This window comes from Onychostruthus taczanowskii, unplaced genomic scaffold, assembly GCF_017590055.1.
Source record: "Onychostruthus taczanowskii isolate IOZ18803 unplaced genomic scaffold, ASM1759005v1 scaffold74, whole genome shotgun sequence".
Lineage (NCBI taxonomy): Eukaryota > Metazoa > Chordata > Aves > Passeriformes > Passeridae > Onychostruthus > Onychostruthus taczanowskii.
Genome location: NW_024505229.1, coordinates 958,695 through 1,009,836, shown reverse-complemented (window position 1 = coordinate 1,009,836; position 51,142 = coordinate 958,695). Strand labels below are relative to the sequence as shown.

At 52.6% G+C, this 51,142-nt stretch overlaps 3 protein-coding genes across 5 annotated transcripts in view; all 3 read left to right on the top strand.

Moving 5' to 3' along the window:
• RAB7B (RAB7B, member RAS oncogene family) overlaps nt 1–2,682 on the top strand; it is a 3,483-nt gene extending 801 nt beyond the window's left edge. For both annotated transcript variants that reach the window (XM_041422700.1, XM_041422702.1), the window contains exons 2-6: nt 172–233; nt 326–452; nt 811–1,026; nt 1,576–1,701; nt 2,105–2,682. In XM_041422700.1, coding sequence (XP_041278634.1) covers nt 181–233; nt 326–452; nt 811–1,026; nt 1,576–1,701; nt 2,105–2,185 — 603 coding nt within the window. In that variant the 5' untranslated portion in view covers nt 172–180 and the 3' untranslated portion in view covers nt 2,186–2,682. The remainder of the gene's footprint in view (nt 1–171; nt 234–325; nt 453–810; nt 1,027–1,575; nt 1,702–2,104) is intronic.
• A 16,856-nt stretch (nt 2,683–19,538) lies between these two features.
• Nucleotides 19,539–32,684, top strand: SLC26A9 (solute carrier family 26 member 9). Its single transcript, XM_041422704.1, has 20 exons — nt 19,539–19,663; nt 20,286–20,425; nt 20,605–20,715; nt 20,937–21,112; nt 22,052–22,216; nt 22,924–23,076; nt 23,418–23,500; nt 23,763–23,910; nt 24,554–24,667; nt 25,093–25,170; nt 25,661–25,756; nt 27,891–27,997; nt 28,500–28,569; nt 28,658–28,750; nt 29,153–29,269; nt 29,783–30,079; nt 30,682–30,736; nt 31,123–31,268; nt 32,027–32,104; nt 32,637–32,684. Exons 1-20 carry the CDS (start codon nt 19,539–19,541, stop codon nt 32,682–32,684), a joined length of 2,400 nt encoding a protein of 799 aa, XP_041278638.1.
• Nucleotides 32,685–35,335: 2,651 nt separating this feature from the next.
• PM20D1 (peptidase M20 domain containing 1) lies at nt 35,336–47,840 on the top strand. Of its 2 annotated transcripts, XM_041422751.1 has the most exons (14): nt 35,336–35,539; nt 37,338–37,424; nt 38,168–38,400; nt 40,062–40,148; nt 40,880–41,013; nt 41,455–41,574; nt 42,336–42,411; nt 42,617–42,678; nt 42,919–42,997; nt 44,015–44,086; nt 44,594–44,762; nt 45,442–45,541; nt 46,232–46,387; nt 46,960–47,840. In XM_041422751.1, the coding sequence occupies exons 1-13, from the start codon at nt 35,344–35,346 to the stop codon at nt 46,359–46,361; spliced, it is 1,545 nt and encodes a 514-aa protein (XP_041278685.1). In that variant the 5' UTR covers nt 35,336–35,343; the 3' UTR covers nt 46,362–46,387; nt 46,960–47,840. The 2 variants fall into 2 exon arrangements, with proteins under 2 accessions (XP_041278685.1, XP_041278684.1); XM_041422750.1 differs by having other exon boundaries at nt 46,232–47,840.
• The last annotated feature ends 3,302 nt before the right edge of the window (nt 47,841–51,142 follow it).

Below are 51,142 nucleotides of genomic sequence, written 5' to 3'. Positions count from 1 at the left end.
GCCGGGCTTGGCATGGGGGTTTTCTATCCCCGCTGTGCCTGGGACACAATGCTGGCATGGCACGGGCCTGATGCTGGCACGGCGAGGGCACAACGACATCCCGGGGTGGCAGCAGGGACAGGACTCCAGGGTGCCATCCCCACAGCCCCGTGAGCCCCTCTCGCCCCACAGGGCCTGTCCATGGATGCCAGCAAGAAGGTGGATCTGAAAATCATCATCATCGGAGCTCTGGGGTAAGGAGCTGGTGAGGGAGGGAAGCCCCCTGCGTGTGCTGGGTGTCCCCTGCCCACCCCAGCCTCACCAGTGCCCCTTTCCTCGTCACCAGCGTGGGCAAGACCTCCCTGCTGCACCAGTACGTGCACAAGACGTTCTACGAGGATTACCGCACCACGCTGGGCGCCAGCATCCTCACCAAGGTCCTCGCCGTGGACAGCACCCCCCTGAAGCTGCAGGTGAGCGGGGTGAGCTGGCACTGCCCGCAGTGCCCACCCTGATCCCAGCCCTGTGTGCCCCACCCTGGCCTGCTGTGCCCAAATGCCACCACGGTCATGAGGTGCAGAGCTCCATTTTCAGAGCTGATTTTCAAAGCTCGATTTTCAAGATGATTTTCAGAGTCCAATTTGCAGAGCCAAATTTCAGAGCCCGATTTTCAGAGCCCGATTTTCAGACCTGATTTCAGAGTCTGATTTTCAGCATCCAGGAACTGCACTAGAATCCCACAGGAATTCTGGGGGCTCAGCACCCCCTGAAGCTGCTCCTCTGGGCTGCAGCACCCACCCTGCTCCTGTCATGTGCCCTCCTCTGCCCTAGATCTGGGACACAGGGGGACAGGAGCGATTCCGGTCCATGGTGTCGACCTTCTACAAAGGCTCAGACGGCTGCGTGCTGGCCTTCGACGTGACAGACAGGGAGTCCTTCGAGGCCCTGGACAACTGGAGAGATGATTTCCTGGAGAAGGTCATTCCCAGGGAACAGGATTTCCCCATGGTGGTGCTGGGGAACAAGATAGACCTCAGTGACCGGCAGGTAAGGGTGGAGGAGGGAGAGCAGGATGAGCAGCGGTGGGGTCACCACCCCTGGAGGGATTTAAAACTTGTACAGATGACACTTGGGGACATGGTTTAGTGCTGGGTTAATGGCTGGACTGGATGATCTTAAGGATCTTTTCCAACCTAAACAATTCCATAATTCTGTGACGGGGTCCCTCACCTCAGAACCAGCCTTTTCCCTACCTTCACATAAACCAGAGCTCCAGGCAAGGAACTGCCACCTTCTCCAGCACTCTGGGAGGGGATGAGCAACATCCTCCTGCTGCTCTTTGGGGCACAGACTGTCCCCAACAGAGGCAGCAGGAATGACAACCTCAGGCACTGCCAGTACCCCCTCACCCAAGCAGTGCCTGGATGGGTGAGGGGGGTCCTCTGTCCCATCACTAAGCGGTGGCTCACCTCCTGGATGGGTGAGGAGGATCCCTTGTCCCATCCCTGAGCTGTGGCTCCCCCAGCAGTGCCTGGATGGATGAGGAGGGTCCCCTGTCCCATCCCTGAGCTGTGGCTCCATCCTCCCATCCCTCAGGTGCCCAAGGAAACGGCCTCAGCCTGGTGCAAGGAGAAGGACATCCCATATTTCGAGGTCAGTGCCAAGAACAACATCAACGTGGCCGAGGCTTTCGAGACCCTCGCGAAGCAGGCGCTGAGCACGGTGAGCACCCTCCAGCTCCGAGCTGTGCTGGGGGGGGATTTGGGGTAAAACCGGGCTCAGCTGGGTCTGCTCTGACAGATCCTCCCGTGTGGAGCAGCTCCTGCTGCAAAGGAGAGCCCCGGGAATGAGAAACGCAGCAGTGCTTGATCCTAAATCAATAGGAGTAGGAATTGCCGTGTGCTTTTCCCGCAGTGATGGGAGCCCACAGCGCGCCAGCACTGTCCTCTAGCGGCCGTGCCACGGGGACACTGGTGTCCCCAAGCCCTGCGCTAGGTGGCTTTTGCCTGGATTTTTTTGCCGGTGACAGAGCCAGGGCTGAAGCGCCGCGCTCTGTCCGCGGGGTCGCCCAGGCTGGCTCGGAGCTGCGCTCACTCACCCTCTCCCTTCTCCGGTTCTCTTCCAGTATAAAGGGATTTTTGAGAGTTATTTAACCGACTCCATCAAGCTCACTCCCAACGACAAGCCCAAGCAGAGCTGCTGCTGACCCCGGGGCCGCTGCACCCCGCGATGCCCACGGCTGAGCCCTGCCCGGGGTCCGTGCCCGCTGCCCGCAGGGACTGGCAGTGCCAGGGCACAGGACGGCCACTGCTGGACACACCAGGGCCGGCTGCCTGCCCACCCCGGGATGTGCTGCTCTCCCGAGCCTCCCAATCTGCTCAGTGTCACGGTGGTGGCCCTGTCCCCCCTCGATCTGCGGCCGTGTGGCACCCGAGCGGGCGATGTCCCTGCCGTGACGGTGCCAGGGGTGCGGGCAGGGCTCCCGGTGCCTCTCCAGAGACCTTGGCACCGCGGGTGACCCTTCCCCGTGCACAGCCTGGTGGCCCCGCGGCTCCCAGGGTGGCACGGGCTGCCCTGAGGGGACAGTTGGGGCTGGTGGCCTCGGCACAGGAGGTCACTATTCCGTGCCTCAGTTTCCCCTCCTCTCATGCATATCCCACATCAAACACCTTCCCTCTCCCGCCTCACTGGGGAGGATTCTCAAAAAAGCACTTTGTCAGGGGTACTTTTTTTTTTTTTTTTAAAGGAAATTAAAAATTTCATTTTTATTTATATTTATGTGTTGTAAAATGCTCCCCAGGTCCTGCAGCAGAAAGGTGGGGTGGGGGCTCCAGACTTCCCTCCCTGAGCCTGTTCAGCTTCTCAGGGTTGGGGGATGCAATTTGGGTCTGGGGTTTTTTTTAATATTATTTTAATTTTTTTACATTTATATATTTATTTATATATATAATATATAAATAAATTTATATACTATAAATATAAATAAATATAAATAAATGTATAATATCTATAAATTTATACATTTATTTTAATATATTTCTATTTTTATATTATTTTAAATTTTAAAATTTATGTAAATTTTGGGTAGGGGCGGAGGAGGTGCGAAGTGAGTGTGCAGAGGTGGCGTGGGGACCTGGCCGGGACGGCTGTCGGCAGAGGGAGCCCGCTGGGAGCACAGCCCGGCTCTGCTCCCTTCTGCATCCATCCCGGGCACCTTCCAGCAGCTGGGGCTGTCCGGGGAGCGTCCACCCTGTCCCCGCGCCACCTGGGGCTGCAGCATCCCCTGGACAGGGTGGATGGACTCAGATTACCAGGGAGGTCACCAGGGAGCTCCTGCCATCCCCCTCCAGACCCCCCCACTGACTGCAGCGGTGCCACAGAGCTTCCCGGAGGCTGTCCTGGCATCACCCGGGGACAGCACCCTCGGGGCCAGGGCAGGGGCTGGCAGGAGCTCAGGAAGGGAGAAACCTGAGCGAGGGCCGGGCACGGGGGGCGTGGGGGCTGCAGAGATGGGCTGGAGATGGAGATGGGGCTGGGGCTGGAGATGCGGATGGGGCTGGAGATGCGGCTGGGGCTGGAGATGCGGCTGGGGCTGGAGCTGGAGATTGGGCTGGGGCTGGAGCTGGAGCTGGGTTCGGAGAGAACGGAGAGTTCCCGCCCTCATCCTTATGCAACGCTCCGCCTGTTTATTTGGGCACCGGGCCGGGGAGAGGATTTGTCCCTTCCTATTGGGAGGAGAGGGGCATTAACTATTTCCTCGCCACGTTCTGGACGCCCTTTCCCCACCCTGTGCCTGCCCGGAGCCCCCCTCCCACCCAGCATCCCCCGGCCCATCCCGGCCCCCGCCGGGGCTGTTGGGACCCGGGGGCTGGGCACTGTCCGTGCCAGCAGCGCTGCTGTTTCTCATCACACCCTTCCCCCAGCAGCTCCCAGCGCTGGCAAACAAGAACCTGATCTGTTCCAGCCCGGCACGCAGCAGTTTGGACAGCCCGGGCTGAGCAGGTCACACAAAGGCACTCAGGGGAGGGGGTGCTCCCTGAGCCGGGTTGGCAGCCCCTGGCACAGCCCAGGGTGCTGTGGGTGCTGGAGCCTGTGAGTGGCAGGAGCTGGAGCCGGGTGGGAGCTGCGGATTTGGCTCAGGGTCCCGCTGGATGCTCGGCACAGGGCGGGCAGGAGCCCCAGGTGGGCTGGGGTCAGACCTTGAGCTGCAGGCACAGCTCTCTGCAGAGCCCTTGGGCAGGCTCTGGGCTCAAACTGAGCAGGGCCCCAGCACTTTGTGCATCATTCCAGACACGGGAATCCGGACTGTGAAGGATGCTGCAGCCTCAGCAGCTGGCAGGATCTCCAGTGGCATCACCACCGTGTGGAAATCATGCCCAGCACACCTTGCAGACGTGCAGCACCGTGCTGGAGCCAGCTACAGCCCTCCAGCCCTTCTTCTCCCTCCATCCCTCCGGGGCAGGGTGTCCTGCTGGCCAGGCAGCCCTGGGACAGCCAGGAAGGCCAGGAGAGCGGGCAGGGTGGCACGGTGCCAGGCAGGATGCTGGCAGGAGCAGCCAGAGGTGCTAAGCTGGTAACACTATCCTACAGCCGAAACCCGATAAAGGACAGGGGGAGGTTTGCAACACGTGGGATTAACAAGGTCAGCTCAAGATTTTCTCAGGGTGAAAATCAAAGGGGAAAATATTTGCCTTGTGTGACTCAGTGAGTTCCTGAGCAGCCACCTGAGTTCCTGAGCTCACCCTGGCCTGTGGCCACTGCTCAGGAGCCAAACTGAGCCCTCCTGCTCTCCTGCCCACAGGTTAATGACCAGAGACTTCCCAGCTGCTCTGCTGTCCCTGCAGGTTTTAATTCACCCATTGAAACGGCAAAAATCAGTAAAATCTCCCCCTGATACTGGTCACCAAACAGGGACCATCCCAACCCTCTTGCAGAAGATCTGCCCTCAATATTTGAGGAATTAGCACCCCACACTCACCCTAAATCCCCGACTCCCAGTTTGCTTCGTTGTTCTGAGGTTCAATTACCCCTGAGAGAGCTCTTCACCACCCCTCATCCCACCTGCCCTGAAAGCCCAGCCTGTGCTCTGTGCTGCCTGGTGGAACCTGCCCTGCTGAGCCCCGGCTGGTTCCAGGGGTGGCAGCAGGGTTGGAGACAGTGGATTTGCATCACAAATGCCCCTGCAGGGCTGGCAGAGAGCGGCTCCTCCGCTGCTCCTTCCCCAGACACATCCCAGGCACAGGCAGCAGTGCCCAAGAATCATAGAATCGATAATTAAGGTTGGAAAAGCCCTCTGAGATGATCAAGCCCACCAAAATGAAACAATGTCCCTGAATGTCCATCTACCCCAGCCTGTGGCACCTGCAGCTGGGTGGGATTAAATTCTTTTATTGAAATGTGAGAATTTAAATGAAGACACTGGGAAATACCTTAAAAAGCTACAAAAAGAATCAAAACCCAGCAAGTTTTCCTGTTTGGAAGCAGAAGCCCGATTAACCTGGAGCTGGGACTGAGGGTAACCAGTGGCTTCAGCCACTTCAAAGCCGACCTGATAAACGCCAGGGGTTCAAAGTTCCAGGTAACCTTTCAAAGGCGTCAGACGTGAAAAACAAAGCCAGGGCATCACGCAAAGCCTTATCTGTGCCCCGTGGTGCCACCGGGCCGCAGGGCAGTAAACACCTCCGGAGGTGTCAGCACAGCCCCGGGGCCACCGCGGCCACTCCTGCTGGCTGTCACCCGGCAGTGACGGGCTCGGGGTGGTGGCCTGGCCTGTGGCACACTGGGATTTCCTTCAAAGAGTGCTCCTGGTGCTGGGAACTACCTGAATGATTGGTGTCCCTTTCCTCAATCTCCCCCACAGTGAGGGGGTGGCACTGATGGCGTTGGTGTGACTGTCCCCCTAGGGTGTGGCTGTCCCCAGAAGGGACACGCTGTCAGCCCAGGTATGAAGCACAGCTGTCCCCTCACCCTCTGCCTCGCTGCCCATCCAGCCACAGCAAATGTTGGTGCTCCTCCTGCACCCCCGGCCCACGGGAGGTGCTGTCCCCATGTCCCACCCCGGGTGACACCCACGTGCGGGCTGTGTGGGGCCACAGGGCTGTGCCCGGCCCCGGGGCTGGGGACAGAGGGCTCTGGGGACACGGCAGGGCTGAGCCAGCACGCAGGGAGGAGTAGGGGCTGTGGCCAGCGCCCAGCCAGCTCTGGACATGCTGGGTCAGCAGCCAGCCCGAAACTCAGGCAGCCTCCCCGCAGCTGGGGCCAGGAGCAGGATCAGGATTGGATTGGGATCAGGATCAGGATCAGGGTCGGGATCAGGATCAGGGTCGGGATCAGGGTCAGGGTCGGGATCAGGATCAGGATCGGGATCAGGATTGGGATCAGGGTCAGGATCAGGGTCAGGATCGGGTTCTGGGGCAGGATTGGGATCAGGATCAGGATCTGGGGTAGGATTGGGATCAGGATCAGGATCAAGGTCAGGATCAGGATTGGGATCAGGGTCGGTATCAGGATTTGGATCAGGGTCAGGATCAGGATCAGGGTCAGGGTCAGGACTGGCATTAGGATCAGGGTCAGGATTCAGATCAGGATCTGGATCGGGATAAGAATCAGGATCAGGGTTAGGATTGGGATCAGGATTGGGATCAGGACATGGGGTGTGCAGGGTGCCCCTTCCCACCCCACCCCTCCTTTGGGTTCGGCAAAGCCCCGCGGAGGTGCTGGGCGCTGTGGGGAGGATCCCACCGTGGGACAGAGCCCCGAGCAGCAGCAGCAGCGGCAGAAGCAGCCCGAGGAGCCCTGAAGGTTTGGTCAGGATGGGATGGTCCCGTGCCGAGGGCCGGGCAGCAGCTCCGGGGTAGAACCGAGCCACAGCAGGGCTCACACGGAGCGGGTGGCCCTTGGCACAGGAATTCCTTCCCGTGGGAATCGCAGGTGAGCTGGAGCCGGGGAGCAGCGGCAGCCTCAGCCTCCTGCTGGTGGGTCCCTGCTGCCCGGGAGGAGCTCGCTATCCCAAATTCCCCAGATTTAGGTTTGAGGTAGGCTGGGCTCTGTCCTGGGTGAGTAAGCAGCTCCTCAGGGTGTGGACAGACACAAACAATGGTGATCTGCAGCTCCGCTCGTGCTGAGCACAGGGAAATGTGGATTTGCCTCCTCTCAGTGCCCTGGCTGAGCTCCCTCAGGTCTGCATGAGGCCATCAGTGATAAACAACACAGAGAATAGAAAATTTCAGGTTTTTTCAGAAGTTGCTGAATGGAGTTTCAAGATTAAACACTTCAAGCTGTGGTAGAAAGATTATTCTGGCCCATTTTGGTACCACCAGCATCCCCAGGGACGGGGCTGCACCAGACCAGAAGCCAGGGCAGCAGCAGAGCCTCCCTCAGGCCCTGGGCGAGGCTCAGGGCAGTGAATCCCCCTCCTGCCAGGTCCCACCTGGACACTGCATCCCTCTGGCCCCAAATGCTTTATTTAACTTTAATGCCCTTTAACCACAGACTCTTTCAGGGCAGCTCAGCTGCCCCCTGGCCTCATGCCAGGGCTGCAGCACCAACGCTCCTAAAACTCCTCAAAAAGGCAAAGCAGGCAGCGCTTTCATCTAAAATCTGCCTGCTGATCTCTCTGACCAGGGGCGACAGGGCCTCCTCCTGCTCCAGCTCCTCACGTCCAACACCTGAGCTCCTCTGCAGGCATTGACCTCAGAGCCCTCAACAATTTCAGGTTTATTTCAGGGCTTATCTCCCTCCCATCAAAGCATTTGGGCCTTAATGAGTTGCCCAAGGGCACACAGCAGCAGCGATGGGACCATGCTCACTTTCCCCCAAGGAAAGCCACACGTTCTCCTCCACACACCTTCCCACTTTTTTTTTTTTTTTTTTTTAGATTGGGAAACCTCCCTTCACAGGAATTCAATGGTTTAAGTGAAAAAGCCTCCTTTGGTTGACTCTGCTGGGTCAGGGTGGGCAGAAAGCCTCGAGGGGTGGGGGAGGCAGTGCCTGGAGCCAGCCCCAGCCTGAATTCCAGGAGAATGGGGTGCTCCACTGGCACCCCTTGCCCTGGGGGCCCCCAGCGCTTCAGGGCTGCTCCAAGGGCAGGAATTTTGGATGCTCCTAGCCAGCCCCAGGAGCTGCTGGTGTCCCTAGGCCTTGGGCAGACCTTGCTGAGCACATTTGGAGTTCCCCTGCAGAAGGCAGATATCTTACACCTATTTTACAAATAAGATAACAGCCCTTGCTCAAGGTGACCTGAGGGTTGTCCAGAGAGCACGGGCCAGTCCCAGGTGAGGACACACAGCCCCTGCCAGGTGCTCTCTGCGGGCTGGGCAGGGTCTTTTGGGGGTGACAATTCCTCTGGAGGTCCCTGTGGTCCTCCAGGCAGGAATTTGGGGCGGTGGGTTTGGCTCTGACCACCAGAACGTGCCCTGCTCCCCAAGCCAGGGTGTCTCACCCCACAAATCCTTCAATCTGAGGACGTGCCCCTGCCAGCCCTGCTGCTGAGCTCACAGTGAACAAGAGGCTGTGACAAGGCTGACACCAGAGACACACACAGGTGACACGGTCCCAGCAGGAGGGTGGCCCTTCCCTTGTCCCTGGAGATGTCCCCACAGGGCTGGGGCAGGCTGGAAAGGCCCTGAGCCGCTGTGCCCCAGCAATTCCCCCAGAGACAAACCCCAAAACCCCAGAGCCCCTCCCAGCCCGAGAGCTGAAGGGGAGCCACGGGGGCAGCTGGAACCTCCCGAAGCCTTCCTGCATTCCAGCCTTCATTTTGGTGCTGTAAATAATCCTGCTGCCTCCCCTGGGACGTGGTGTTCCTCATTCCTGCCCGGATCAGGCCGCTGTCCCCTGTGCCAGCTGGTGGCACCGAGCGGGGGTGGCAGTGCCAGCGGTTCCCTTTCAGGTGGCAGCTGTGGCTCCAGCCCTGGCACCACGGAGCCAACGGCCAGGCCAGCTCTGCCAGAGGGATGGTGGCATCCAGCCCGGGCCCTGCATTCCTGGGAGAGCAGGAAATGGTGATAACCAGCCCTGGGAATGGCAGAGCTCTGTGTGGTGCCCGTGGTGACACTGGCAGTGCCAACCCCTGCCCACCCTCCCTGCAGCTCTGGGCACGTCCATCACCTGCCCCAGGAATGGCCACCTCATTCCTGTGGGAATTTGGCAGCCCAGATCTCTGCTGTCCCACCTGGCTGAGGGATTTGAAACGCTCCTGAAGGGACAGACAGACAGACAGACAGACAGGCAGGGAAGCAGGGCACCCCACCTGTGCAGGTGTCACAGCCTGAGCAGCACATCAGCCATGAGCAACAACCTGCCAGCATCTCTCAACCTGTTCAGCACCTCCCAGATCCTCAAGGAAGGCCCAGATTCCATCCTCAGAGGCTGCCCCGCTCCACCTGCAGCATCTCCATCCCAAACTGCCTCCTTCCCACACCTGTGCCTGCACAAGCCCTGTTTGCTCTGCAAAACCACCCAAAAGGGAGGAGCAGCTCTGGCTGCAGGGCTAGGGATGGGAATGGGAATGGGAATAGGAATGGGAATGGGAATGGGAATGAAGGATGGAAGGAGGAAGGCTCCCTGCAGGTCCCATCATCTCCCAGGCACAAACCCCTCTGCCCCAGGGCACGGCTGTCCGTCCCTGCTGCCCCCAGCCTCGGCCTCCCACTGAATTATTACCACTGAATTATTACCACTGAATTATTACCACTGAATTATTGCCCCGTTAAGTGCAACCTATCTGCTAAAATTAATCATCTGCAAACAAATCCCCGCATTCCAGCATGTGGAATGCTGCTATCTGCCCAGGAGATAGCCAGCTCAGCACTCTGTGCACCCCAGGCTGACCTGGGGAGTCCCTGGGGTGTCCTTCCGTGCCCCAGAGCTCCCCAGCTTCCCTGTGCTTCCCAAACTCTCATCCTGGATGCTCTGTTGTTGGTCACATCCTCGGGCCACATTTGGGGAGCTTGGCCAGAGCAGAAAGAGGCAGAATGAGTTGTATTTATAATTGCTGAAAATGGAATTTGACCAGGCCTGTGCCTCCCACACCAGAAATGCCCCAGGACCATCGGTGGCTGCTCAGGGCTGGGTTCTTTGCAGGGCAAGACCTCATTTTATCCTGATCACACCCAGCAGGACTTTGGAATAGCAGCTCCTGCCACAGCAGCAGAAAAAAAAAGGGAATCCATCTGTGCAGGAGGGACACTGGGGCTGGGAAGGGACAAGGAGAGGCTGAAGGTCTGGTGTCAATCATTCCCTGTGGAAAAATAACCTTGGACATGGTTGAGAACTTCATGGGGTTTTGAGGGTGCTGAGGGGACAAAAATCCAACCAGCTGGACTCCAGCCCTGCCAGCATCCCAGCCCAAGGCCCAGCAAGTGCAGCACTGAGCCACTTTGGGGTGGTTTTGTGTCCCAGTGTGACCAGACAGCATTTTCCTGCCTGTGCCAGGGGTCAGTGGCATTCCATGGCCCTGGCATGGGTCTTGCTGGGCCCTCCCTGTGCCCGGTGCACAGAGCAGCTCCAGGGATGAGCAGCACCAGCTGGGAGCCAGCTTTGGAATTTTACCTTTTGTCTTTCTCCAGTGGAGCTTCGCTAGGAAAAATGTCCTTTACTGCTGGCAAGAGTCCCTTTTGGCACAAACGCTCCAGCTAATTAACCCTGCACATTAGCCCTGGAAGTTAATTAGCATCATCTAGGATGCTGTTCCCCCTCTTTCCGTGGTTCAGGATCCCTGTGGATGCTGGAGCTCTGTGTTCCTGGGATCTGCCTGTGACAGGAGCCCCAGGAACACTCGTGGGCTGCTCCTGCTGCCGTGCCACACTCCGTGTCCCACAGGGCTGCACTCATATCAGCCTGTCCTGTAAAAACCCCCACTCGATATGAGTTATTAATGATATTTACAGGATAACTGCTCGGCAATGATTACCTCTGTCGGTCAGATGGCAATGAATCAGCCCCTTCCCCCGGGCACCCTCGGCAGGGTGTTCCTCTGGCGTGCTGCAGACACCATGATTGATTTCCATACGATGAGGTTTCTTGGCAGGAGCTGCCGATGCCTCGAGCGTGCACGAGTACCAGGAATTTTTACTGAGGGAGCGAGCACAGCCCGCGCCGCTGCCTTCCCCCCTCCCCTCGCCCCAGCCCTGCCTTCTGTCCGTCTCCCCTCTCCCTTTTCCCATCGTTCTCCAGCACATCCCGGTGACACCCGGAGGAGGGAGGGAGCAGAGCCACCCCCGTGAACAGCCCGTGCCAAGCTGCCCTTGGGGACAGCGGGAACACGAGGGATCAATTCCTCCACAGCAAATAACCCCCGCAGCTCCCTTCTGGTGGCCAATTCCTTTGGGGACATGTCCCTGTCCCATTCCTCATCCCATGCCATGCTGATGTCCCTGTCCATCTCATCACCTGCAGCAGCCTGGCTGGGACCTGGCTCCTGCACTCTCAAATCCCTTTGGGAGGAGAGGAGTCCAGGAGCCTGGAGAAGAAAGAAGGGATATCAGAATCCTGGAGAAGAGAGGAGATCAAGGTCCTGGAGAAGGGAGGAGTCCAGGAGCCTGGAGAGGAAAGATCAGGATCCTAGAGAAGAGAGATTAGGATCCTGGAGAAGAGAGGAGATCAGGATCCTAGAGAAGAGAGGAGTCCAAGATCTTAAAGAAGAGACATTAGGATCCTAGAGAAGAGAGGAGTCCAGGATCCTGGATAAGATAGATCAGGAGCCTGGACATGAGAGGAGATCAGAATCCTGGAGAAGAGAAATCAGGATCCTAGAGAAGAGAGATCAGGATCCTAGAGAAGAGAGGAGATCAGGATCCTGGAGAAGAGAAATCAGGAGCCTAGAGAAGAGAGATCAGGAGACCATCAGGGTCCTGGCCCCAGCTCAGCACAGTGGTGCTGCCATGGCTTGGGCACGATGGCACCATGGCATGGTCAAGATCCTAGAGAAGAGAGGAATCCAGGATCCTGGAGAAGAGAGATCAGAAATCTGAAGACCATCAGGGTCCTGGCCCCAGCTCAGCACAGTGGTGCTGCCATGGCTTGGGCACGATGGCACCATGGCATGGGTCTCATCCCCTACTCTGAGCTGCCTGCCCCCTGACCTGCCCAGGAGCTTTTCCAGTTTCAAACGCTGCCTCTCCCCAAACCCTGGCAGCTCCCACGCCAGGAGATCCAGCAGCACCTCAGGGGTGGCTCCCGAGCTGCAGCTCCCGGCCGGCTCCTCCCGGCCCCTCCCTGCTCGTCGCTGTCCCCCGCCAGGGGCATCAGAAGAACCTGTCAAACCCTGGGCCAGGTGTGGCTCCTGCCCGGACCGTGCCTGCCAGGCTGATGTCAGATAGCGCAGCTCCCGCACGTCCCTGAGAGCTCCCACCGGAGCCCGCATCCCGGGCAGACAGCGGGGCTTTCCCTCTGTTCCCTGCCAGGCTGATGGCAGCGCAGCTCCCGCACATCCCTGAGAGCTCCCACCGGGGCCCGCATCCCGGGCAGACAGCGGGGCTTCCCCCCTGATCCCCGCTGTTCCCATCCCTTTGAACCTGGGAGTGAGGGAGTCAGCGCAGCTCCCGCACATCCCTGAGAGCTCCCACCGGGGCCCGCATCCCGGACAGACAGCGGGGCTTCCCCTCAGTTCCCCGCTGCTCCCATCCCTTTGAACCCGGGAATGAGTCTCTCTCCCCGCTGCCCGGCCCTCCCCGCAGGCCGGGGTCGGGCACAAAGCGCCCCATTGTCCATGGCGGGGGCGGAGAGCCGGCCGGAGCTCAGAGGCCGGGCAGGCGCTGCCCACCGCGACAAAAGCATCTCCTGCTGCCCCCGGCCCGCGGCAGCCCAGGGAGGGGGCCGGGGTGACGTGAATATGGGTTATTGTCACCCAGAGCACGGAGGGACCCGCAGCGGGGATCAAACGGCCCAGGCCGGAGCGGGAAGGGGTGGGGTGAGGGGGGACATCCAAAAAAGCTCTTCTGCCTCTTCAGATCTCCCCTTATCTCCCCAGGCTATCTCCTGGGTTTAGCCCGGGTGTACCTGCTCGCAATTACCTCCTCAAGCCAATCAGGCGCCGAGCACAGCCCTCGGTCCCCTTGACTGAGGTGATTTATAAATGACTCACTGCTGGTTCGAGCGCAGACCTCTGCACAGCTCCTGGCAGCACCTCCTGCCACATCTGCACCCCCGCAGCACCGGCCGCCCTCCCGAGGCGCAGGTAACTCCAACAATCGCGCTCTTTGTCCGGGTGGGCGTGGGGGATTTACACTCCGCTTGCACAGCCACTGGGTGTGAGACGCACTATTTGGAGAACTGGCACTTCTTTTATTTCTCTTTTTATTTTTTTCCTTCCTTTTCCCCCCTTCTATTTCTCCACCTTCTCTTTCTCCCCCTTCTCTTTTCCCCCCTTCTCTTTTCCTCCCTTCTTTCGCCAAGGGGATTTACGGCGGCAGATTTACTCAGGAATTAGCAACACCAACGATCCAGCAGCTTGATTTATCATGAAGAGAGAGGCTGGAAGAGCCAAATATGTGAATTAATTATTGCTAGAATAAATCCTGCCACCTTATCCTGCCTGGTTCCTGCTGAGATGTGTGGAGGGATTTGCCTGATACAGGACAGGCAACACTGATAAGAAACACTCAGTTTCTGGACCCTTGTTATGACCAGAACTTTCTATGCATGGCACTGTGGAAAATGAGGATGCTGCAGCCCAAACTGGGTGTTGCACTTCCCGGGATGGAGGGGAGGGATGTGGAGCCCAGAGCCTGCAGGCAGCGGTTGGGAAGCACTGGTTGTGCACAGGAATCCAGCCCAGGAAAGGGGCTCTGGCTGTACAGGGCATCCTGTGCTCACAGTCAGGTTAGCAGGGAATTATAAATCTGGGAATGAGGAGTGCTCCCAGACTGAGACCTGTCACACTGACAGGTGTGACCCCTGCAGGGTCTCCAGCTCCTCCCAGTGCCCTTCAAGGGAAGTTTAGCTCCAGTTTGGGCAGGCTCCTTTATATATAATCAAGAGGAAATGTCCCCTCAGTCTTGCTCTGGGGTGGAAATCTGCAGTTCCTGCAGCTGGGATGCTTTCTGCTCTGCCCTGATAAAATTTGTCCACACCTTATTTGTAAGCAGGCTGAAACCTGGAGCTGGGGACTGTCCTTCTTTCCCTCGGAGATAAGTCCCTGCAGTGACATTTCTCCTGGTCACAGAGTGTTTCTGCCCCGGGTCAGAGATTCCCAGCACAGAAATGCTCTCCCATCCTCCACCTCCGGGACAGGATGGACGGGGTGACCCCAGGGGTGTTTTTCCTTCTCTGAGAGTGAATCCACAGGGGAGGGAGCATGTGGAGGAGCGAGCTCTCAGCTGGCATCCCCGATCAGTGCTGGCAGGAGCTGCAGCAACGCTCCAAACTTTGTAATTCCTTCGGATTTGCATTGCCCAGCTGCTCTTCAAGGGTCTGTGTCAGAGACACGTGGAGAGCAGAGACTGTGGCACTGAGGGACAACAAAGCCCCACTTCTCCTTCCTTCAAATGCCCTTTCCAGTACACTCCTGCCCATCCCAGCTGCCTTTCCCACGGGAAGGGGATGGAGACAGCACTTCCAGGAGCTGGGCTGAGAGGCTGTTGTGGTCAGGCACTGCTCTGCCACACTCAGCCAGGTCACAGCTCGAGGGGACAGCAGGGCAGGGAAGCTTTTGGGATGTCTGTACAGACATACAGACTGGGATGGACATCCCAAAGCAGCAGCCCAGGCCGTGTGCCCGATGCCTCTCCCAGCCCTCGCAGAGCTACGGAGCTGATGCAGCTCCGACAGCAACGAGAGCTGGGGTGGGGTTGGAACAAGTGGGTAAATCAAACAAATCCCAGGGAAAGTGGGTCCAACCTGGGCTTTGCTGCCCTGCTGTCAGTGCAGGGCAGATCCCCCGTGCCCACAGTTTGCTCCCTGACAGCAAAGCACAGGAGCCGAGCTGCTGAGTATAAACATTTCACTTAATAAACACCCTGTGAGCCAAACACTTTGGCTTCACCCTCAGGAGCTGGCAGATGCCTGCAGATTTTATTATTCTGGTTACCAGGCACAGAGCTAGTTTGGTTAGAAACTCGTGTGAAGTGGTACATCAAACATTGGCACCGGCCCAGCAGCAGCAGCACAAGAGCTCTGCCCGCTGCCTGCGCTGGGCTGGGTCACTCCCAACCAGAAAAGGACCATCTGCCTCATGGAAATCACCTTTGGAACACTCCAAATATTGCATCTGAACACAAAGAAAACGTTGGTTGAATGCCTGCTGTTCCGTGGTGAAGGAGCAGGAGTGGGGGAACGGGCTGGGGGAGCCTGGGGGCCGAGGGGCAGCCCAGGGCAGTGGGGTGGGAGGTGGAGCAGGAGGGAAGCAGGGATGTCTCCTCCCATCCCTGTCTGGGGCACGGGATCCATTCCCTGCCTGCCCAAGATCCATCAGAGCCCGTTAGCACCTCCTTGCACCCCCTGCTCCCTCTGGCTCTTATTCCACCAGCCATCACGGTGGTTCCTCCTGGAAAACGGACTGGAACAGCAAAGTTTTGACTGAATTTTATGGATTCTGGCATTTTGCCTTTTCTGAGGCATGGATATTTTTCATAACTGATTTATATGTTCTTCTGGTGTGTTCCTCTTCTATTTCTAATGGGTAAAGGTTAAGAAGAGGTTAAACCCCGGGGACAAATGTGTGAGCCCAGTGCACGGCATCAGCCCCCTGAGTACAACCCCTGCTTCCCTGCCCCTGCTTCTTCCCCCTCCCCAGATTACTGGGAATTATTTTTTCCCCAAAATACTTGTGCCAGAAATGTGGAATTGTAGATGAGTCTTTATCCAGCTTTTCCTCCTGAATCAGTTCAGGAGGTGTTTTGTAGGCGAAGCCTGTGGCCATCCAGAGCCAAAGCTAAAACAAAACAAAATCAACCAAATTCTAAGTGTGAGAAGGAATTTGTGCCCAAATGGCCGAGCTGAAGACTCTGGGGTCCCTTGGTGGCCAGTTCCTGGTGTGGTCCCTCAGCTGGACTCGGCCCTGGCACGTTCCCAGTGCCAGGAGGCTGCAGGGAGTGACCGGGGAGCGCGGGGGCGGATCTGCCCGTGCCCGATGGCAGAGGCGAATTATACAACATCTCCTGAAATACCTGAGCTGGGTGAGCAGCGGCAGGAACCTCCTTCTCCTCAGGCACAGGGGAGCGGGTGTGTGGCAGGAGGGTGGGGGAGAGCTCAGTCAGGGGGAGCACCTGGCACTGCAGAGCCTGGCGCTGCCACATCTGGCGCTGCCACAGCTGGCGCTGCCACAGCTGGCACTGCCACAGCTGGCACCAAGAGCACAGCCCCTGTGCCACACAGGTCTCTGGTGGCTTTCCCTGCTGACCCTGCAGAGCCTGGGCCCTTTCACCGTGTTGCCCCAGGGCTCCTGTGGCACCTGAAGGCACCGGAGCAGGGGCACGGGAGTCAAGACCTTGTCCTGGTGTTGCAACCAAACCCTTGCACCTGTGCCTGTGCTCTCCCAGCAGACCTGGTCTGGGGGACAGGGGGGAGCTGCTTTTATGGCCCTTTCTTGGGCAATGGGGCCGGGAGGGGGTGTTTTGGATGGAGATTCACACGGGGTTGGGAAGAGGTTGGACCTCTGAACCCAATCCTGGAGCAAACAGCACAGAGGGCTGGGTGTGCCTTCTGCAAGGAGAAGGGGGATGGAGAGGGGGCAGGCAGAGGAGGAAGTGTTATTTCAAGAGCACTGATTTTTAACCCCTAAAATTAAGAAGCAGCTCGTTGAATGGGACATTAGTTCATCTCCAGCACTGGGATCAGTTTGGGCCTTGTGTCATGCCTAAGGCAGGGATCAGATGGCTCTCCCACCAAATTTTGGCTCATTCCTTGGACTGGAGCTCCTGTTCTGTGCCTACGTCAGCACAGCAAAGTGGCTTTGTGCCAGTGGCTCCTATCAACACCAGCCAGGAACCTCAATGTGACTTTCCTCTTCCCAACAGCTATCACCAGCACGGGGGCAGCAGATAAGAGCTCAGTGAGCGTGTTTGCAGAATGAGCTCTGGGAGAAAAGGTCTGTGCCTGGCATGCACAGCATGGTCTGGGCCTGGCAGGGCTGGGATCAGCCAGGTCTGGACCAAGGGGACACTCATGACCTGCTGGGACAACGTTGGTCACCCACATCACGTTGCTGGAGCAGAGCAGCTCTGCTCTCATGTGTTGTTTGCTCTGAATATCACATCCCATTTGTGTACTCAGTGAAGTCAAATCTTACATTTCTGAGCATCACCCACTGCAGGGATGGGCTGCCTGAAAACTTGTGAGCTCTTGGAGCTCTTCTCCCCGACCTTGTCCTTTATTTCCATGCTCAAACTGGAAGAGAGATCTTGAAAAACCTGGTCCCTGCAATGCAGCAGCTGTCTGGCACTCTGCTCTCCCCTCCACTCTCAAGGAATTGCTCCAGGCTCCTGCCCCAGCTGCAGGGTTTAAACCAGCTCTGCAGCTTGCCTTGGGCTCATCCCACCAGCACCAGGCCCAGCTGGCTTTGCCTTTTGTTCAAGGAGCAGCCACGCAGCTCCTCGTGCTCTTTAATGCCCAAATCTCTGAGGTTTCAGCTGCTGTTTGATCTAGGGCAAGGCTGTGATAAGCCAAGTCAAGAACTTGACTCTGTCCGGGACGCTGACATCACGAGCCTGTTTGTTTAAGATGGAATTTAATCATGGGGATATTTTTCCCTCTATACCTGCTCTGTTGATTATTTTTTCCTGATTGCCAGCACTTTCACTCAGCAGGGGAATTTCATTAAAGAGCTGGGATTTAATTGGCTGCTTGGGTCTGTCTGGTGGCAGAAGGGATGGAGATCAGAGACACCACCGGGAACTGGGCTGGCATTATCAGCCCTCAGAAGCTGTTGTTGAGTCTGGACCTACAAAATATTCACCAAGGGGAACTGGAAATTCCAAGCAGAGCTGTGGGGCTGGGAGGAAGGCTGGGAACAGCCTAGGGATCACGGGAAACATGGAAAAACCAGGACTGTTTATCAGCCAGGCTTTTGGCATGAGGGACTGGAAGAGCCCAGGACTTTGGTTAGTGCTATTATCCAAAGGCAAAGCTTGTCCTTGCCCCTGGAGGGGAATCTCCAGGGGAAAAGGAGCAGCAGGGATGCCCTGCAGAGGGCACTGGATCAGGCAGCAGGCACTGCAGGAAGGGGGACGGGTGTCCCCTTTGCCCCAAAGCCGTGGGCTGGGGTCCCTCCCGAGCCCCGTGGGTGCAGGTCAGAGCTGGAATCACGAACACCCCATGGCCGGGGCACTTTTACAGCAGAGTGTTCTTGATGGCCCCTGTGATCTCTAAAGGGTTGATGACCTTCCTTTCTAGACCCATTAGCTGCTATTTGCATAATGACTCTGTTGACCTAAATTCTCCCCAAAGTTTCGGCTCCCTGCATCATCCTTTCCTTCCTGCCCTGCTCTGCTACAATCCCCTGCTCTCCTCCACTCCGAGGCATCAGCCAGGGCTCTCACCATTCCCGTGGAAGGACAATTTGCTCATCCCGGTGTGCCCTGACTTTCAGCATCGCCCAGAGAGGGGAGGGGAGGCTCTGGCACATCCACATCACTCTGTAAACTCTCAGCAGCCTGGATGTTGCTTCTCGGCGCATTCTCCTGCCTGAATCACCAGCTTCTCCCACCCCCTCTTCTCCTGCTGTGTTGGGCAATGACCCACCTAGATACACACCAAAACACAAATAATTACTGAGATCCTCGGTTTATACCCGACCACTTCCTCCCTGCCCTCCCAGCCCGGCCACTCCGGGTGGTTCTCCCATCTCCCCAGGCATCTCTGGGCACGGTAAAATCAGGGATGTCCGAAGTTCATCATCCCTTTGGTGAGACCCAGATACCGGGCAGGACTGGTCTGCCGGGATGTTTTGGCATCTTCATCACTGCCATGAGTTAGCAACAGTTATCTCCCCGAGCATCACTTCCTAGAGGAAACCGGGCACTCACCCACAGCCAGCGAGGATTGGGAAGGCTCTGGAATGCTGGACAGGCTGGGCAGTGTGGCAGGAACACCTCGGAAGGGATCCAGCCCTCAGTGATCCCGCTGCCAGTATCAACCAGCCTGGCAAAGCCTTGCCAACGCCGCCGATGGTGAAACCGAGCCATGGGAAAGGTCAAGTGCCTCGCCCGAGGCAAAAAGGCACTCCCGGAGCCGGGATTAAACCCGTGCCCTCGTGCCAGGAGATCCAGGCCGGGCTCGGGTCCCTTGGCACGGCACCGCTCATTAGCAGCGCTCATTAGCAGCGCTCATTAGCAGCGCTCATTAGCATCACCTCCGAAGGAAAGCTGCGGGGCCGGGAGCAGCAGCAGCCCCTGGAGCTGGAGAAGCCACTCCCAGGACCTGCCTCTCCACCACGGGGAAACTATTTAGGGTGGAGGAGCTCGGGGAGGGCTCCAGACGCTGGAGGTGTCCGCTCTGTTATAGCGCAGGTGGGGCCAACTCCAGCCACATTCTTGGCTTTGCTCTTTCTATTTTTTTTTCAAATTTTTTTGTTTGTTTGTTTGTTTTTGGGTTTTTTTGGGAAAAATCCAAATGATGCAGAGATGAGCCAGGCCAGGCCTCGCTATGCCATCGAACGTCCTGCCTACTCTGTCAGCCTCTTCGACGAGGAGTTTGAGAAGAAAACCAGAACTTACCCCGTCGGGGAGAAATTGAGAAACCTTTTCAGGTAACAGGCAGTGCTGTAGAATGTAAACCAGGAATTGGGGAATTGTCAGGAATTGGGGGGGTTATAATTCAGACCTGGGAATACAGATCACATTTTTGTCCTGGGGAACCGTGGTCTTCAGGCGTTTGATGGATGAAAGGTATGGGAGAAATGCAAATTGGGCTGAAGAAAATGAAATTGGTGGCTCTTTTGTCAGCAGAACAGTTTGCACTGAGTGCATTTGGGATTTGGGGTCCTGTTTCCCAATGGGTTTTTTTTTTAATAGTGGAGAAAGCACAATTGATGATGTAGGGACATGTGAATTACTTTTTTACTCTTTCCAGCTGTAAGCTGAAGCATTTCTCAACTTTCTGATTGAAACCAACACCACCTTAAAGAAAGGCTTATAATTATGCAAACAAAGGTTAATAACCCTGCTGATCACTTTCTTGGAAATCTATCTCCACTCCTCAGAGAAAGGAAGGCAATAATAGAAGAGAGGGCCCAGAACCTGGTGAGGGAGAAAAGTTGAGACATTCCTGGGAAGCTCCTTCCTTACTTCCAGCTCATTTGCCTCCTCCCTTCTTTCATTTTCAAATCCTTCATCATTCAAATTTGCTTTCATTTTTTATCTCCCTTCTAGATGTTCAGCTTCCAGGTTCAAGCTCACCCTCTTCCGCCTGTTCCCCATACTGGCGTGGCTCCCCAAGTACAAAATCAAGGACTACATCCTGCCTGATGTCCTCGGGGGGCTCAGTGCAGGGACAATCCAAGTGCCTCAAGGTGAGCAGCGTCTCTCTCTGGGTGTCCAAGAGGGAATATCACTTTGCCAGCTCGAGTAAAGCTCTGCAGGTGGTGCTGGTGCCCATTTGGGAGGGGTTTTGTGTTTTACTGATGACCCCAAGCTCTCCCTCCAGCCTTGTGGTCTCTGTATTTCCCTGTGTGTCCCTCGTGTTTTGCAGGGATGGCATTCGCCCTCCTGGCCAATCTGCCTCCTGTCAACGGGCTCTACTCCTCCTTCTTCCCCCTGATCACCTACTTCTTCCTTGGGGGCATCCATCAGATGGTGCCAGGTGAGGAATTGCCTGCACAGGACAGTAAAATGCTGCCTGGGAATGCTGGTGTGTCCCAGAACTGGGACATTCGCTCTGCCAGGGGTTTGTGGGGTGGCAGATCCTGATGTCACCCCAATGACCCTGTGCCACCTCTTGCCATGGGGCTGGGGAGGTTCTGCCCAGGAGCCTTCCAGGGCTCTCCCCAGAGGGAGCTCCTGACCTCCCCGTGCTGCCTGCAGGGACTTTTGCTGTCATCAGCATTATTGTTGGCAACATCTGCAATGAGCTGGCTCCAGAGTCGGACTTCCAGTACTTCAACCACACCACCAACGAGACCACAGTGAACACCACGGCCCTGGAGGCAGCCAGGCTGGAGATCTCTGCCACCCTGGCCTGCCTGACAGCCATCATACAGGTGAGGGCTCTGCTGTGTCCCTGACCCACACCAGAGCCAGGCTTTCCCTGGAGCAGGGATGGTGGTGGCAGATGCTCGAAGAGGCCCCGCTTCTGGGTGGATGATAGCTCAAAGTAGAGATTTTGGGGCATTTTTTGTCTTGGGGTGGAATTCTCTATGGGAACAATCCATTAGCCCTGACGGATGATGGCTCAAAATAGATATTTTGGGGGATTTTTCGTCTTGGGGTGGGAATTCTCTATGTGGACAATCCAAGAATGGCACTCTTAGCCCTGAGTGTGGTTGGATGACGCCTCAAAGTGGAGATTTTTGATTTTGGGGTGGAATTCTCTATGTGGACAACCCAAGAATGGCACTCTTAGCCCTGAACGTGGGTGGATGATGCCTTCAAGTAGAGATTTTTGGTCTTGGGGTGGGATTCTTTATGTAGACAATCCAAGAATGGCACTCAGCCTTGAGTGGGAGCAGATGATGGCTCAAAATAGAGATTTTGGGGGATTTTTCATCTTGGGGTGTAATTCTCTGTGTGGACAATCAATGAATGGCATGAATGTGGTTGGATGATGCCTCCAAGTAGAGATTTTTTGGGGTGGAATTCTCTATGTGGACAACCCAAGAATGGCATTCTCAGCCTGTTGGATGATGCATCCAAGGAGAGATTTTTGGTCTTGGGGTGGAATTCTCCATGTGGACAATCCAAGAATGAAACCCTTAGCCGTGAGTGGGGGTGGATGACGCCTCCAAGCAGAGATCTTTGGTCTTGGGGTGGAATTCTCTACGTGCACAACCCAAAAACGGCACTCTCAGCCCTGCTGTCCCCTCCCCTGCTCCGGGCCACCCCTGTGTGTACGGAGGAGCTCTGTGTGCTCTCCCAGAGGATCACCCTGCCCCACACGGGGCTGTCACTGCTCTGACCCCGGCTCCTCTGTCCCACCCTAGCTGTGCCTGGGCTTCCTGCAGTTTGGCTTCGTGGCCATCTACCTGTCAGAGTCCTTCATCAGGGGCTTCATGACGGCGGCGGGGCTGCAGATCCTCATCTCCGTGCTCAAGTACGTCTTCGGCTTGACGGTCCCGTCTTACACCGGGCCCTTAGCTATCGTCTACGTAAGTGGGGGCTCTGCACAGCCACCTTCCCCCCCAGCACCGCCACCCTGCCCGGGAAACGGGGCCCAGGAGACCAGGGAAGGGTGCGGGGAAGGGGAATCCCTGCCCCAGCAGCACAGGTTGGATGTTAGGAAGAAGATTTTTACAGAAGGGGTGATAAGGGTCTGCCCGGGGAGGTGGTGGAGTCACCATCCCTGGGTGTGTTTATAAAAACCCTGGGTGCCAGGGCTTAGTTGAGGTGCTGGGGATGGGTTGGACTCGATGATCTTGAAGGTCTCTTCTAACCTTGTGATTCTGTGGATTCTGTGTTCCCCAGCCAGCATTATCTGAGCCCTGCCTGTGGTTTTAGTGAGGAATAATGGAATGGGACTGGGATCTGGGTGGGATATGAGCTGTGTTGCTTTGCTTTGCAGAGCTGTCAGCAGCAGGAACGTTTCCTCTGAGCAGCTTTGGCCACTCCTGGGATTTCCTGTGTCTCCCATGGGTGCATCCCGTGCTGATGCAGCCAGAACTGCATTAAATCACCAGCCCAGGCCCAGGGCTGGGGGCTGATCCCTCAGCAGAGGGTTTTTAGCACTGAGAGGGTTTTTAGCACTGCTCACATCTCAGGGTGTTGATTGTGGTAACAAGTGCTGTCCGTTGTTCTGTCCATGTCGTCCAGGGTGTCTGGCTCGCCGTGACCCCTTCTCCTCCTCTCTCCCCTTCAGACATTCATTGACATTTGTAAAGGTCTGCCCCAAACCAACCTGGCCTCCCTGGTCTACGCCTTGGTCAGCGCTGTGCTCCTGATCGTTGTCAAGGAGCTCAACCTGAAGTACATGAAGAAGATCCGGATGCCCATCCCGATGGAGATCATCATTGTAAGTGACCCCTGGGCTGTTCCTGGAGCCTCCCCTCGCCTCACAGCCCCGGGACACTGCTGCTCTCAGCAGGGCCACCCTGTAGAGCACCTACACAGTGAGTGTGGCACAGCCCCCACATGGTTTGGGGTCAGAGACTGGGCCAGCCCCTTGCTCATCCCTGCACTGCATCCTGGTGATGCTGAGGGAGAAGAAAATAACTCCTGATGGGACTGTCCTTGCCTTCCCCAGCCCAAACTTGGTGCTGGTTTTATTCTGCCAGCTCTGGGAGCACGGCAGGGTTAATGCCCTGAGCCAGCTCAGCTCTTCCTGCTCACAGCTTTTTATTCCTCTCCTTGCAGGTGATCGTGGCCACTGCAATCTCTGGCAGCTTCAACATGCCTGACAAGTACGGGATGCCAATAGTGGGGAAAATCAGCATGGGGTAAGAGATTGTGCAGCTCTGATTCACCTTCCAGACAGTTTTCCTTCCTCCTCCTCCTCCTCCAGCCTGGAAAACACCTGACTCTTCCCCGCAACCCCAGAGTCCCCTTCCAGGAGTGCCAGCGTGCCCTGTGACACAACCACCCCCATCCTCTGGAGTGTGGGCAGGCATTGTGTCATTCCTGACCCCTCCAGCTCCTCACCCACCCCCCCAGCCCCCCAGAGAGCGCTGTCACAGCTTCTCACCTGTGCTCTGAGTGCAGGTTCCCAGAGCCCACCCTGCCCCTGGTGAGCAAGTGGAAGGACATGGTGGGCACGGCTTTCTCGCTCGCCATCGTGGGCTACGTGATCAACCTGGCCATGGGGAGGACCCTGGCAGCCAAGCATGGCTACGACGTGGACCCCAACCAGGTACTGCTGGGGCTGGGGCGGCCAGGGGCTGCTGCCTTTGCTCTCAGGCGTGAAGGGAAGACGTTCAGACGGGCTGGGCTCAGAGCAGACGTGCTGCTCCCGAGGAGGCTCCGTGGCTTTGTGCCATGTGGGGGGCAAAAGGACACGGCAGAGCCCTGTCCCGTGGGCTGGAGAGAGGCTGGAAGAGGGAAAGGAGCTTTAGGCTGGGCTCTCTGCCTTGCTCCCCCTCCAGGCTCAGTGTTTTGGCAGCCTGCTGAAGCACGGTGAGGTGCGTGCACTTCTCAGGGACCTGGATTCCTGGTGTGTCACCTAGATACTCTGAGAGGCAGGACATTAAATAATCCTCTTTTGTCATCCCTGGCACAGTGGCAGCTTTCAACAACAGCCACACATACCACATGGAGCCCTGCCCTGAGTGTGTCAACAGATGACAACGTGTTTATGTGGAATTGTGCTTCCAGGTTTCCCTGCTGCACCAGGGCCTATCCCAGATCTTACTGGAAGGAAAGAGTCTGGGATGCACTGCAGGGAGCTCAGAGCCTGCCCTGGCCACATAAACCAGCCTCAGGCCCCTGCTCTCTTGCCATGTGTCAGCAGGAAGGGCAGCTGTCCTTTCTGATGGGCACTCTCCACATCTCCACAGGAAATGCTGGCCCTGGGATGCAGCAACTTCTTTGGATCCTTCTTCAAAATCCACGTGATCTGCTGTGCTCTGTCCGTCACCCTGGCCGTGGATGGGGCAGGAGCGAAATCCCAAGTTAGTTCCTTCTCCTCTTCTCCTCCTCTCCTCTCCCATTCCCTCTGGATCACCAAGTGCTGTATCTGCCACATGCTGCCAGCATGACTGTGCAGCCCTGGAGAAGTTTCACACACAAGCGCTTCAGGCTGCTGCTGTTAAAGCAGCATTTCCTCCCTCCCCTAGCCCATTTTGGTCCCTGATTTTGTTCTCTGGGTTGGGCACAGAAGCAGATCTCCCAGTCTGCAGTCCCACTCTGGCTCCCTGGACTGGGCAGTGAGGGAAGTTTGGGGTTATCTGTGAGATCTGCAAACCCCTGCCTGTTTTCAGAGGCAAACATCCTCTCCCATAAAATGCTGCAGTGCCCAGTTGTGCCCCTGACTACACCCAGGGGAGCTTTGAGAAGCCCTGATGTTTGCAGAAGTGATTTTCTTTCCTCTTTGCAGGTGGCAAGTTTCTTTGTGGCTCTGGTGGTCATGGTGACAATGCTGTCCCTGGGAATCTACCTCGAGCCTCTTCCAAAGGTAACACAAACATCTGTGCAGGCAGAGCCATTGCAACACCCGCCCTCCACACCCAAACACGGGCACAGCCTCGCTCCAAAAAACCCTGATGCAAACAGCAGCACGGGACAGTTTGTTCCTGGCCTGGGGACCTGTCTGCATGGGCTGTCTGGAATCACACAGTCACACAATCACACAATTCCAGGCTGATTTGGGCTGGAAGGGACCTTAAACCTCATCCCTGCCACGGGCAGTGACACCTTTCACTGTTCCAGGCTGCTCCAAGCCCTGTCCAAGCTGGCCTTGGGCAGGGATGGGGCAGCCACAGCTTCCCTGAGCAAATGTAAGTGTAAATTCTAGTGAAAGAATCACGCAAATGACCCTGCTCAGACACAAGTGAGATCTTTGCCAGCATCACCCTTGTGATGGGGCTGGCCCAAGGCAGGCAGACACTGCAGGAAAGCATCCACTGCCAAACGTGGATGCTGACACCATTCCCTGTCCTCCACAGTCCGTGCTGGGAGCCCTCATCGCTGTGAACCTGAAAAACTCCCTCAAGCAGCTGGCTGACCCCTTCTACCTGTGGAAGAAGAGCAAGCTGGACTGTGTGAGTGCCTGGGCTGGCAGGAGGCATCACCTGGCCAGGGCAGGATCAGCAGGACAGACCCCAAAAAAGCCTTTTGTGGGGTTTAGGGGTTATGAGTCCCTTGCAGGAGGTGGGTTTGGCTCTCTTGGTGAGATGGTGCTGCCTGTCCTGCCCAGCTGAGCACGCTGCTGCTCAGAGCACATATCAGAGAGGCCTGAACTCTTACCTGCTGTGTTTAAATGCCAATCAAGTGCGGAGCCTGTTTGCCCAGAACTAGCCAAACCGGCCCTGCTCAATATCTGGGAGTCATGACTTAAAAACTCACACAATGGCCCTCCAGGGTGAGGAGAGCCCTTCAGAGTGATAAGGACTCCAGGCACTGGTTGATGTATAAACCCAGGCAGGGGGTGGCGGGGGAGTGAGAACGGAATTTGGAAATGTCTGACATAAAAAGACAGTGTTTGAACAGGACTCCCACGGCTGAGTGCCGTGTGTGGACACGGAGCCAATATCCTGTCAGGGCCCAACAAACCCCCTTATCGGGGCAATCAGGAGTCCAGGAAGAGCTTTCCTAAAATCCTGCTCAAACAAGTGCTGGAGAAGAGCTGGGTTATCAATATGGGCACATCTCTGAAGGGTTCTGCTGCTGTGGGGTGAGAGGGGAGGTCTGTGAGCTCTGGCAGCTCAGCTGCTGCCCCTTTACCAGAGCACAGACCCCACAGGTTTCAGAGACCCCAAAAGCCCGGGCAGAGCCCTGAGCGTGGACTGAGTGGAGATGGATGGTGCTGCCTGAGGAACATCCTGGCAGATGCCAGTGGAGTGAACGGGATCCTCCTGACCTTAATCTCCTTGGAATTTGAACTAGATTCAGTGTCCTGGCCCAAAATGGGGAGCACCATTCCTGGGTGATGTCAGAGCATTGGTGCTCATCACCTTAATGCTGGTCATGTTTCAGGACAGCTAATTCCAACTAATTCTAATGATGGATGGATGGATGGATGGATGGATGGATGGATGGATGGATGGATGGATGGAAGCTCTTCCTTGCCATTTATGCACAAAATGAATATAAATTAAGATACTGAAGTCATCAAAGTTACCCTTATTCATCCAAGGTCAAAGTCAGTTTTTATTCATTTTGAGGATGGGATTAAACCAAGCTGATAATGATTTTCAGAGGGGATGTTTGAATGCAGGGCAGGACTGATCTCATATGGAGCGAGATGTTTGAGTGCTAACACATAAAAATGACAAATGGCAGAGCTCTGAGCTGGAGTGGAGCAGGTCTTGGTCTCCTCTGTCACACCTGGTCATTGAATCTTCTCTGTGTTCAGGCCATTTCTAGCAGGTGCTCAGGCAGTTTTCAGAGAGATATTTCTGATTTTTTCTGAACTGCTCTGGCTGACAGCAGGAGCTGCTCGGGGCTGGAGCAGGCAGCAGCAGATGGTGGGGTCTGCAGGAGCCCCTTCCTGACGAGCCAGGCTGATCCTTTTAGGGTGGAACAAGCGGAGCGGGTGCTCGAGCAGCCGTGGAGAAACGCCCCGGCTGCTTTCATGGCTGAAAAGAAACTGGGGCTCCTGGCAAACTTCCCAGCAAGGACAGTTCCCTCTAAAACATTCAGAAACTGCAGCATTAGAACAGCTGCAGAATTCAGGGTTTGGCCTATTCATGTTGAGCTGGGAGGGTTTGAGAGTCCAGGATAGCAGCACAGCGCCATTCTCCCCATCCAGTTCCCCCATCCATTTCTTTCATCCAATTTTTCCCATCCATTTTTGCCATTCATTTTCCCACCCATTTTTCCCACCCACTTTTCTATCCCCTTTCTTCATTCCCTTTTTCCAACCATCTTCCCATCCATTTTCCCCATCCATTTTCCCCATCCATTTTCCCCATCCATTTTCCCCATCCATTTTCCCCATCCCTTTTCCCCATCCATTTTCCCCATCCATTTCCCCAGCCACTTTTCCCCTCCATTTTTCCACCCATTTTCTCACCTTTTTCCCCATCTATTTCCCCTCCATTTCCCCACCCATTTTCCCACCCATTTTCCCACCCTTTTCCCCATCTATTTCCCACCCATTTTCCCACCCATTTTCCCACCCATCTCCCTCCGTGTCCCCATGGTTCAGCTCTTCTCTCCCTTCTCTCCCTGCAGCTGGTCTGGCTCGTGAGTTTCCTCTCCGCTTTCTTCCTGAGCCTCCCCTACGGCGTGGCGGTGGGCGTGGGGTTCTCCGTGCTCGTCGTGGTTTTCCACACCCAGTTGTGAGTACCTCGTGGCCCCCAGAACCACGGGAGATCTGCCAGGGGCAGAAGGAGGGACAGGTGATTTTTTAGGAGCGACCTCTGGCCCGCGGAACGCGCGGCAGGAGCCCCGGGGAGTGCAGGTGTCCTGCCCGGAATGTGCAAACAGGAATGGCAGGCGCCAATTTACTGCCTGCATTCCCGCTCCCGTGCACATCCCAGGGCAAGGGGAAGCCTCAAGGGATTTGCTTCACCCCACACAGTTCCCAGCTCACAAAAAGAGCGAGTCCTGTCTGTGTGCAGGGCCCTGGTGTGAGCTTTTCTCACCACTTTATTCCCTCAAAGACCTTTTTTAATATTTCCCAGTCTGGCACTTCAAAATACTGACTCTTTTTTTTTGCTGTGTAGACTCTGCAGGGGTGAAATGTAAGAGTTTTCACAAAGCAAATGTTCAAATTCTGGGATGGAATGTGAAGCAGAAGCAGTTTTCTTTCCCCTAATGCTGATCCCTTATTTTCTGCAGCCGCAACGGCTCTGCCCTGGGCCAGGTGACTTCCACTGACATCTACAAGAACCCCAAAACCTACAACAAGGTGAGCTGCAGACAGAACACCCTCAGAGAAAATGCTGTTCTTTGCCACTGGTGCCCAGGCTTGCTCTGAGCTCTTGTCTCTGGTGCAGGTCCATGAAGTTAATGGGATTAAAATCATCACCTATTGCTCGCCGCTGTATTTCGCCAACTCAGAGATATTCCGGGAGAAAATTATAGCCAAGGTGAGCAATTCCTCAACAAATCCCTGCCTGAAGCCAGTCCCAAACCACCTTGCTCTCTCCTGTGCTGCTACACAGGGGTAATTAAGCTGTGGGTGATCATGGACAAGGGTCACATCCACTCTCTACTCCTCAATCCTCTCCCTGATCCTCAGGGCTGTTTGCAGAGCTCATTTTAGAGGTTGTGCCCAAATCCTGCCAGGTTCCTTCTCCAAGCTCTGCCAAAACAGGGGCAGCTTGCTATTCCAAGTCTCTCCCTGCGTCTGCAGGTTCCCCAAATTCCAAAGGAGATGCTTGGATGCCATCAGGATCACCCCAATCCAGGCTGGGAAATGCCAGGGAAGGAACAGCAGCTCCTGACTGTCGGAACAGACTTTAAAAGGAAAAAATCTCTCTTTCCCACAGACAGGGGTGGATCCTGGCAAGGTGTACTTGGCCAGGAGGAAATTTGTGAAACAGCAGGGGAAGGGCACAGCACAACCACCAGCAAAGCTCCCAAAATTCCTGCTGAAGGAGAACAAGGTAACTCAGCTCCTGAGCTCCCAAAAAGGTCCCTCTGTCCGGGAGTATGACCCCAAGTCCCCTTGGGACAGCTCCTCTTGACATGGGATTTCCTGCACTGTTTTCCTGGCCACATTTCCCACGTCTCATCCCCTTTACTCCCCACCTACGTCTCCATTCCTCCCAAACCTGAAGGTGCAGGAGAACTGGGAATGGCTGGGAAGCTGGAGAGGAGGCGGGAATGGGAACATGGGGAACAATCTGCAGAAACCAGGCAACTTTAGCCTCTTCCTCTGGGGCTGTGTCAGCACTGCAGCTCCAAGGTGCCCTTTCAAAGCCCATTTCTCAGTCACCTCAGCCCCGTTTGCTTTGCAATGCTGAGCAGTTTTGAAATAAATGAATCATGCAAATTATCCTGACTAATTCCAGCCCCAAGGGACAGCCAGGCTGGAGTTAGTCCAGATTAAAACCCTTCTTATCAGTGGGCAGAGGTGCAGTCACCTGCCCTGACTCTGCACCTCTGCTCTGCCACAGACCTTGTCTTTGCAAGAGCTGCAGAAGGACTTTGAGAGTGCCTCTCCAACAGACACCAACAACAACCAGACCGCTGCCAACGGTGCCAGCATCTCCTACATCACATTCCGCCCTCCTGCCCCCGGGGCTGGGCCAGGGCAGAGTCCTGGGGAGCTGGGCAGCACCCTCAGCGTCCTGCCCACGGCAGACACCGACCCTGTGCTGACAGCGCCGCCCTACATCAGCTTCCACACCATCATCCTGGACATGAGCGGGGTGTGTTTTGTGGATCTGATGGGCACAAAGGCGCTGAGCAAGGTGAGTGCTGTGCTGCCAACACAGCCGGGCAGCAGAGACCTTCTGCTCTCTCACATAAAGGTGTTTATCACAGAATCACAGAGTCACCAGGTTGGAAGAGACCTCAAAGATCATCGAGTCCAACCCAGCCCCAACACCCCAACTGAACCCTGGCCCCCAGTGCCACATCCAGGCTTTGTTAAACACACCAGGGATGGTGACTGCACCACCTCCCCGGGCAGAACATTCCAGAACTTTATCACCCTTTCTGTAAAAAACTTTTTCCTAATATCCAATCTGTATTTCCCTTGGCACAGCTGCAGGCTGTGTGCTCTGGCTCTGTCAGTTCCTGCAGAAAGAGCCCAGCCCCAGCTGAGCACAGGCACCTTTCAGAGCTGTGCAGGGTGAGGAGGGCACCCCTGAGTCTCCTTTTCTCCAGGCTGAGCACCCCCAGCTCCCTCAGTGCTTCCTCACAGGACTTGTGTTCCAGTTGTGTGGCTTTTCCTCTTCTGCATCTCTGATTTTCTCCTTCAGCCCCAGCGCTGATAAAAGTCTTTTGCATAAACACAAAGCTGGAGCGGCAGTGTTTTTTAATCCTCTCTCTCCCATCTCATCCCTTCCAGTTGTGTTCCAGTTACCAGAAGATTGGGATCAAAGTTTTCTTGGCAAATGTGCATGGTAAGCATCCCCAGAGAAACCCATTTCCATGGGATCTTCCCCCATTTCTGAGCTCCTGACAAACAGCAGATCCTTTTCTGTTCTTTATTCAAACTGTGAGATGTCAGTCCTTTGCTGGACCAGGGCAGAACAGATCAAAGGAGAAAACGGAAGAAAGGAAAGAGAATCACTGTTCTCTGTGTGTGAAATCAGTGTTTTCATTTGCGAAGTTTTAAGGCTGGGACATCTCCACACTCAGCATGCAGGAAAACAGATCCCCACACTCATTTCTGCTGCAAACCTGCTTCTTCTGAGCCTTGCCTTCGCTCAGAGGACCCCAGCAGCCACACACACCTCCAGAATTCCTCCTGTGCTTTCCTCCTCGTTCAGCTGTCTCCTTTCTCCAGCCCAGGTGTACGATGACATCAGCACAGGAGGAGTGTTTGAGGAAGGAGGCTTGGACAGAAGTCACATCTTCCTGACCATCCACGATGCTGTTTTGTTTGCACTGGCCAGCATCAGAGAATTTGTCCACCCACCCATCTTGGAAGAGGTAAATTTGCTCCCCAGCCCACGGGATTCTCCTGTTTGGCTTCCAGGCTGTGTCAGCACAATGGAAAAATCACAAATTGCTACTGCACCTAAAGAAGCTCCATGTTTGTCTCGAGTGGTAAAGGCCTAAATCCAGCAAAGTATTTAATATTCTAGTTGTTGTGTACAGGCCCAGCAGCTTGTGATGGAATGGATTTCCATGGGAATTCAGAAGTGTCAAAATCTTACACAAACCCCAGGTTGAGAGATGAGTGCTGCGCCAGCCTGGAGGAGACAGAAGAGTTGTTCCAGCACTGTGCCCTCAGTTTGGTGCTGGTTGGAACAGGCAGAGGCAGAATTTGGCCCCCAGTGATGAAGAAATGAAGGCAAAACTTGTGCAGCTGGAATAGTCCTGGAATCTATGCGTGCTCCATTGGTGCGAGGAGAACAGGAGGGATTCTGAGGCAGGAATGTGGCCCATGCTGGTGGCACAGTGTCAGAGAGGCTCTGTCCCCAAACAGGGGCTGGTTTATTGTGTGCCAGCTGGAGTTGGCACCAGTAGCACCACTTACCTCCCCAGGAGGAGTTAAGGTGTCTCCTATCAAACCAGGGTGATAGGCAAACGCAGATCAACACCTGGGGCAGGACTCCTCCTGTGCCCCTTCTCCTGGGCATTGCCTTTAGAGCATGGGTCACCTTTTAGGCCTGCCTTAGTCACTGTTTTCACTCCTTTTGACCCTGCACTCTGCTAATTTGTGCACTCAACTGTTCCCTGCACAGAGGCCGACGCAAACAGAGCTCTCCATCTATGACGAGTCTGTGGACGAGGGCAGTGCAGAGTACAAGAACCTGGAGGAGGTGAGTTGTAGTGCCAGGGGTCACTGCAGCCATGGGCATGAGGCAGAAATCAGGACTTCTAATTGGGATTGATTGAAATGGGAAAATATCTGGAAGTAACTGCAGTGCTTCAGAAAGTTAATTGCAAATAGAATTTTAAATCCCAGTCTTGAGGAGCTCTGGAAGGCACCTGGATGAGGAGGAGGTAGGTCACCCCACAGAGGAGTCCTTCAATCATTCTGGGCCACACAGCTCAGGTTCAGCCTGACTTGTGGTCTCCACACAATGGGGGGAACTTGGAGAACCAGGTTTGGTTCATGCCCAAAAGAAAAGCCATCTGTGAAGATTTTCAGCACAGGCTTTGTGGATGTTGCAGCGATTTGCACCCAGATGTGGGCCTTGGGAGGAGCTCCCCTCCCGGGCTGCCCTTCCCCTGCTGTCCGTGCCCAGCTGGAAGCATGGAGAAGGGTTGGAGCCCCTGGGGGTGTTTGTGTGACAATGACACCGAGCTGTGTCACCAACCCTGACCTTGCTCATCCTCTGTGCCCTTTAGGAGATGTTTGGGAGCATGTTCCACTCAGAGACCCAGACAGCTCTGTGAGCACAGCGAGCACCGGGCAAACCCTCCAGAGGAGACTCCTCTCTGCCACCCCTCCGTGGAGAGCTGTGCTTCTGCCTGGGGATACAACGGGTTTGCAACGAGGCCATCACCCTCCAGAACTGCCAGATCCTCCCTCCTCCCTGCTCTGCTCGTGGCACTCAGAGCAAAGGACTCTGAGCAGGCAGAGCCAGCTGGGGCAGCGGGACTCAGGAGATGCCATCTCGTGGATTCTCGGCTGCAGGCCTGGACTCGGGGCATGTTCAGCCCCACTTTGTCCCTCACCATCCTCTGCCCACCTGGAACTGCATCACCTGGGCATCCTGCTCCTTGCCTTTCCCTCTTCCCTGTTTCCCCCACGAAGTGAAACCCCAGCAAGCGCTGAAAGCCTTTCAGGGCTCGCTTCGGGAGGTGTGGCAGGGCAGCTGTGCCAGCTGCTGCTGCTCTCTGATGTGCACTGACCCCGGGGGGGCTGGCACCGCAGCCCCCCGAATCTCCCTCCGTGTCTCTGCAGCCTCTGCCTCTCCTCTTCTGTGTCCCAGCATCCCAAAAAACACTGCCTCGGACCACTGCTGTATTTCTGACACCCCAAAGACCTCAGGACTCTCTCAGCAGGGCTAAATTCTGAAATACATATATTTTTTCTTACTAACAGAACAGGTTTGTACTCAGAAATAAGAATTATGTGCACATTGTCCCGCCTGCCCAGTGGGTTGAGTGCAAGAAAACAGATTCTATTTTAAAAAGCTATTTCTATTTTAACACTCTAAAATATTACAAATATAAGCAAGCTTTAGTGTATGGTTTTGAAGTACACAGACGTTGTTGAGCTGACTGCTGAAGGCTTCCTGGGGCTTTCCTGCAGCTCCCAGATGTCTCATTTTTAAGGAAAATAGAGCTTCCTGAACCATCCTTGCTAGACAGCCACTGAAGGAAACAACAGCAGCAGCCTGCCAGTTTGGTTTTATGTCACATCTCAATAACCAAGTCACCATTTCTCTACCTCAATTTCTGATTATGTGGTGCAGGAGAGTAATAAAACCAAAGGAGGGCAGAAAACCCCACCAGTTGATGGTTATGACTTATTTTAATCTTAGACAACAGTGGGTTTTCCAGAAATCTCCATGTATAGCTTGTTTTACAAGGTAAAAGCAAGAGATTAAGTCTCTTAAATTATCTTTGAGGGTAATTCCTCATGGCCTTTTGTACTGCCTGAGTGCTCCTTTTAAAAAGTGCTAATTTTGAAAGAAAGACAACGAAGAAATTGGTGCAGAGCAACAAGAAACTGTCCTGATCAATATTTTTGGGTCTCTGAGCTGGCATCACATTAAAAGAGGGAAGTTCCAGTTCCCAGCTCTACATTCAGAATTCTTTACAGAAGGTTGATTTCCCAGCCTGGGTCTGACAGGCCAAATGCAGGAATCCTCAGAGCAGAGGCATAAACCAGATTGTATTTCCTGGACTTCCTACAAAAATGGGATGGGATGTCACAAGAAATGGCTCGGAAAGAGCAGCAGTGGCTCTCCTGCAAATCATGACCCAGGCAGAAGGAAATCCCATTTCTGTAGCCAAATTCTGGGTCAGTTCTGGCAATAAATGCAACAGCAGCAGGTAGATGGCACTGCTGGAGGCACAATGTGGCCAAAGTCATAATTCTCAAGTGCCTGGGCAGAGAATTAGGGGAGCTCAAAGTCACGCTGGTGAAATATTTTCACTTCCAGTAAAATATTCCCTTCATGGCTCTTAAGTAACAGTGAGGTTGATACGTTTTGGCTCTGAAGCCTTACTTGGTAAATGCATGATGTATAACCAGCTCAGAAATGTTTGTAATTTATTTAATTTAATGTTGGTTTCGTTCTTCTTTTCTTTTTTCTTTTTTTTTTTTTTTTTTTTTTTTTTTTTATAATAAAGAATGTGTGAACAATCATTGTCATTTTCTGCTGCCTCAGGCACAGGATTACCATGGCTGTTCCCATCTGGGCTTTGGCATCCTGGGACAGTTTGTGCCATGGGAAGCTGGGATAAGTCTTCACATTCTGTTCAGAACAGCTATAAAGAAGGGAATAAGAAGTGTTCCGTTGTGCTAGCTGGTGGAATCAAGGAAAGAAGTGACATATTTTGAAAAGTAGGTGGATTTAAAGTCTGTCAGAAGTGGGGCTGTACAACACAGAGACTCCCTGGGCTGTCCCTTGGCCAGTCCTGGCATCCTTCTGCCTCACTTGTGCCCCCAGTGAGCCTGCGGGTGGTTATTCCCCACAGGAACTCCTTTTATCCCCAATATTGGGAAGAAATTCTCCCCTGTGAGGGTGGGCAGGCCCTGGCACAGGGTGCCCAGAGAGGCTGTGGCTGCCCTACCCCTGGAATTGTCCAAGGTCAGGTTGGAAAGGGCTTGGAGCACCCAGTGACAGTGGAAGGTGTCCCTGACACGGCAGGGGTGGAATGGGATGGGATTTAAGATCCTTTGAAACGCAAACCGTTCCCCAACTCCGCACTACCCTCGGCCGCAGCCACATCCGCTGCAAACTACAACTCCCAGCAGCCCCCGCGAGAGGAGTGGCTTGAACCCGCCCCTACTCCAACCCCATTGGTTGCCATGCTGACGAGGCGGGTGCCGATTGGCTCCCGGTCACGCCCATCAGCTGCGGGGGCGCGGCGGTCAGCCATGGCGGGCGGGCGGCGGGCAGTGACGGCGGCGCTGCTGGCGCTGGGCTCGGTGGTGCTGGCGCTGGCGGCCGCCGTCCTGCTCCGCGCCTTCGTCCTGCGAGCCCCGGCCGGGGTCCCGCGGCTCTGGGCACGGAGCGCCGGCACCGCCGCCCTCAGCGCGGGCGAGCGGCGGGAGCTCAAGGAGGCGCTGCGAGGTGAGGGGGCCCGAGCGCTGTGAGCCCCCCTCGCCCCGGGACCGGCCCCTCCTGAGGGGGGACCCAGGGCACGGCGGGCGGGTGTGGAGGCAGCCGCTACCCGGGTGCTTTCCCTGGAAGGAATCACAGCAGGACTAAGGAAGTGATTGAAAATCTGTGCTGGGCGCTGCTGAGGCCACGCCTCGAGCACCGTGTCCAGTTCTGAGCACTGCAGTTCAGGAAGGGCTGGAGCGAGTCCAGGGAGGGGAATGGAGAATCCTGAGGGAGCTGGGAAGGGTTTGGAGGGTCCTGAGGGAGCTGGGAAGGGTTTGGAGAGTCCTGAGGGAGCTGGGAAGGGGCTCAGCCTGGAGCAAAGGAGGCTCAGGGGGAATTTGTGGCTCTGCACAACTCCCTGCCAGGAGGGCACAGCCGGGGGGGATTTGGGATCTCATCCCAGGGAACAGGGACAGGAGGAGAGGGAACGGCCTCAGGCTGGGCTGGAGAGGCTCAGGTTGGACATCAGCAGGAATTCCTCCTGGAAAGGGCTGGAAGGGGCTGCCCAGGGGGGTTTGGAGTGCCCATCCCTGGAGGTGGCACTGAGTGCTCAGGGTGGGGATCGGGCACAGCTTGCACTCAATAATCCCAGAGGGATTTTCCAGCCTCAGCGATCCTGTGCTTCTCCTGAGCCAGCTCTTGCCCTGTGTTGATTTTCTCCACTGTTTCCTGCTTGTACACACAGAATTTTGCCAGACACCCATGTAGGCGTTTCTTTTCTCCACTGTTTCCTGCTTGTACACACAGAATTTTGCCAGACACCCATGTAGGCGTTTCTTTTCTCCACTGTTTCCTGCTTGTACACACAGAATTTTGCCAGACACCCATGTAGGCGTTTCCAGACATCCCTTTGTCCACTGCATAAGTCACTGTCGGGATTTTCTCCCTTTCTTGTTCTTGCTCACCACTGCTGTGCCCAGTCCTGGGCTGTTTGTGCTGTCTGACGTAGGAGATTTGAGGGGTTTAGCTCTCAGTAGGGCTGGCACTGTGCAGGAAACCACAATCTGGCACCAAGTGATAAAACCCTGTGTGTGAACCTCATACCTTGCTGGTTTGTAGGATTTATTGCCTAGCAAATTGTGTTTGCATTCTTTTTTAATGGGAAAGTGAAGGCTCACAATAGATTTTTGTGTTAATTCATGAATCACACGACCTCAAAAGAATCCATAACCTCTCCTGGCAGCTGCTGTTTGGGAAGGCAGCTGGGGCTGAGTTACTGCCATGTTCTGCAGGACAGGGACTGGATGTTGGAGAGCCTGTTTAAATGACAGGGCAGACCAAAAGGGCCAACAAAAGCCCTGTCTGTTTATACAGGTTAATTTATAAAGCAGTATGGAGGTGTAATAACCATCACAACCTGCTTAACTCTTGAGAAAGAGCCTTGCACTGCCAACTCAGCTGCCTGTTCAGCTGCCAGAGGAGCCTGTGGCTCTGGGGAATCACATCACCCAAGCAAATTGCAGCTGCTCCTGGACAGTAGCATTTCTAAGGATATCATTCAACACTTCAGCATGAAAAGTGGAGTCAAGTTGTCTGGAGAGATGCCTTGGCTGAGCTGTTAGGAAATGCTGGTGGCTGCATGTGCACGGCCCAGCTGAAGCACATCAGTCTCTTTTTGATCATGGCAGCTCGTGCTGTGCTGTGAAATAATGTTTAAAGCCTGGAAAAACACTCAGGAACACAAATGTACTTCCACTTTTGAAGTGCAATTCGAGCTTTGTTTGGTTTTGGTGCTGAGTGATTTCTGTTCTGTGTTTCTTTGAAGGGGCCATTAAAATCCCAACTGTGTCCAGGTCTCCAGAGGATTTGAATACAACTGCCATGGAAGAATTTGGGAGTTACATTCAGAAAGGTACTGGACTTTCAGTCTTGGCAGTCTCTGCTGCTCTATTTTCATAAACAAATTGAAGACAGCATGTATCATTCCTGAATATAAGAGATTTTTATATTTTTCCTGAAGAAAGACCTGTTACAAATGTCACATGTGTGTCCCCTCTGTAGCAGTGGTATCAATGGCCCCAAAAGGTTCAAAAGACTTTTTGTAATGGTGGTTTTTGGTCCTTGAGATGGTCAAATGCCATAAAGAAAGTGAAAGAGGATGGCTGCTGCTGTATCAACCTAGTTTCTGGGCAGTTCCATCACTGCTCCCTGCAAAAGAGCTGCAGCACTGCTGAACAAGAATTCTGCTTTTGTTTAGGAGAGTTTCAAATCCCAAGTGAGATGGATTGGTAAAAGTGTGAGAACTTCTGTTCTCTGCTGTGGCCAGTCTTATTTACAGTTCCCCCCTGATGCTACCTAACTGACACCTCTATGGAATAATGCTCTGTGGAATAATGCTAATTTTTTGGCAGTTCCATCATTGCTCTCTGCAAAAGAGCTGCAGCACTGCTGAACAAGAATTCTGCTTTTGTTTAGGAGAGTTTCAAATCCCAAGTGAGATGGATTGGTAGACGTGTGAGAACTTCTGTTTCTGGCCAGCCTTATTTACAGTTCCCCCCTGATGCTATCTAGCTGACACCTCTATGGAATAATGCTAAAATTGGCCATTACTGTTAATTTTTTTTACATGTGTCTTTAATTTTTTTTTCCTAACAGTCTTCCCGGCTGTATTTTCTTCAAAGTTCATCCAACATGAAATTGTTGGGAAATACAGCCACCTGTTTACAGTTCAGGGCTCTGCCCCTGGCCTGCTGCCCTATATGCTGCTGGCACACATGGATGTGGTGCCTGCTCCCCCCGAGGGCTGGGATTTCCCTCCTTTCTCAGCTGCAGAGCACGAAGGTTTCATCTACGGACGAGGAACGCTGGATAACAAAAACTCTGCCATTGTACGTGTGCTTGGTAACGTCCTTCCACACTGATACAGCCTGGGAAAGGCAGAGGGGAGCAGCCCATCCTCTTGGAATTCACTGTGCTGGCTCTCTCTCGCCCCTCTTTCTGCTAGGGATCAATTCCTACTTTGGATAAATTCCAAGTCCTGCAGTTTTCTCCCGACTTTTCCTCAAGATGGAGTGTTTTCACTCATTCTTCACTGTTACTGGAGAAAAGAGGGTTAAAACTCATGAAGAATCAGGAGAATCATATTCACAGATGCAGATGTATTTGGTTCAATTTAAAGTTTTATGGCACAGGTGGCCAGAGAATCCGTGGCTGCCCCATCCCTGGGAGTGGCCAAGGCCAGGTTGGAGCAGCCTGGGATAGTGAAAGTTTCCCTGCCTGTGGCACTGGATGAGCTATAAGGTCCCTTCCAACCCAAACCATTCCATAATTCTCTGTCAAATGTTGTATTTGAAACCAGGGATAGACCTTGTCCTTTTCCCCAGGTGTCACAAATCCCTGCCTGTGGCATTGGATGAGCTATAAAGTCCCTTCCAACCCAAACCATTCCATAATTCTCTGTCAAATGTTGTATTTGAAACCAGGGATAGACCTTGTCCTTTTCCCCAGGTGTCACAAAGGTTCTCCAAGCCAAAACTGGCCCTTGGAAAAGGCTTGAATTTCAAATTAAATGTGTTTGTTTAATAAGATAGACATACAACCCTGCATCTTTTTGCAGCCTGTGGCAGAACAAAGAGCTGTTATACTGAACACATTTGGGAGGAATGGATTCAGAAAAGATGGATCTGGGAAAGATTTCTCATGGGGAAAAGGTTGATGGAAAAATTAATATGGGAAATGTTCCTTTGTGACTTTGATGACTTCCATGGCAGCCCTGTATTTAAATTTGAACAGATGTTTCGTGTCACACAGGACACACTCCTAGAAAGTTTCAGGATGTTTAATCATCAATTTCAAAGCCTTGAAACTTAAAAGTTGAGGTTGGTGCTTCATTCTGCTGTGAACTGCACAAGTAATTCCACAAATGGCCAAAAAAAAAATCTAATCAGCAATTTCAGTGAACGTGGCAAAAAAATGGGTGCTGACAATATTGAGGTGATATGTGAAAAATTAAGTCATTTCCATTGAAAAAGAGAGATGGAATAATAAAGCAAATGTATTGCTTTACATATATAGCCACAGCAAATGGTAGATCTGATTTTTTGATTTCTCATTTTTCAGATTAATTTTCTTGTTCTGTTTCTGTCATCTTGGCACTTCTTGTACAAAACATGCAGCTCCTTGAACTGCCTGGATTTGGTAGCTGCAGAAAGCCAGTCTGGGTGTGTGGCAGGCACTGTAAGGGAACAGTGAATTCTTGGATAATTCTGGCTCTGGGGGCTCCCTGTACAGTTTGTCCCTGAACCAGCTGCTCTGTGTTTCATGTCCCTGCCCTGACACCTGTCAGAGCATTATTGATCAAAACCACTGCAGTGTCTTTTCCAGGGAATGGGAATATCCTCAGTGGGAGCTGTAGGAATCAAAGCTTAGCTCTGAACAGCACAAGGGCTGTGAAAGCATCCCAGTTCTCTTCCATCACACTGCATTCTGTTGCATTTATTCTCCTGGTTACCACCCAGGGATGGTCCAGCACGTTCTGCTTTTCCTGCAGGGCATTCTGCAAGCTCTGGAATTCCTGCTGAGGAGGAATTACAGACCCCGCCGCTCCTTCTATGTTGGCATTGGCCACGATGAGGAGGTATTTTCTTTCCTTTCCTTGCAACAACAACCTGTTTGCATTGTTCCTCTAGGTAACAGGACTTAATTTTGAAACATTGTTTAGCTGGAAGGTCTTTCCTGTTTTTCTTGGTTCTGTGGGGAGGTACTGTGTCAGGCCCCAGGTCATGGTTATGGATTGATTGTTTGGCTTGGAGTGACATTCACAAAGGGTTTGGTGTGATGAGCAAAGGGAAAAGAACATTGGAGGGTGTCAATTCAAATTCTTTTCTGCAAGGAAGGTGCAGCAACAATCCCATTTTGGAGACAGGAGAAGCTGGGTTGAGATTCACGTGGTTGTGCCAAATGTTCAGGAAGAACTGGCAAATATGTTCCAGTGGTACAGGGAGGCAGGGGAGGTGGGTTTGGTTAGGCACTGTCAAAATATAAAGACAAAGAATTATTAATAGTTGAAATAAACAGGTCTGCAGTTGCTAATCTGTGGAGTTTGCAGCTCTGAGATACCCAAATGAAAGCAGCAGTCAGTGACTCATCAATGAGAGCACTCCTCAGCATGGCTATAAATTCATCTGCTACCAGGCCATTAACGATCTCCAATTAATTTTGCTGGAAGAATCTTTTATGGTTGCTCTGGAGCTGTTCCCCAGGGGATTTCATGCATTCTTTGTGCTGTAGCCAACAGCAAGGTGCTTTCCAGTTTTCCTCCCGATGTTTTGGCTGGATCTGATCAGTTCCTCTGCCTGGATTGCACAGGTGTCTGGGCTGAAGGGAGCAAAGAAAATTGCAGCTCTGCTGGAAGCCAGAGGAGTGAAACTCTCCTTCCTGCTGGATGAGGGGAGCGCGGTGCTGGATGGCATCATTGCAGGGGTGAAGAAGCCAGTGGCCGTGTAAGAGTGACCACCAGAATGTGATTCATTTTCAGTCATTAATTAGTGATAAATGACATTGTTGATGTCACTCACAGAATGTTTTCAGGACGTGTGGCAGCGCTGGTGCTGCTGGAGCAGTGGTACAAAGTGCAAGGCAGGGACCTTCAGCCTCTGCCTGATGTCCATCACAGTCGTGCTGACAGAGGCACAATGTTCCACTGAGCATTTTAACTCTGTGCTGTACAGCTCTGCTCACTGCAGAAGCAGCCCAGACATCAGTCCTGCAGAGATCTAAACACTGTGTTAATGATTTGTTGTTGCTGCTTGAGTGGTTTTTATCATTTTAAAACTATGCAGAGTGGTTATTTTTATCTAGTGGTTATTTCGTCTGTGCATTTGTGTTTGGAATTACATTAGTCATTTATTTGTTAATTAATTGATTAATTTATCATTGTCCAGGATTGCTGTCACAGAAAAAGGTTCAATGACACTGAACTTCACTGTGGAAAAAGAGCCAGGGCATTCATCCTTTCCTCCTAAGGAGACAAGTATTGGCATTCTGGCAGCAGCCATGGCCAGGTGAGAACTTCCCTGTCACCTGATGTAAAAAACAGTCAGAAAACCTCCTGAATCACTGATATGTGACTTTTTAAATATTTGTGTTTAGAGTCTTTTTCAAACTGCTGTTCTGTGTTTGAAATTGCAGTTTGTAGCTCACTTTGAAGGGCAGAAATGAAACTCCCAGCCAAGGAACAATTGCCAGGTGTCTGCAGAGTCTTTGCACTTCAGCTGCTCCCAGTGTCAGCCAATTCTTTAAAAGCAAGACAAGTGCTGTCTGCCCTAATTTCCTCTGTACCAACAGAGGTTCCTTTGTTTGGGTGGCAGGAATTCTCTGGAATTTGTTCCTGCTCATCCCTGCTACCTCAGCTGGGAATTCTCCAAGCTAGTGAACATAATGTGACTGCAGAAATTGTGTCTCTGCACCTCGGTGTAGATACCAAATTGGCTAAGAAATACATATTTTAGAAAAACTTAGTATGCTCAGACATAGTGGGATTTGTGTGCTATTTTTTATGGATTTTCATGTATTTATAAGAGCCAGGCTTTGGGATTTTTTCTGCTGTGTCTCAGAGGAAATCTCTGCACGTGACTGGAATGCCCAGAATCTGTGGAGCTGTGCTTGCACATTTACTTACCAGGAGAGCAGAGTGTGATTGCATCTCCAATAACAGAGATACATTTCACAAATCAAATTCCTGACATCCTTCTGGAGCAATAACAGCCAGAGAGTTGTTTTTTAACCTTTTCAGTGTTGAAAACATTAACAATTTGTTTTGTAGGCTGGAGCAGAATCCCTTGCGCAACCTGTTTGGCTACGGCCCAGAGCTCATGACTATGGAGCACCTCGCAGCAGAGGTGAGGAGACAGGCAGGATTTCACTCCCAAATTTCCATTAGAGTAACCCAGTGAAGAATTTAGTTGTGTAGAAAGGATAAAAAAAGCTGTTTTTTCTCCCAGATTATTGTTGCTGCTGGAATTGTTTTGTCCATATTCAAGTGACTCGACTGTGCTCTTGACGAATGAAAACTTTCTGATTCGTGGTTTTGTTTCTTCCCCTTAGTTCAAGTTTCCTCTCAACATCATCATGAGCAATTTGTGGCTGTTCTCACCTATTGTCAGCAGGTAAGAAAATAGATCCTTGATAAACACCCCCAGCCTCTCACCCTTAAAAGATGAAGCCATTTCTAATCTTCCCAGGAAATCAGTTATTTTATAGTTTAGATAATTCAGTGGTTTCCTGTTAATAACCACTCTGTTAATTGAATAAGCCATCATTCAGCTTATTCACTGTGGAATTATGGTCCTTATTTTTTAGCAATATTCAATTTATCTGAAAAATTTTGTTTGTTTCTATTTTTGTAGAGTCCTTGCCTGGAAACCTTCCACCAACGCCTTGATCCGAACGACCACTGCAGTCACCCTGTTTAATGCAGGAATCAAGGTACTTTCATTTGGGTTTTTCTCTGTGTAATTATGATGGAACAATTAGGACATTTAATTTCCACCTATTTATATCCAGTTCTAAGATCAGTGTGGGCCCTGTGTGGTGCCACAGTCTCATTCTTGCCTCAGATATGGCCTGGATTTGAAAATCACTTCCTTTAAGAAGTATCTGATCTCTGTTTACTACTGTTAAATTGTTAATATTTCAGCACAGACAAGAAAATGTGGTTTCTGCATAATCCTACGAAGTGTCACAGGCAATATTTGAAACTGTCACAGTCACAAACACTTCCCTGACCCAGACATCTGCAGCACAGGTCTGGGGTTGCCTGAACTGTGTTAAATGTGCACCTTGGACTGAGAGATAACAGCCAGATCCTGCCCTGATAAGGAGGTGGAACTGTCCAAAAATTCTGGAGCCCTGGAAGACAAACAGGCTGTGTTTGGTGTGTCTGAAAAAAATCTGTGACTGAAAAGCATCCCTGGACAGGAAAAGATGCAGTGGCTGAACAGTGACACGGAGTGGCCAGGAGGGAAGTGACACCCTGGTTCCTTGGGGTTTTTTCTAAAGATTACACATGTTTTTGTTTAACAAAGTTGTAAATATTCAGTCTGTAGATAAGAAGAGTTATGTGTTCAGTAAAAATCAGTTGTTAAGCAACTACATTTACCTAAATATGAAGCATGTAATGTGACAATGAGGTAAAAATATCACTTTAAAAAAATTGCAGAGTTTCAGAATTTGTCAGTATAAATTTCCTGAAGGGAGAAAGCTTAGCTCAAAATAAAAACTTCTATAGAAGTAACAGCTAACTTAATTTCTCTTGATTTCATGAATATTTCTTTGTGTATTTATCTGCATTTTAGATAGGATTTACAGTGTAAGAGACATCACACTTGGTGGAAACAGTGGAGCACCCGAGGCCTGCAGTTGTTTGAGCAGTTCTGAGTTTTCAGCTGGCATTTTATTTTGGTTTTCACTTCCTTTTATACTTTAACTGACTCTTTTTTCCAGGTGAATGTCATCCCTTCCTCTGCGAGAGCCACGGTGAACTTCAGGATCCACTCAGCTGAGACAGCTGCTGAGGTAGCCCTGGTCAGATCTCCTCAGCTTTTGTGCCACAGAGCACGTGGATCATCTGGGATTGGAATGGCTTTGTGACCTGGGAGAGTTTGGGAACCTTTCACACCTCAGGAGGTCTGACAGGCCTGTCCTGCCCAGGGCAGCTGTGAAATGTTGTCAGTACAAAACCTTCCCTCCCCAAGCTTTGCTGGAAGTTTCTCTCTCTGGAAGCTTTTTCTGGATTATTTGGATGCCATAGTTTCCAAGAGCAGCAGGCTGAGCTCCTGCCTTCCAGGGCTGAAGCAGTTCAGGAGTACCTTGAGACAGAGATGTGCATCTGATTAAAAAATTCAGCTAAAGTATCAGCCATGCACTCAGAAGAGGGACTGACACACACTTGCAGCCTGTGTTTGCAGCCACAACTGACAGTTCACAGACAGATGTTTTCTGGAAAGCTGAACATCTGCTGATGTCTCTAAGGGCTGCTTTCTCATTTCTTGTTCTCCTCTTGTGTCTGTGTTCCACCCACAGGTGCTGGAGACAGTCAGGAACACCATTGCTGATGACAGAGTGAAGATTGATGTGGTGGAGGCCTTTGACCCCCTGCCCATCAGTCCTTGGGATGAGCAGACATTTGCAGTCCATATTTTTCAAAGAACCATCCTGGACACTTTCCCAGATGTTGACAGTGTAGTCCCAGGTGACAGCAGGCACATGATGATGATGATTGTTTCCTCTTCTGCTTTTCCCTCCCCCAGCACTGCCTTGTTTCCATTTGCTGTGTACTCTTCCACCCCAGCTGTTAACTGCTGGAAACAGCTGTTTTTTCCTCTTTTTATTCCATTCCCTCTTTATGCTTTCAAAGTTTTAATGTTGTTTTTTAGTAGTGGAAGTAAAAAAGCAAACAGGAAGCTGACAGAAACAATGAGCCTTGAATTGGGCTCTCTGCACATACAAAGGAATCTCTTCAGGGAAGAAAGGAATTGTGAGGGAGAGGAGGAGGTCTTCTTGCTTTAGTTCTTCTTTTATTGTTTTCATAGCTGGCAAAGCCATTCCTGCTTTTCTGTATTGTTCCTTATGATCCCAGCTCCTTCCCTCTCTTGCAGCTCTATCCTAGCTGTGCAGTTGTTAATAGAAGTTTGAAGCTTATATTTTTGGGGAGGCTGATTGTCAAAGCTGTTCTTGGGTTGAGTTGTGTGTTCAGCTCCTGCTCCTGAAGGAGAGAATGTTCTCCAGCATGTACCAGTCAATGTTTCCAGTGCTGCTCTTGGTGCAGGACTGTTATCATTTGCTTTTCCTCTCCCCTGGGGAAAGGTGGGGCACTTTTTGAAGTTCAGTTGTTCCTCTCCTGCAGAACAAACCTGAGGTTTGTTTTCCAGGCACGTGCATTGGAAACACGGACAGCAGGCACTTCACCAACGTCACCAAGGCCATTTACAGGTTCAACCCTCTGCTCCTGAAACAGGATGATCTCCCCAGGTACTGAGCTCTGCACGTGGGCACGGGGAAAGAGGAGATCCATGAGAGGAGGAAACCCACCCTTGTGTACCTTGGCCTCCCACGCTGTCAGGCCACCCATTTCCTGCAGATCTGGGTGCTGGGGATGGAAATTGCCCTGAGACAGTGTCAGCCCTGGCTCTTTGTTCCTTCAAATGCAGGCAGGACCCGTTTAGGTGTTTGATTCTGTGGTGCTGAGTGGATCCTTTGTGTGCTGCAGCAGTGTGAGAAGTGTTGTTCTGGTAGCTGGCCTTGTCCTGCAGATTTATCCACAGATTTGGACACTTGCCATTCTGAATTGATTTGAAATTTCCTGAAGTTATGTGATAACAACATCATCATGCAAGGGATTGTTTGCTTATTTAGATTTCTCATTTTATTGAGGTGCAGATGATGCAGGAGTGGAGTGTTTTGGCTGTACAGGAGTGGCCAAGAAATGGGCCATTAGGATTTTTTCAAGATTAGATTTTTAGGTTTTTTCCAGACATAGCTGTTGGGCTCTGAGCCTTTGAATCAGTACATTAGGGTTGGTTGCAGTGCAGTTTTTGGTCTATGTTGCTGTGTTTTTCTGCTGTGCACAGCTTTATGAAGTCAACCCAGCCAAGCAGGGTGCTGGGTTTGCACTTGGGTCAGAAATTCCCCCTGGCCTGAAAAATGTCCTTTTTCTTCCAGGATCCATGGGTTGAATGAGAGAATCTCCCTTGAGAATTATGAGAAACAGGTGGAGTTCCTCTTTCAGCTGATCAAGAACTGTGACATTGAGACACTTCCAGAGCCCCACGCCAACTCCCACGAGCTCTGAGAGACTTCTGGGAAGAGCAGCTGCAGGTGGACTCTGGGACAGAGGGCTGAAGATGCAGTTTTGTCTTGTGTATTGAGCTATAGCTGGAATTTGGGGTTTTTTATATTGTGGTTTACATACAGATGGGAAAAGTGCTGGTTGTGTGATAGGAACCTGGCCAAGCCCAACAAATAACCCTGAGATCTGCTCTCCGTGCTCTGATGTGCAGCCATTAATCTGACACTAATTTTTTTCTGCACTTGAAACGTCTGAAATTGGTAATCACTAAAAATCTAAGCTGTAATCAGCAGTCACTCACCACTAGAAGGTGACTCATCCTGTGTGCTTCTGACAAACTCCTTTTTTATGGTGAATGGACCTTTCTCAGGTGAGGACTCTGCCAGAAGCTCCTGGGGAGGGTTTGTGGTGTGGTGAAAGGCTTCCTGTCACTGGTACAGCCACACTGAGAGGTTCTTGCCCTGCTGCTGGGCACTGCTGCTTCCCAGGGGATTTTCCCAGGGGATTCTCCCAAGCTGCTTCCCAGGGGATGATCCATGGTACTCTGAGCCAGGGTCAGTGTTCACTCCATGGCTGCACTGATTTCTCACTCTATTTTCAGGTACTCCAGGACTTCCATGTTGTTGTAACTGAGGAGGTGCTGAAAACTTTCCTTCCCATCGTTTTGGTGATGATTTTTTTCCCTCCCTGACTCATGGTGTGGCTCAGGGTGTGTTGTGCAACTGGGTGTCAGAATAAGGGATTGCAGCTTTAAATAAGGAATTAAATCCTTGTTGTCTGCTCGTCTCTTTTCTCACTGAATCACTTTATGCTTCCCCTTTGCTCTTCTGAGAACTTACTTGTGAAAGATGTGAAGCCTTTCAGTTTCTCCCAGTTCAGAGGGCTCAGAGGTTTGTTCCTTCACTGCCAGTGCGAGCAATTTCCACTTTCCTGCTCAGTTTTTTGGGAATCCTGGGGAAGGCAGGCCATGGATGTTGATTCTGCTTCATCTTGCACTTCTTGCCTACCTATGACAGCACTAAAGGCTTCAGTATTCTTTCAACCCCTTGGCAGTTGGGGTTACAAGTATTAATTAGACAAATAATTTATTTAATCAGTTAATTAAATTAATTCTATCAATATTTAACAAAGTGATGTTAGCCAAAGAAGAGCCTGAAAGCTGCTGTGTGGCAGTGACAGTGCCTGTGCTGCAGGGACCAGTGCAGCTCCTCCTGCTGCACACATGTGTCTGTTTTTCAGAGCTTAAATTATGCACTGGAATGGGTGGATGTTCTGCTCTAAATTCATACTGTGAAATGTGCTGGAATGTACAGGAAATACTCTGAAATGTATCCTGAAAAACACTGATGGAACTGTGATTCCAATACTTTCCATTCATTATTTATTTGTAGTCTGATCTTATCACTGTGGCCAGAGGGCTCCAACTGTATCACTGAATAATTGAAACAAAACTGACAGTTTCATCTAATAAAACAAGGAATGTGAATTCTTTTCTGATGATTATTTAGTCTTTTTATGTAGCTGTGTAATTGAAGTAATTTCCACACCTGAGCAATCCATAAAGTTTCCATCAAAACAAACCCACCTATTTTCCAGCCAGCTTTAATCTTTGCTGCCTTTTCTGCACAAAATCAGCTCACCCTGGCCAGGCATTGTTGGGCAGTAAATAGTTTGCATCTTTTCTGGTTTGCTGCACTTTGTGATTTGTTCAGGCACGTGTCTGTGGCTCTTTTGTGGAGGTGTCACTGCTCCTGTGAGCTGCTGTGTGCAGGCACAGCAAAAGTGATGTGTCAGGGCACAGCACTGAATGGAACACAGCCTGGCAGTGGGAGGTGCACAGAAGGATTTGTTGTTGTTTTTTTCTCTGGCAAATCTCTGTAAAACTGAGTTTAAAGCCTTTGCTTTGCCTGTGGCTGTAGGGGGGCAATTTTGTTTAACAGCTGATGGTTGTGCTGCCAGTCAGACTGGAAAAATGGGAAAACAGGGAGAAAATGAGGGAAAAAATCTCATGAGAGAGCACAAGTTGTGAAATCCTGACCTGGGTCACGCTGTTGTGGTGGGGAAGGAGGGATTTCTTGCCTGTTGTACCAGCAAATATGTCCTAAAGACATAAAGCATCCTTTATATTCTGTAATTTTCCCCCAGCCAAAACCCCCTCACCTCTGTTCTGGTGGGGATTGTTTCTTTAAAGGAAGAAGATTCATTTTGCTGCTGAAGGAGCAGCGAAGGGCAGAGGGTGCTGGGAAGGCAGGGCTGGGTTTGGCAGCTCCCGTGTGAACCTGTGCCATGAGATTTGGCTGGGGCAGCTCCTTGCAGAGCTCATCAAGTGCAGCTCATCAGCCAGGCCTGGGATCTTGCAGTGCCTCTGCACTGGGGCCGTGCTCAGCAGAGCTTTGCTGCAACCTCAGGGGCCACTAAAGTGCTTTAAACAGAGCCTGTCCTGCAGGATCCACTGGGGAAACAGCACATTCCCATCTTTACCCATTTTCCCAGTCCCTCCTGATGATTATCCCTGCTTTTTCCATGGGGCAGCTTTGCCTTTGTGCTCTTAAGCCTCTTTATTTTATCACGTTTGCTGCCAGGTCGTGGCTGTGTGACACAGTTCCAGGGAGTCAGTGTTTGGTGTCTGCACACAGCTCCTGACAGAGCAGATCCCTTCCCACCCCATTTCACTGTCCAGGGGATGTTTCTGAAAACATCTTTTCCTAAGTGGAGTGTGAAATTCACATCAACAACAACAATAATATGAATGATGCCTTTTCTGTTAAGATCACCTCCAAGCTTGCACGGTGTGAGCAGTTACTGGAGAGTGCCAAGCACATGATGAAAACACAGATTAATGACTCCAGGAGCTATTCTTTTTGTGTTGCAGTGAGTCACTGTGCCTGGAGCAGGGAGAGCAATTACCTCTGACTCACAGAAGGAAGGAAGAGCCTGATTTTCTGCTCTGAATTCAGGTAACTCAGTCATACTGACAGATGTGATTGGAGCACTGTGTTAGCCCAGTTCCAGCGTGTGGTACATCCATTTTTGCCCTGTTTTTCCCCAAGCTGATGTTCTTGTGGCAGCACTGACTCCAAGTGAGCTGTGTGCAGTTGTCAGGCTGCTGTGGGCCAGCTGAGCTGGGCCTGCTGCACCCTGGGGAAAAGGTCACATCCCACACCTGCATTTTCTAAAGAAAGCTCTGTTGCTGGGCTCTCTTTAACAGAACTTGGTTTATTTTCAGCCCCAAGTGGCCGTGGGGAGTTCAGGCTCAGAGCTGGAGGAACAAGGTGTTTACAGAGTTGTTTCCTCCAGCTTTGCATTTGACACTTGGATTCTTGGCTCCTCTTTTGCAGTTTCATTTGATATTCCATGGAGCTGCTGAAATCCATTTTCTCCAGCAGGTGCTGAGAAAATTTCCCTGTCTCAGTGCTGTGGAGTGAGACATCCACTGAGAGCCTGGAGCCTGCTCAGCCACAGCCTGTTAGGGAGGAGCATTCCTCACCTGCAGCTCAGCCTGTGGCCCTGAATTCTCTGCTTTTCAGTGCTGCTTGAACCCTGCACAAATTCTTGCCAATCTCTTCACTCCTTGCTGGTGCTCTGCAACTTTTACAGGATTTTTGTCCCCTCAGCCCCGAATCCAGGCTCTTGACTCAACCCTTTGGAGCTGTGCTGCTGTGAGTTCTCTGCAGCGTTGGCAGCTCTGTGCCACCACCTCGGGTCCCGCAGTGGTGCAGAAGTGCTGCCCAGGGGGTGATTTTCCTGGCTGGGCAGCTCGGGGAGGGCTGTGTGACACTGGAGCAGGGGCTTGGCTCGGCTTTCCGCTCCCACAGCTTCCCGGGGCAGCGGCAGGCAGAGATAAAGGGCTCGGCGTGCTGGGGAAGGGAGGGCCCTGCTCCCTGCAGATCCCTCTGCTGATTGCAGAGCTGAGCTCAGAGCTGTGGTGGGGGGCCCAGAGGAAGCTGCAGTCACTTCTCAGCAGGAAGGAAAATGACCACATGGAAGGGTGGTTAGAGCAGGGGGCAGGGGACAAAGGGAAAATGCTCTTTGGCACTCAGGGATTTGCCATGGGGTTGCTCACAGGGCAGGGGGTCTTAACAAGTGACATTCAAATCATGCAGCTTTTCCCAGGGTGCTTTTCATGCCTCTTTTAATTTATGTTTTTAACCCAGCACAATGGTGTGGTTTATTGCAGCCCTGTAAATGCTCAGATCACTTGAACATTGTGCCTTACACTACAGAGATGATCCCATGGAGGGGCCTCAGATATTCTGGATCTGATATCCTTCCACTTGGATTTTTAAATGTTGGTACCGCAGGACTGCCTTGTTGTATGTAAACACGTTAATCCAAAGTCTTCTCTGGGATTTTGGGAAGAGAGGGGGTCTTCATGGAGCAGGAAATAGGGGGGAATTAAGAGATTATTGTGTATTTTTTTTTATCATCAGTCTCTGGTCTGGTCAGCCTTGTGGTATCAGTGTTTTCTTCAGCCTAATTCTGACTATAAATGAATTCCCTCCCAGCCCATAACTGGAACAAAGCTGCCATGTGAGGCACATCCCCAGTGGCTCCATGGCAGGTGTCCCTGTCCCTGCTGCCCACCGGATCCACTGACCTTGTAGGACACAGGAAAGCCAGGCCCAGGTGCTCTCACGTGGCCCCAGCCCCAGGGAGGGACCTGCAGGGGCTGCCCTGTGTTTGTCACACAGGCCCAGCACGTGGGGGACACAGGAACACAGCTGGGACCTTGGAAAAAAGGATGGAGATGAGTTTGTTTGCTTCCAGGCTGGCAAAACAGGACT

Bases quoted from the DNA above. Each gene is read 5' to 3' on its own strand.
- SLC26A9 (XM_041422704.1), top strand. From the start codon at position 19,539: ATGAGCCAGGCCAGGCCTCGCTATGCCATCGAACGTCCTGCCTACTCT. The intron at 20,426-20,604 runs GTGAGCAGCGTC...CGTGTTTTGCAG, and splicing joins GACAATCCAAGTGCCTCAAG to GGATGGCATTCGCCCTCCTG. The intron at 24,668-25,092 runs GTTAGTTCCTTC...TCCTCTTTGCAG, and splicing joins GGGCAGGAGCGAAATCCCAA to GTGGCAAGTTTCTTTGTGGC.
- PM20D1 (XM_041422751.1), top strand. From the start codon at position 35,344: ATGGCGGGCGGGCGGCGGGCAGTGACGGCGGCGCTGCTGGCGCTGGGC. The intron at 35,540-37,337 runs GTGAGGGGGCCC...GTTTCTTTGAAG, and splicing joins GCTCAAGGAGGCGCTGCGAG to GGGCCATTAAAATCCCAACT. The intron at 38,401-40,061 runs GTACGTGTGCTT...CTTTTCCTGCAG, and splicing joins ATAACAAAAACTCTGCCATT to GGCATTCTGCAAGCTCTGGA.